The 62,656-nt window shown below is 43.3% G+C and overlaps 2 protein-coding genes across 3 annotated transcripts; both read left to right on the forward strand.

Moving 5' to 3' along the window:
- Positions 1-1,182: 1,182 nt before the first annotated feature.
- Positions 1,183-3,603, forward strand: sostdc1a (sclerostin domain containing 1a). The gene is made up of 2 exons (XM_069141897.1): positions 1,183-1,466; positions 2,562-3,603. The coding sequence occupies exons 1-2, from the start codon at positions 1,250-1,252 to the stop codon at positions 3,029-3,031; spliced, it is 687 nt and encodes a 228-aa protein (XP_068997998.1). The 5' UTR covers positions 1,183-1,249; the 3' UTR covers positions 3,032-3,603.
- A 1,133-nt stretch (positions 3,604-4,736) lies between these two features.
- On the forward strand, positions 4,737-38,938 carry crppa (CDP-L-ribitol pyrophosphorylase A). 2 transcript variants are annotated; one of them, XM_069141922.1, is made up of 11 exons: positions 4,737-5,133; positions 5,883-6,165; positions 7,549-7,698; positions 9,984-10,088; positions 11,965-12,010; positions 13,441-13,538; positions 18,534-18,611; positions 18,724-18,816; positions 21,574-21,705; positions 35,553-35,605; positions 37,465-37,548. In XM_069141922.1, exons 1-10 carry the CDS (start codon positions 4,883-4,885, stop codon positions 35,592-35,594), a joined length of 1,278 nt encoding a protein of 425 aa, XP_068998023.1. In that variant the 5' UTR covers positions 4,737-4,882; the 3' UTR covers positions 35,595-35,605; positions 37,465-37,548. The 2 variants fall into 2 exon arrangements, with proteins under 2 accessions (XP_068998023.1, XP_068998022.1); XM_069141921.1 differs by lacking the exon at positions 35,553-35,605 and having other exon boundaries at positions 37,465-38,938.
- Positions 38,939-62,656: the final 23,718 nt, after the last annotated feature.

Genomic DNA, 62,656 nt, shown 5'->3' on the forward strand with positions numbered 1-62,656 from the left:
TCCATTCATCCGTCCCCCCCCCCCCGCCCACCCGCCCGCCCGCCGCTGTAAGGAGCTCAGAGGGGCGTCGAAGTGTAAATAATCTTCTGAGACGCCGTGGCCATGTTGTCCTTTTATTGTCTCTCGGAAGTGGAGTGAAAAGAGTCCGGCGTGTTTGTGGAAAAACAAAAAGAGGAAACGATGACGAAGTGACAGAAAGTGTTCACCTGCTGAGGTTAGAAAAGGAACAAGGACTTCTATTCAGCTACAGATTGAGGAGTCTGGTACTGAAAGTATTTGTAGGATATTTCCGATGGCCGCCTCGCACATCTTTCTTTTTTTCCTCTCCTTCAATTTATCTTTTTAATTTTTTTAATCCTTTTGTTTTGTTTTTTGTTTTTATCGAGGATTGCGATCTCGGGAGCAAATTCTGTCAAAATTTGGCACAAATGTTCAGTGAATAGTTTTGGTGGTCGAAAGTCAGTGAGCTCACCAAACAGGTCGGAGGCCATAAAGTCAAGAATGCACACTGTTTAATTATTTATACAAATTTCACACAAATATTTAATAGGTTAAAGGTCAACTTTACTGTGACATCAACAGGCCTCGCATCTAATGGACCCCCCTCCCAGAAAACTAATAAGAAGGAGCGACTTTAGTGAATGAAACCAAAATGACTTCAATGACTTGATAAATGGGAATCTATGGAGCCGAAGGCCTTTTCAGATTCAACCAAATTATTCTTCAGGAAAACATTACTGTTGTTGCCCCCTTTGAAAAAGCTCATCGGTTGTCCGTATGATTGAATTTTCTAGTGTTTTTGCTCGTAATTTTCTGATAAATCTAAATGTCAGAGATGAAATAAAACGATAACCGGTGGTTGTGTTACTTTGAAATAAATGTTTCACGTGTTTCAGTGCCAGTTACTCAAGACACATGCCGTCCTCATCCTCACGGAGAAAAGAGCTTCCTCTTCCAGAACCACATTTTAACTCCAAAATAAATAAACGTAACAGTGGGCGTGGTTATCTTTACGAGCGACCAATCAGAACCTCGCATCAGAGACGCACCTGAGTTGCTGCCAAAACCGAGAGGCGGGGCCGGCTGTATAAAACCTCTGCTCCCACATGAAGCTCGTGCAACATCCAGCCCGTCTCGTTTCCACGCGCCCTTCTCTCTCTCTCTTCCCTCCTCCTCCCCCCCCCCAACACACACACACACACACACACACTCCTCCTCCTCCTCCCGCTGCAGTCCAGAGAAAACAGCCATGCACCTCGGCGCGCGCGACTCGTGCCATTCCCTCCTCCTGGTTTGCGTCCTGCTGAGGAGCTGCCAAGCCTTCAAGAACGACGCCACGGAGCTCCTGTTCTCGCACGTGAGCGCGCCGGTGCCGGCGCCGGTGCCGGAGGTTCAGAGCAACGTGTCCCTGAACCGCGCGCGGACCGGCGGCAGAGGAGCGGGCGGCGCGACGCACGACAGAGGCGGTGAGTGGGAGGAGGACCGGAGAGGATGTTTAAACCGTCTTGGAGTCGGTCTTTAAAAAAAAATGTTTTCCTTTTTATTCGGTGACGTTATTCCAGTTTTGCGTGACGTTAAAACAGTCTCGGTCTTCGGATGCAATATTTCAAGACACTCTGGGTAAAAACTGGACTAACATTTCCCCCACTATAACCTCTGTCGTGCAATTTAAGGAGTAAAACATAACTCACTTCCTGCAAGCTGCACCATTTCAGATTTCCATTTTTACCTTTTATATCTCTGTTTTTCTTCATTAAAACTTGCAAGATGCTAAAACCTGTAAATAAAACTCGGGTTTAAGCACCAAATGTGCTATTTCTTTTTGTCAAAAAGAGCCAAATGTAGGGCTTTTAAAAAAATAATAATAATAATTAAATCACGCACTTCCTCCTATACCATGCCATCCCATCATCATTTATTAGGGATTATGTCAGAACACCACTTTAAGTGTCCCAGTCTAGTTATACAGTCTTGGATACACAATGAGTTTACTTCATGGTTATTATAAAAGGGAAAATGTGATGGTGTAAACATCCGCCCGTAGCCAAGGGGCTGCAGAAAGTGCTCAGAGTATCGAGCCCTCAGTTCATTCATCAAACACTTGTCACAGAGAGGCGGGTGAGGGGGGGGGGTGCATTGTCAGTGTGCTGTATGGATATGCGTGAATGGAGCTCAGCTTGGGTTACAGTGGGATTTTTTTGGGGGGGAAAAAAAATCTGCTCCACCGACTTTTTCCACAATGCTGTAAATACTCGTTTGGAAATGGTAAAAGGTCACGACGCTCCGACGCTCCTCCTTTTGTGTTCCTGCGACACGCAAGTGGGAGCAATCCTCAATTAGGAAGCATCATCTTTCAATATCGGGATGAAGTGACGACAACTGAGCTGCTGTAAGGTGCAATTTTTGTTGTCTTAATTTAGTGCTTAAAAAAAAAGAAGTTTAGTTACAGTCATTAGAGACAAAAGTATTAATCTTTTAAAAAGCTCTATTTAAGACGATTTAAGGATTCTGTCTATTGCTGCCTTCTTTCCTAATTTCCTCACCTGTGTCCGCCCCCGCAGAACGAAGTCAGATCGGATGCAGGGAGCTGAGGTCCACGAAGTACATCTCTGACGGCCACTGCACCAGCATCAACCCCATCAAGGAGCTGGTGTGCGCGGGCGAGTGTCTCCCGGCCCAGATGCTCGACAACTGGATCGGCGGGACCCACGGCAGGAAGCTGTGGAGCCGGCGGGGCGGCGGTGGCGGCGGCGGCGGCGGCGGCGGCCAGGACTGGAGGTGCGTCACCGACAAGACCCGCACCCAGCGCATCCAGCTGCAGTGCCAGGACGGCAGCACGAGGACGTACAAGATCACCGTGGTCACGTCCTGCAAGTGCAAGAGGTACTCGAGGCAGCACAACGAGTCGGGTGGCAAGTTCGCGGAGCCGGCCGTGGTGTCGCCGCCGCTGCGGGTCCTGCACAAGTCCAAGAGCAAGAGGAGGCCCGGGAAGACGCGGCTGAGCGGGAACCGGCACGAGACCGAACCCTGAGAGCCGGCGGACGTTCAGACCGACTCGGGGGAGGAAACTGGGGCGGGGGGGTAAAAAAAATAAAAAATAAACTTCCAGGAAGTGTCCTCGTCTTCCGTGACGTCGAGACATCAGCTGTGGATTATCTCGTGTGTGATTTATGTGAAGCTGGTTCCTCACTATACGATGGAGAACTTCCGGAGGACTCGGTAAAAGATAATGTGAACAGGACTGAGGTGGACAGTCTGCAGAGCTTTTTATTTTTTTTGGGGGGGGGCAACACGTGATGTCCCAGCTGTAGCCCTGTGCATGCGCTCCTATATTCATTGTTTTTTATACGCAGATGGACCAGTAAACAACAACAAACATCTTTTTTTTTTTAATCTTGTGTAAATAGTCTACTTGTACATATATCAAATTCTTACTTCTGAAGTATGGCCATGTTTATAAAAGTTTACTACGTAAGATTTATGATGTACGATGTAATATATATTTTCTGGTCAAGTGGCGTCGGCATGCGGGTGAAGTCTGGAAAACTTTGTCATCAATAATTCTTGTAATAACTTTGTATGAAATAAATATCTTTTTTTTTTTCTAATGTGTTGTTTCCAGTAGAAACTGATTCGGAAAATATGACTTTAAAAATGAAATCAGGGCCCTAATGGTGCCTAAAAACTCTTTATCACAAATGAAAATACACCTTTAAATTAAAATTTCCCCAAGAGGAAGTTAAGGGAGGAAAATGTCTCTTTTCCAGTGAAATGCTTTGTTGTAAAGTTCTGTCTGTATCATGAAAGGGTCTCATATTTTGTTGAAAAGGTAAATTGTAGGATTTTGCAACCGCTGTATTTACTTTCTTCAACTCACGCGAGAACCTGGACCTGTGCCGAATTAACGGCACCTGCAGATTCATCTTTAAATACCCGTCAAGTTCGTAGGATTTACGTAAACGCAACCGGAAGTGAAATCAAGTAAATTTAACAATAAAAAATAAAAAAAATAAACACTACGAGTATAAAATATGACTCAGAGCAAATATGTTTTGTGCATTAAAGAAAGTAGCTACAGTGAGTTTATGATTTAATCGACTCGTTTGACTTTTACGGACATTTTCAAAATAAGATATTCCGGTACTGACTTTATCTTTCGTAAAACTTTTGGCACACAAATATTACATTTCCCTTTTAAGTACAATACAGACTGCCACCAGTACCCGAGTGTTCCCATTTTTAGATACTTATAACTTTTCCTACACTACATTTCAAAGGCAAACAATGTTTTTTCTTACTTTTCTGCCCTTCAAATCACAGTGCAGTAGTAAAATTTGCTCTTCTAGAGCTGTCAACCACCTGCCATGATCTTCACGAGTGAATAAAGCTGCTGATTTTATCAATACAGTTAAAACTATGTCAAACTACTGTTTCCAAGATCAACAGCTGTCACACTTTTAACTCCTGCAATGCAAAGCTGTTGTGAATTTCAAATAAAGTCAAACTATTTAAAAGGCCAATAAAATATTAAGGACAACTTTTGACTATTATTACAATAATCATCATTATTAATCGTGGTGTTAAGTAACACAGCTTAATCAAATAAGACTTTCAAAAACAGTTTACAAGTATACATTTGTCACCTTTTTATGGAGCTATGGTCATTTGAGTTTAAAAAAAAAAAAAATTACACCTCGAGTGTTTTATTTTGAAAGCACTCGCCGGAAGTACAGCGGTTGGCTCCACTAGCTCCACCGTGGTGTTTCCCCCAAACCTCCATCCACGTTCCCGCGGTGTTGGCGCCCGCCCATCGGCTGGGAATGAACCGTTTTGGGGGAAAGACCTTCTTCAACACCCGCTACACACCCCCACCCATGACCTGATGGAGGTCAGGCACGTCAACATGCAGAGTGACAACCGTGAACCAGAGAGGCCCGCGCATCCCCGGATTTTCCCAGCTCGCGAGGCCGGTAAGAGCGACCGCCAGCCGGCGGGACGCTCGGTGGACTTCTCGGTGTCGGTGGTCCTTCCTGCCGGCGGCACCGGAGAGAGAACCGGACTTCAGACGCCCAAACAGTTCTGCTCGTTTCTGGGCAGGCCGCTCATAAGCTACACTATCCAGGCTTTCGAGAGGTAGGAAGAGATACAACAAATAAAATTAAAAAAAAAGGAAACGTGAAATGTCACAATCCCTGGTTGTGGAAGTAGAGAGGCAGCAAGGAGCTGGAAACATGCCGCACTCACTGCAGCCATGGCCGGATTCACTTCCTCAGGGGACCCGGGGGCAAAAATGTATTGTTGGACCCCTTCTAACCCACATTCATTATTTCCTTCATTAACCATAAACCAATACAGACGCTTTTTTATTTTTAAGTAAAGAAACTCTTAATATTATAACTTTTATACTCTTTCAATCAATTTGAATATTGGGCTTCCGGTAATAATGACAGACATATTTTCACTTTTTTGTGACATTTCATATACAAAAAAAATCAAGTATTTATCGAAGAAGCCTTTTCCGTGCTTCTCGGATGGAATAATACGAATTTACTTGTTAACCAACTTTGCAAAATAGGAGCGCAAAAAATAAGATTAAATAAACGAGATTAAACAGGCTATCTGTTTCCCTCTGCTTCCAGTCGTTATGCTAAGCTAAGCTAACCGTCTCCTTGCTGTGCTTTTTATATGTAACTCAGAGATGTTGAATATATTTTGATTTTTTTTTTTTTTGGGAACTGTCGGAAAATAAGTAGCATAAAAAAAAAATATCACCCTGCGTTTTCCTCCAGATTATTTCAGATTACACAAGAAAAACGTCATTAAATGATTCCTTGCAAGCCCCCAAATTCCTTGTAATTTGTAACGTAGACGTTTTCCCGCAGGGTGTCGTGGATCCAAACCATCGCGGTCGTCGTCGCCGAAGAAAACGTGGACCTGATGATGGACGTCGTCCGGCGCTTCCAGCACAGGAGGGTTCGGGTGGTGCCGGGCGGCTCCACTCGTCACAGGTCGATATACAACGGACTCCTGGCTCTGGGTGAGAAGGAGGAGGAGGAGGAGGAGGAGGAGGAGAGGCCGAAGGTGGTCATCATACACGACGCCGTGCGGCCCTTTGTGGAGGAGGACTTCCTGTATCAGATAGCGATGGCCGCCAAGGAACAAGGGGTCAGTGCGATTTTAAAAATTCACCTCAAAACAATCAGGAGCTGAAATTCATCCACAATATTACATCTGCTGCTTTTTTCCTCGTCAAATAGAACTGTTTCCTCCTTTATTTTTTCAAACCAAGTAAGAAACAATAAATCAACATTTTCTGTTATTTATTTATTATTTAAACAAATTTGTTATTTGAGTTGTTTTTCAAGCAAAACATTCTGTGCTTCTGAAATGTGAGGATTTGCGGCATCCATTGATTATTTTCATCATTAATTCATTAATCTGCCGGTCATCTTTTCCAAATAGTTGTTTAATCCATAAAACATCTGGATGGTGTTTCCACTGTATCGGGTGTAAAAATCAAATCGAATCACGTGATGCTCATGTTTTAAAATACTGGGTTTTAAATAGTTACGACTAATTGTTTCAGCTTTAGTCTTACAGAAATATAATCTAACAGTAAACTGAATATCTTTGGGTTTCAGTATGATGGTCGGACACAACAAGACATTTGAAGACATCAACTTGGACTCATGGAAAACGGGGATGAACATTTCCGAGACCAAAAATGTGTTTAATTCAAGACGAAAGTAATTGATGCATATTAATTGATTGGAAAAAAAACAAGCTCATTTGTACGCGATAAAAATGCAACCAAATGCCCTCAGAGACCAAATGATTCATATTTAAACCAAATCGTCAGAATACTCAAAAGCTCTAAAGCTCAGATTTCTTACTTGTTAAGATTTTATTGTGATTTTTATCCAAACACCCGCAAAAAAACAAGGCCCCTTTTGTTTTTTTTACTCGCTGCGAGCGTTTCAATTTGTAGCTTGTTTAAAGCTGAGTCACAAAGTGGAAACTTTTCTTTGTGGTTCACTTTTCAGCGGGCAGCGTGAACATAAACAAAACGAGAAACCCCCAAAAAACTCAAAGAAAACTACGTTTCTTTTGTGATTTTGCGCCTTTAGGTCGACTCCTTGTGACACGATGAATCCTTCTTTTCGTGAGCTGTTTATCAGAGTGATGACTTAGTTTCTGTGTGTGTGTGTGTGTGTGAGAGAGAGATTGTGTTGTCTAGTTTCACAGGCTTACCTGGTTCACTGCTCACAAAAAAAACCAAAAAACGTGTGTTATTTGGGCTGATTTTGATCAAGCGATAACATTTTACTTGTAAAGTTTGTAGCTTCTCTGTGCTACAGAAAGCACTCGAGAAAAGCACTAGAAATGATGACGACGATGATGACGATGACGATGACGTCGTCCTTTTGACGGCGAGAAAAATAGAGTCGACCAGTTTCAGGTTTCAACCCTCTACAGCCAGTGAATCAGACTAATGTAGTCATATTTAAACCTTTTATTTTATTTATTTATTTATTTTTTTTCACGCAGGCAGCCGGAGCTATCCGACCTCTGGTTTCCACGGTGATAGCCACCACGTCGGAGGGCTACCTGGATCATTCTCTGGAGCGAGTGAAGTACAGAGCCAGCGAGATGCCTCAGGGGTTCACGTTTGATGTCATCTACCGGGCCTATCAGAGGGTAGGCACCTTTAATGCACCTTTAACATACGTTGTGGATGTGTTTATATATAATGTTAAATTAAGCAGCAGTTAATGCATTGGATGATAAAAAAAAAAAAAAAAAAAGAGAGCGGCCCAGTGATGAAACACACATTTTGAATGCTTCTCTGGCAGGATGTCAAAAACTTCGTAAAAATGATCAAAACGTGTACATTTTCTGTAACAGAAAAATACTCTAGCAATCAGGTTAAATCGATTTCTTTCTATTATTTCAGGTATAAAATCAAGATGTTTTATTCTCGTCCTGCTGTCGTTTTCTAATGTTCTCCGCCGCGCTGGAGAGAAATCAGTCTGTGGAACTAAAAAAAAAAAAAAAGTGAACAAAAGCCCCCCAGTTGGAGGAAAAAAAACAAAAAAACGGTAAAGGAGCATAATTTGGTGGATTCAGTTGAGTACGTTTTAACGCGCCTATACCTGAAAAATGGGAAGAATTTTTCCGCTGAGCTGTAAACGTGTAGATTCTCCCAAAGCAAGGGGAGCTCATTGCTAAAAAACAAAAAAACAGAAAACAAAACGTGGCGGTCCAACTTACTACGAAGCCCCGAGTTGGAGAACTTGTTTGTTTTTCAGACACTTTTTCTGTTTCAACCCCGACATCGTTAGACGGATCTTTTCCGATAGCCCCTCTGTTTTTTTTGTTTTTTAAGGAAGCAGCTGACTTTGAGCTAAGAGCCGAAGCCCGCCTTCAACTGGAGCGTTATTTTTTAAAATTTTTTTATTTTAAATTCCTGGCACATAACGAAGCTTCAGACTGCCTTTGAGAGCCCTGTTGGCTTTTTACAGAAAAAATGAGCTCACTTTTGTCGCCGCGGTGTCGAGGGATAGTCGAGTTGCAAGAGAGACAAAGTTGGGGAGGTCGCCGGAGAGCGCGCCCACCTTCCTTCCCCCTCCTCCTTTTTCAGCCTTTCAAAAGCAGGGAAAGTGTAAGGTGTCTGTCAGGTTAAGACTGTAGGACATGCTCATGAAAAATCTCTTGAGAGCTCCACATTTGTAGCTTGACATCCATTGAGAGCAGAAGAACTTAGGGCTGAAAAGACAAAAGGGAAGACACTTTATCCAGTCCCCAGCGAGGGCTTTTGTACCAGGAGAAAATGCTAAAGGTTAAATTACCTTCGAGACCGAGAGCGTAATTCTGCTGTAATTTCTCTCCTCGGTTCCTACGGTGCCTTGGAATAAAAGACCCTCTCCTCTCTTTTATAGTTTGATAAAATATTACCCAGCTGTAATCTCAGGTAGCCTGAAATCGTCTTTGTAGTCCAGATAAGAGTTCATTGCCTCGATCCAAACTTTTCCATGTGATCATCACCAACTGAACTTTCCCAGCAGTCAGTTACACACTTACATTTTTTTTTTTACCAATTAACAGCAACAGACAAATTTTCATTAAGCAGAGAAATAGCAAACGGCAACGAGGGACAAATATTGGAACATAATTGAACTTAGATTTCAGCAGCTGGTCGTAAAAAAATAAAAAAAAGAAGCATTTCGGGACGAGCTGGTGAACACAGTGAAGCATTTAAGAGGTTAATAGGCAAATATTTAGCTCAACAGTTGGTGGAGATCAAAATAGAGATAACAGGAGAATGGATATTTGGATGACTCCAAATTAATGTATTTTTTGTTTTGTTTTGTATCTTTAGATGATATTAAACCACACTTTAAAATCGCATGTTTTTTTTGTCTGTCGCTCTTACAGATTGTAAATATAAGTGTTCGTAGCTTCCGGCTCTGATAAATGAGGCGGATGCAGAAGTGCCTTAAACTGGGATACCACCGAGGGCCAGTAGAGGTCGGCCCCCAAAAAAGCCTCCATAGACTCCCATTCAACTTCTCAATTAAGTCGATAAAATGCCTCCACCAGTTATCTCGGTGTTGTTACCTGGAGTCGCTCCTTCTTGTTTGTTTTCTGGCGGTCCATCTGCAAAATAATCCCACAATTTATTATTTGAAATTAGGCCCCACAAAGCGGTATGTTTGGGGGAAGGGGTTGTCTGTTTGATTGACAGGCCTGTTGTGCAGACAGGTTTCCGGGCCAATACGGTCGCCCAAATACGGTCACTTCTGGCCCTCAAAACAACAAGATGCTGACGGCTGAACGTTGACGTTGAACTCGAGGCTGCAACAATTTGAAAAATCACAATTGCAGGCTGATGTGAAATTTACCAACAACAGTCAACAGTTGTGCTCTCTGCCCCCCCCCCCCCCCCACTCCACCCCACCCCACCTCCACCCTCCCCTCTGCAGTGCAGTGAGTCAGACTTTGAGTTTGGCACCGAGTGTCTCCATCTGGCTCTGCAGTACTGCGGGACCAACGCCAAGCTCATCGAGGGGCCGCCAACGCTGTGGAAGGTGAGCTTCGCCAGGGGCCCCCGCTCCGTTTTTTGTTTTTGTTTTTAGATGGTGGATGTGATGAAATTTTTTTTTTTTTAGTCCAAGCGCAGCTGTGTGCCCACAGCTGATTTATCAAAATGGTCAGAGTGAGAGCCTCGTGAATTGAAAGCGACGAGGTTGCTGGCAAAAAGAGGAAGCGCTAATGCATCGAATGGGACATCCAGGTTTAGCAATTCAGTTCATATTTGAATACGTTGCTCTGAATCCTCTATGTAGTCATTTACTATAACAAATAAAATGCATTCAACAGAAGCTTTTACTTAAAGCATTAAGTAGTCTTTCCAAAGAAAACTCGCTTTATTTACAAAATAGTTTATGGAAAATGTGGTCTTCTCATGGGAATGAAGGATTGATTGTTTTATACACTTTTCCAGTTGTAAAACACTTTGTTTTAGTGTGGAAATAACACAATTTAAAAAGCATTTAAAAGCTGTTCTTTTGACAGCAGATGTAGCGTTTGTTTTCTGTCACGGATTTTCTTGTTTTGTAAAGCTACGTCACTTTTTAAAAAATGTTTTGTAACTTTGAGCCCCATGTTTCTCTACTTAAAAAAAAAGAAAGAACGAAATATAAAAAAAACATCATTCCCAGTACAGCATGTTCATTCCTCTATCATATAGTTGTTAAAGAAATCATTGTTTTTTTCCCCTGGACTTGCAATTTTTAACCAATTCCTGCAGTTTTACACCAAAAAACTCTACAAAATACAACAGTTGAGAGAAGCAACAATCACAAAAAAACTCTGAAATCCCAGAGGTGTTTATCTAGATGTTGAGATGCATTAAAATACAGCACGTTTAAAGCTTTTTTTTTTTTTTTTTTTTTTTTTTTTTAAATAAACAATGTCCAGGTGAGTCTGGATAATCCAACCTCAGCTGATCCCGAGCTGAAGCCGTGACCTCTTGTCACAGGTTGCTTGAGTTGTAGCTGCTCCATCAATGAAGATATTTTTCTTAGAACCATTTGAGGAACCATTTAAAGTAATGTGATGATCTGTGGAGCCACAAATTCCCCCCCCAAAAAATCCATTACAAAACCTAAAGTGACATTTTAAAATGCTATTTTCATACATGAGGAATGAGTTTTGTGGCTGTTTGAACACCGCAGTCGTTGTCCCTCCAGGAACAATGGCAGAAGGACTACACTTTGTCAAACCGACAAATATGGTTCCTTGTTCTCTGGAAAAGTTGATTGTTTTATTTGGATATTTTTTAGTGTATTAAACAGGGACACTACATCACAAAACAAAAGATTCCAAATTCGAGATTCAAGGTCCAAATCACTGATCCGGGGAAAACCTGTTTGTGGAAAATCATAATCATTGTTTGTTTGTTTGTTGTTTATCATGCCAGCAGCACGGCTCGAAAGAGGCCGATGTAATTCTGTCATGTGGTTGATGCACCACTCAAGTAAAAACTGAAATATCACAACAACAGTTGAGCGAATTACAGTAAAATACAGATATTTGTGGTTCTCAGAGATTTGAACCCTCATGTGTTTTGTGATTCCTTGACTTTTCCTCTGGCGCAGTCAGCTTTAGATTTCCTGCTTTCAGTCAAATAACTGTTATCAGGCCGATGGCCAGGAAAATTGATGAGCACAGAAATGATCCCCTGAGGATGAAGCCTATTAACATTGGTGATCCATTAACTGAAACCATCATCGGCCCAAATGGCCATTAAAAAAAAAAGAAGAAGAAAAAAAAAAAAAGGGATTTCTCAAAACTCCAAAATCTTGGCACATAAAACCGAAACTATCTGCTTTAAAAAAAAAAAATTAAAAATAAATGTCTAATTTGAGCCAACTGATCTTTTATAGTTATTTTGTCCTCTAGGTGACCTACAAACGGGATTTGGCTGCCGCAGAGTCCATCATCAAAGGTGAGTCACCGTCACACAGTTTCCTGCACGCATTGTCTACAGTGGACTTTATTTTTTTCCTCCCATCTTCGCACATTGTGCAGTTTGTATGTCGACGTGTTTCCATGAAAAGGCCGAAGGCAGTAGGTCCTCTCAGACGGGTTGAAATGTTCAGAAATATATATTTTTTTTGTCTCTTTGTGTGGTCTCCAGTCGGACGTGAATAGGTGACATTGAGCTAAAATATCCTGTCGCTGTGCGCGGAGGGAGACATTCTTTGTGGCATTGTTTCGCCCGCTGTGAACCGCGTGCTCTGTGAATGCTGCGCAGAGCAAGTCGGGACAAGGGAGAGACCCATCACAATCAGTAGAAAATGGAAATAAACACACCAGCCCCATATTTCACCGCCGCCAGCACCTGGGCCAACAAGTACCTGTTTGATGATGACACAAGGCGCTCGCTGATTATTCCCGGAGCTCTCTGAAGTCCATGAATTCATTCATTGTGCCATTTGTAGAAAAAGACGCGGAGGAAAAGTTCTCTCATCCGTCAGTGTGAGAAACTGTTGTGTGTGTGTGTGTGTGTGCGTGTGCATGCGTGCGCGTGAACATGTATGACTTGATTTGTCAACGGGACGGCTTTCGAGCTTGACGGCGACATAGGAGGTCCAGATTTGTTTTTTGCAGCATCAGCGACATTTACTTGAAGCCTAATATTCAGATTAAAAGATCAAACAGAATATAAAATGCTTCATTTGAACACCTCGAACAAAAGAAACATCTTATCTTAGCTTATTTTAACTTAGTTTAGCTTATCATCTTTAGCCATAACAAATGGAGTTAAGATAACTTATTCGTTAAATCTTCTATTAGAACCATTTATTTGACAATTTTCGAACCAGTTCGGCCACACAAGAGCGCACTGCAGCGGGCAATTTAGGGAACATCAGTGTAATTGTAGATACAGAAAATAACAGCCCTCAATTGAAAACATAATAAAATGCATACAGGAAAGAAAAAAAATCATGCACATGCTGTTGAATTGAAGCTGTTGTGATCCAAAATGCGTGTGAAGAGTATTAAATTGTTAAATGCTGATTCAGCTGGTTTGGGTGGAGCTCAGCTATGTGAATAAATGTAGTTTTCAGACACTCGGTCTCCATTGAGAGGAAAGAAACAAAAACAGGTGGACGTCACGCAGTCGTGTTTTGATATTTGATGATATTTATTCGATATATTAAAGATTCCTGAGTTTTTTGTTACAGAGCGGCATCGTTTGCAAACGACTCATCAGATGTGTTTTGTCTTTACTTCGAGAAGCGACCTGTACTCGCATCACAAGTTAATCACGTGTCTTTCTGGCCTGTTTCAGGTGTTTATTCAGTTTATTTCCTGTCTATCACTTCTACGGTTGACTTTGAGCCAATCGAATTGCCTCCCTTTCCCTTTCAGAGACTCTGTCGCGATCGGCCTGCGTCGTCACGGGTGGATCGACGGAAGCTGTGTCGCTGGCCGAAGCTCTGCGGAAGGCTGTCGGAGCTCTGGAGATGGTGAGTGTGTGACATTAATACAAACAAAAAACAACAAAAACAACGGTTATTGTGATGATAGCGGCGTAAAAAAATAAATATCCTCACCGGTTTACCATCGTATTGCCATCTATCTCCCCTCGTCACTGTCTCCCTCCGTCCTGTGAGCTCCACTTGGGTGGCCCCGGTGGCGAGACTTGCCATCTGCAGTCAGACTTTCTAATGGAGCCCGTCTGGGAACGTCCACACTCGGCAGCTCTTCCTCCTCCTCCTCCTCCTCCTCCTCTACTCCCTCGACCTCCACCTCTCACTCCCCCCGCAGAGCAGATGGCAGTCAAATCTCCTGTCCTCCCGCGACCCGTGGGAGTTTCCTTGATAAATCTAGTGTTTAGCGATGAGTCCTTACCTCCTCCTCCTCCTCCTCCTTCCTCTTCTTCATCCTCTTCCTCCTTCACCTCAGCTCAGTCAGACTCGACACGCTCCCAGTTTCCACCACGGTTCGTCTCCCTTTCCTCCCCCTTTCACTCTGAATCATTTTTTGGGCACATCAAATTCCTCCATGTTGCAAACATCCTCCATTTAATGAGTGAAATTGTTCTTAATAGACGACGGGAAACAGCATCCACATGCAAAACTGGCGAAGAGCGACAGGCTGAGACATTAAACCTGACTGCTTCAGACCACATAAAGCTTCCATATGTGAAATACACTCGTTGTTACCTCGACGACTGTCGGGGTTTCCCTTCAGCCAGCCACGTAACCGGTACCTCAAATAACCTCTCTTTAAAAAGACAGAAGAAGAAATGGATGCGACGGGAAAAAAATGAAACAAATGCCTCGACATGTGACTACAAGTTTGTCTGAAATATGAGCTCCTGCGCAAAAAGCTCGGTTTAATTTCGACCAAGGAAGTGAAGCTCACCAGCTACTGAAAGGTTGTGATGATCGTAATACAAAAATCTATGTTTTAAGATGTTATGTCGGTTTTAAGAATATTGCGGTGGACTTAATGTTATAAATACAATTGGATTATTTTAATCTGGTCAGTAATGGCATTTAAGCCGATAGCAATGCTCGAATGTCTGTTTGATTGACAGGCCTGTGGTGCGATCAGTGGGCGGGGCGTAGTGTCCTCGGTTTTCCAATCAGATCGAGTCAGATCCACCTCGTCCAAATTATGGTCACTTTTGGCTTCAAAATACCAAGATGGCCGCTTGACCTTATGTTGTTATCGGCCCTGAAATTCCATATCGTTGCATTTCCAGCAGCTTATAATGTTTTTTATTTCGTTAAAGACTTACTTTACAGCAAATCTATGCTTTGGGAATAAAAGTATGTGCGTAGGCTTTTAACACCTCCTCAAGACACATTTGATATCATTATAAAATTCACCGAGCACTTCTGTAATAAATCACGTAAATTTCCGCAGCTTTTTTAATTCGTTGTAATATTTCACCCCCATCGACTTTCCCTTTCGCCTCCGGAGCGGATACGCTCGGCCCTGACAAATCGCCCACACGTGGCTTGGCGTACTGAAACATGTTTCCCGGTCCATTCCTGATTAATTCTCTCGGTGTGACTGCCGACGGCGGAGTTCGTGTTTCCATGTTTCCGCAGCCGATCCGAACAGATCATCCTCCTTTTAAACTCGCTCCAAGTTCTTCATCAGCCCGGCGTCAGAACGAGCGGATCTCGCTGTCCGGTGCTGCACCGGTCCCCCCCCCTCCCCACTTCCCCCTCCACACACACACACACACACACACACACACACACACACACACACACACACACACACACACTCTCCATCCCCCCCGGCGACGGATCGGGGGTCCGGCCTCCTTTTGGATCGGCTGATTGGATCCGTTCCCGCCTCATCACTCGGGTGTCCGGCAGGGTCCTTGTGTTTTTTTTTTTTTTTTTTTTTGTCCGGCACGCGTGTTCGGAACCAGATACGTCCCTTTTTTTTTTTTTTTTTTTTTTTTTTTTTTTTTTTGAGGGAGGAAGAATAATGGAGGGAGATGAAAGGCAAGATGAAGAAGCGGAAGATGAAGAATTACCTTTGTCCCGGTGCCACTGCGTGAATCTAATACTGGGATAAGCAGTGTTGTGTGTGTGCAGGTGGAGGATTTGGCAGCATGTGTGTGTGTGTGTGTGTGTGTGTGTGTGTGTGTGTGTGTGTGTGTGTGTGTGTTTGTGTGTACGTTTGTGAGAGACGAACACACTCAGAGCAGGAGTAAGATTAAGGATTCTTTCAGCCGGATGGGAGATACGTTTGATCCAGTTTAAATCCAGGCTCACAGAAGGAAGGAAAAAGTTTAATGTCAAATTTTGAATCTGCCAAGTTAACTGGCAGCACAAGTTTTATGTGTCTCAAACAGGAAATATGTTAGACGGAGCTAAATAACTCATAAACCCACACCAAATGATCTTTCTTTGATCTTTTTCAATGTATTTCCTGTAAAATGTGAAGAAAAAAATGTCTCGGCCTCTGAAGTCCGTCCCTCCGGGAGTTTGTGCAATTTTATTTGATTGTTGCGATTAAAAAAAAAAAAAAAAACTTTATTTTTCGTGTTGAATTTTTCAAAAGAAATCTTTACCTGGTAAAGAGTAATATGTAATTACTTCCTATCCTATCTTTACAAAAACAGACAATCTGTAAGAAATGGTAAAGCATGATACCACAAATATAATAGTCAGACAAACCAGCCTGCTTTACTGAAACTTAATTCTCTTTCTGTAGTTTTTTAACGTGGAATTGAAAACCTCAACTTTTTTTCCACCAACCTTAACTTGTTTTTTTTACATTCTTGTCACATAATTTAGACGCATCAATTATTCAGCGTTTGGCTTCGGTGGATTCAGAACAAAGACTAACACAGACGAGTGGATGTTTTATGGGAACAAAAATATAAATAAAAGCTTTTTTTAAAAAGTCGAATCCCCTCCTCCGCCTGTTCTCCCTAATCACTTCTCTTTTTATTTTTATCTTTATGTACGATCATATTTTTATACGCACTTCACATCAAAGAGAATCCTCAGACTCGTGTATCAACTCGGTGAAGGTTTTTTTTTTATAATAAATGCACTCGACTAACGAGGATTTGTCATTTAGACGGAAAGTTGAGCAGACACCACCCAGTGGGAACGAGCTGTTTTTGACCGTCCGCCACTGATAGAGATAAATAATGGGACCCCCCCCCCCCCCAGTTTTGTTAGGAATTTACTAACCAAATGCTTTTTTAAAGTTGGTAATTGATCATTGAATGTTTGAAGGGTGGGAAAGTGTCTGGTAGCTTTAAAACAAACGACACGCATTTACATCGGCAGCATTCGTAGCTTGTAGGTGTTTTCAGTTTCTCATTTGAAATGGGATGAAATAACGTATAACCTTATAAGTCTGAATCATCATCGCAAACCGTCCCTTAAAACAGACAAAGTCAGAAACTAGCTAAAGGCAAAACAAAAATATTAGAGCATCTAGAAGCTCAGGAGTCAGATATTTTTCTCTCAGGAGTTGGTGGAGACCAAATCAGAGGTAAAAAAAAAAAAAAAAAAGAGACTTTTGAATGAGCTAATAAACAGCGTTTTGCAATCAAGTTGACTATAACGGACGTGCCAGGGTCGTATAACACCTTAAAAAAATAAAAAAAAAAATAAATAAATCATAATTTCTGCTTCAGTTAACTTTTTAATAAGGTGTTAAAACCAAAAAGATGAAACGAGGTGCTTCCGCACACATTTAAAACTCCTATATTAAATGGTCGAGGCAGATGGCCGCCTGATTTCTTCACGTGGGAACTGTTGAATTGTTGGGTTCTTCTTTAGTTCCCCGGTGGATGACTTGTGTTTATGATTCAGCGCTATGTAAATATAACTGAGTTGAATATTAGCAGGTAGTTCACTCCCGTGCGGCGCTCCGAGACGTTTCTCTTCTTCCCCTTCTGAGCGGGTTTTAGGTCGTCGAGCCTTTCGCGGCTCCTCGGCTCCTCGGCTCCTCGGCTCCTCGGCTCTCGGCTCCTCGGCTCCTCGGCTCTCGGCTCTCGGGGCCGTGTCTAAACTTGAATAAACAAATCCCGCTCTGGGACTTCGTGGCCAACCTGCTTTAGATCACGTCAATTTATTTTTATTTGTATTTTTTCAAAAAAAAAAACTCGCAAACAGCCCGAAATGATTTCCCCGGTGAAGGCCGTGGAGCAGTTATCTTTCAGGATCAATTAACCCTCCGACATCTGTTTCCCGTCACCGGCTCTCATTTACTTTCTGTTTCTTTATTGGGCAGAACGACTGCACTTCGACGCCAAACACCAGACGACGATAAGCGTTTTATTTCTGTGTGTATTTCCAGTGCTTCGTGCGTGATCTTGTAATACGAGGCTGTAATTATGGAGGCGCAACGACGAACGCGAATGTAAAAGTTTTTTTTTTTTTTTTTTTTTTCTCGCGTCGTTCGTGTGCCGAGAGACGAAAAGTGAACGGAAAGATCAGAACCTAAACGTCCCGGTTCTTTTTACAGTTCTTGGCTGCGCGTCGGCCCTCCGACTCAGTTTGCAACGTAATGAAATTAAACTTGGCCTGTGTATGATTGCTGTTCCTCTCTTTCTCATATGACAGAATTTTCCTGCCAGTTCAGAAGTATGAAGGAGCCCAGAAATTGTTTATTTTTTTAAGTTAATTTTTTTTTATTTAACTCCCTCCCATTTGTTCTAATACGTTTTCTGACTGCAGTTGATGGAAATAAGCTCAGTTACAGTCTTTCTGTTTTTGTTTTTAATTTTTTTTTATCCCTTTTCTCTAATCGCAGAGTGATTCATGGCAGGGAAAGCAGGTGGGCGTAGTCGAAACACTAAATGATTGAAGAAGTGTGTGAAACAAAACCCAGACGGCTCGCGACCTTTTGAGTCGATCCGTCACTCGACCCTTCAAAATGCATCGGGACGCCCGGCGCTGCAGCACCTGCCTTAAAAATGTTACCCCTCAGATTATATCAGCCCAAATGTGTAACCTCTCTCTTTACAGGAGCTGGACGTCGTCCCGGATCTGACGGGAGACAACGCCGGGTATCTGTTAACGGGCTGGAACTTCATCCGGGTGTCTGTAAGTTCACAAATTTAAGTGAAACCACGTCGGTGTAAATGGGTCGTGATCCGTTCTGGCCGGCGTAAAATCTGAACTGGATTTTGTATTTTTTATTCCCTCGGGTCTCCAGGTCGGTGATTCTTGGCTGCCTGAAGTGGAGGCCGTGCTTGTGGCTTTAAAGGAAGCGAATCGAGCTCTTCTCCACCCGCCGGTCGTCGTCTGGGTGAGTTCACGCGGCGGACGCATGCTAGCGCCAGTCAGTCTGCGGCGCCGATGTTTACCACCGTAGTTTAGCATTTCAGCATGCTAACATTTACTCATTTTTTTTTAGTTTTGTTTTTGCCCCGTTCATTTTTACGTCAATACGTTTTTATTAAACTGTTGTTTTTGTCATGAAAACGTTCACACAGAAAGCGTATGTTGTGTGTCAAAAAAAAAAAAGGGAGGTCGCTATAGAAGTTTACTTCCAATCAGATATTTTTACCATTTTGAAAGCATCGTGTTTCTTTTTCTAAAGAACGAACTGCCACGAATCTATTTGAGCTTTTAAATATTTTCTTTTTAAACTGTCCCAAATTCGCTGCCGGCATGAATATTTTTGATGTGAAATACTCGCCTGCAAATATTTGGGACAAAGTGCCACATCAATGCCGTGTTATTTAAAAGCTTATTTTCCTTTGTTTTATAACTCCAGCTGTTTTTTGTGTTTGATAGTTCATGCTGCTGTTAGAGAAGCTCGTGTCTCCTCGGAGGTCACTCGGTGAACAAACAGCCTCCTTACATCCCGACATGCTCGTCTCGGTATCGTTTCTCACACTTTGAACGAACTTCCTTCTTTCTTTTTTTTTTAACACGTTTATGAGTACACACATCTGGCGCAGCACAGATTCAGTTTCGTCGAGGTCCGTTGTATTACAAGGCGAGCCAAACCTTTTTTTTTCCTACTTGTAAAAACATCACCTGTGGTCCACCTCGAGGAGCTCTGGAGCTGTCAGGAAACCGACACCTCTCCGGAGAGCGGCTCGACCTCGCTTACCGCTCGCCCCGATTCAAACACCCGAGAGGAAAAAAAAAAAAACTAAATAAAGAAACACTTACACGCTCCGAAAAACAATGCCAAGTAATCGGAATGAAATAAACCCGCAGAGGCTGATTTCTACAACGACGCAAGCCTCCTCCGGAGCCGCCGCTCCGCTCTGGGTTAGTATTCAATCAAGATTTAAACACAGATTCAGATGTGTAAACACTCAGTGTGAAGCTGTGTGAACACACACACACACACACACACACACACACACACACACACACACAAACTATTCTATTCTATTCTATTCTATTCTATTCTATTCTTCTGATGTTTTATTCTCTTCCGTTCCTTCCTCTTTTATCGAACATCCCGCCACATGTCACAAGTGCTGAAATGATTAATTGATCGATCAACCAACAATTTTGATCAAAACTTGGACTTGGACAATCCAAAATGTCCAAAATCATTCCCCTGTTTCGCTGTTCATCGCCACGAGATAGAAACTCAATAAATGACCCAGCAGTGAGCAGAACATTCACACGTAGGACACTCCGACAGCCGTTGAGCAACTCGACTGCAAATTTCACTTCTAGGAGAAAAAAAAAAGCATTGCATTGTGGGACTGTTAGCCTGGAGGCATTTTTTTTATTTTTCATTCAGAGTGTTTTGAAGATTCGTTGTGGTCATTTTTATTATTATACGCTTTTCTGGGGGAACAGAAAAGGAGCGAAATCAGGTGAAGAGGGGTGACGGGAAGCAAAGAAACCTGTCAACGTGTATGGAAAACCAACGTGTCACGGTTCAGGTGGTACGGAACGAATGTTTTCCCTCAGAACGCCACGGTGGAACTCGGTGTTGACAGTCTGACCCTTGGGGGGGAGGGAACGAATTCACGGTGACACAACCGCCGCTAAAGTCAAAGAAAAAAAATCCCAGCTGGTGTCTCCTTGAGCCTGACGCCTCCTTCGGTCTCGGGACGGTGAAGCTCCGCCCCCTCTGAAGCATTTCAAGGGGTCTCAGTTGCCCAAAATTGGATGTGCGCTCTCTTACTCAAGTGATGTTGCTTCAAGTGTCAAAGCTCGCCAGCTCTTCCTCCCAGAGGTTGGTGCTTCCCGCTGCTCCGTGCACGTCACGGTGTTGCACTCCCGTTTTTTTTTCGTGCAACCAAACGCTTTTTGCTCTTGAAAATAATAAGTTTCCAAAAATTAAAGCGACATTCATCTCCCTCCATGACAGTTTTTTTCCATTCCAATACTTCAAACAAACAAATATCTCCGTGACAGAGTCTTTCCATTGTCTCTGAACACGCCGGTTTGGTGCACTCGAATAGTCGGCGCTGTTCGACCGCCAGCCAATGTGCTGAGTAATCGGTCCTCAAGTTGAACTCCAGCTGACGACAGCAAAACATTTGATTGATACGCAAATAAAGTGTAATAATTGTACGTTTAGCAGCAGATGTCTCGACACTTTTGAAACTGTTCCTCGTGTCCGTCGTGTCTTGCTGCCGCAGTTTTTTAGGGATGTGTGACAGAATAATTGCGCTGAATAAATCTCAGTTTAAGCTTCTGTCAGCGGTTCGGTTTTTGGGAATCGACCTAAAAGCTTGCGAGACGACACGGTAACCCGAACCACCGAGTCTGGATTTTGCCGCCCCAAATTAGGGAAAATAAAAACCCCAAAGGTCTGAAAAGATTTACAACGAAATTAAGTCGTCTTTATAACCTCGGGGAGGATTTTGTGTCAACTGATCTCTGTTTACCATCAACTCGGCAGAGCGCACGCTTCCCCGAGCACAACCTGAGATAAGCAGGTCTGTTGAGTTGCAACATGTTTAAATGAAACGCTCCAAAAAAAAAAAAAAAAAAAAAAAAGGCGGGAGCAGGCCCGGTGAAACAATCCTCACTGCTGCCAAGTGTTTTCTGATTGCTGCGCGGTGGCCTTTTGTTTTCATAGGTGCGTCTGAGCAGCGCGGACGAGCCGTCCGTCAGCGGGAAGGTGGCGGAGCCGGCGGCGATCGTGGACCTGGCCTCGACCGCCAAGCTCGGGAACATCCTCCTCTACGGCATCCAGCTTCATCGGTCGCAGGTAGGAGCTCCCCCCCCCCCCCCCCCCCAAAGCCGTCAAATCGAATCCCCGTTTTTTTTGTTTTTTTTGGGGGGGACCAGATGTGCAGAGCGAACCTGAGACAAACGTTGAATATTCATGGCACTGTTGGCCCCAAACATGACATCAATCACGAGTTGCGTTCAGCACTCGACCGCAGCAGTGTGACAGATGAGGCTTCTTGGCATCCGCGTCACTTCACAAATCAATGCCGAAAGAGTCCGTGCGCCTCGGGCAGCGGGATGTTTGAGCAGGCCGGGTTTACTCCCTCCTGCAAAAAAACAAAACAAAAAGGAAAAGGAAAGACGTGAACGATGAGCTGACGGAGGCCTCCGGTTTAGTCTGCGGTTGATCGAGATTGCGCGTCGGACCTCGACGTCTCCGTGTCGTCTAATTAAGACGAGGTGTTTTTCGTTTTGCTCTCCGACACACGAGTTTGATTCCGCTATCGGATGTTGGACATCACGGTTTTTCCTCCCGAATTATGGAGACTAATGCTGTTAATTGCTCATCGTGTTCGACTCCTCCGGGAGGGAAGACGGGGGAGAGGGGGAGGGTAATGCGTGTTTCGCCATGATTAAATGCTTATCGTTATGAGATGGTGGAACAACAGAGTACAGCCTCGCATAAATCACTGTTAGCTTTTTTTTATAATGAGGCTAATTCTTCCCAGATGGCCTTATTCATACTTGTCGAGAAGCCCGCCAACACTTCCTCTGTCAGACGTACATTATGCATGCATTTTGCTCACAAGCCTAAGTTTGGCTTTAATAAAAGATGTCTGACAGCAGGCGGTAATGCACACATTGCTAATATTTAAATGTTAGTGAAATATGCACTGCATCTGTTTTAATGTCTTTTTATTTTATTTTTACAATTATTATTCATTTCATTTTCAATTCATTAAAACATGATGTAAAAACCGAAAGGATCTGGGATGGCACTGTGTTTACATGTGCGATGATGAATGAATTTGCCATTGAATTCATCTTTTCTATTTTAGCGTCCAGAGAATGATCATATTCTCAGTTCGGTCACATATTGTGTGGTCTGGATTACATTTTGTGTTCCTTGCTCAAGTTTTCCTGTTTGGATGTCTCAGAATAGTTTTGTGAGAGGACTGAAAACATTTAATTATGCCACTGTCCAGAGTTTGATGCGTACAGCATGTCTTTCTTGCGACATTTCACATTTCACTTTCTATCATCAAACATTGTTTGGGACTGTGTACGCAGCCTTTCTCATGCATCTATGTTCCCGATACATTCTTTCAGTTTCAAGTTAGTTCAATTGTTTTGATATAATACCTTATTTCGCTCTTTTCAAAACGAACACATTTTTATGAAGGCAACTTGCCACTGTTTTCTAGAAATACGATCATTCTTTTATTTTGTTATTCATTACACTGAGGCTACTTTTGTTATTTTTCAGGCGGTAGAAATGCTATGCATCATAAAAAAAAATACATTTAATTACCTATTTAGGCACAAAATAGTTGTAAAAAAAACCCATTATTATTATGAGGGTCGATCAAAAAGTTCTGAGACTACTTCTGTTGCATGGGAACGGTAAGTAGCGCTGGAAAGTGCTCAGAGAATGGGAACACTATAACTTTTGTGAGTAAATATCCCACGTTTCCTCAGTTGATCGTCATCAGCACCCGAGTTACACACTTTTCTGTGGCGCACTGTGAATTCGCCATGCACCTGAAACTTAAGCAGTCAAATGTTGTGTAAAATTTTCAGGGGGACAGAAAGAATTTACGGGGAGTAAAATCTTACGAGTACAGGGAGTGAGGACATATGATTGCGTTTTTACAGGCGACTTTCTCCTATTCAAGTTTGCCATGAATAGTAAAAGAGGTATGACATCACCTACCGCGACCCGATCCTGGATGAGTGGAAAATGATGGATGGATGGTCTGACATCAATACTTAGTGTATTTTTCACATTTTTACAGAGCCCATTGTCAAAAATGACTCCTCCATCAAGTCTAAATGCTTTTTATTCCCTCCCCTAAATGATTTCATCCTCTGCTCTGACATGACTTCTTGTTGTCAACCGCACAACGGTGAAAAGAGCAACTGAAGGAGCACATTTAAGTGTCCCTCATTGCTTCTTATTTTCTATCACTTTGAGGAATTATTGGACGCACCCACCACTTTGGAAAAGAAACACCATTTGGTTAATTAAATTTGAACCGTTTGACAGTTTAAATGCATGAGCACATGGAACCAGCGAGGTTGGGAAAACGATCCACCTCATTGACCCTTAGTGATGTCTTTCTGGATAAAAAAGCGGGTTCTCTCAAATGAGGCCTGACAATGACTTCACTTTTTTTTTTTTTAAAGAGTTAGCACCCAGCTGCCGAGGCACAATGCATCCAGCGGGCGCGCTGCCATGCATGCCATTCTGCCTCGGCGAGAGGAGAGAGAGTGAAATGGAGTCACGGACAATGAACGGCGGTCTCTCAGAAAGGATTTGATCAAAGCGCTTCTCGAGAGTCCTGTTCCGTTTTGTGTTGTTGTCTCTCTGAAGATGCCGTAAAAGCCAAACATCAGGTGCGACAATGTGTGAAAACCTCAACCCTGTCTAAAGTCGTCGGCTGAGAATATTTCGGACACCGGATCCTCATAAACTGACACGATGCTGTGAAAACGGGGACGGCGTGTGCTATCGGTGTCGGCCGTGGCGATAGGAAGTGTCATTGGATCCCTCCTCGCACAGGGTCCTGGCGACTTGTCATCCGCTGAAAAGGGAGTTGTCACAGTGATATATGGGTGTTGTAATCCCCGCAGCGAGAGCCCTGATGTTTACCCAACCCCATATTTCCTCCTCCTCAAAGAGCCCGGACCGGGAACCCTAAACCTGAGAAGAGATTAGCCGGCTTGGGAAGAAAAGAGAGGGAGAGAAAAGGAGAAGAGGGCGAGGAGGGAGGAGGAAAAGGGAGAGGCCTCTATAGGCCTATTCTCCTCGACCTGTTCAGATCCAGGTCTGAAAGGCAGACAGGTGAAACCGTACACGACCCCGGTGAAGATCTTGCTGTGACACCCGTGGAGTTGTACCCTTGCCGGGGTCAAGGGGAGATCAGGGGAGAGCTGTCGTCTTTGTGGTTTCAGCACACTCCTGACTTTTCTCAGGCTAAATCCAGCTGTTGTCCTCTGCTGAATAAACGAGTGGTCTTTGATAGGGCATGCTGGGAATTGCACAAAAGGAGACAAGAAGGGAGCCATGTGGGGAGAACTTGTCGTTAAACATCTTCCTACCGAACTTTGGGTCCCCGAGATAAATCCGAGGGTCGTTAATATCAATTATGGGATGAGAATGGGGTTAGAAAAAAGAAAAAAAAAGAGCTCAAAATGAAAGCTAATTCACTCTTTTCTTACAACTCATACACATAAATACATATATGTAACCTGAAACAAGAAGGCAAAGGGTGACACTCATTCATTTGACAAGATATCAAGCTAAAAACTTTAGGAACTCCAAGTGTAAAGACTTGAACAATCTCTTTAAACAAGAAAATTAGTGTACAGTTATGCCAGCCACTACAATACTGTATCTAAATGCTAAAGCCATGAATGCCAATATATTAAAAAGGACAATAGCAATGTGCTAAAATTTGGCCCATTAGCAAACTAACATTCCCAAATTCGCACTAAAATCGAGCACTGGTTAGGGTAGATTAAATTTTGACCTTACTAGTGCAGTGCCAGTTCAAAATACCGACCCCCGCTGCTGCATTGAGCGCCGATTTCCCCTTTATTAAAGTTTATTTATATTAAAGGTGTCACGTGTCCAAATCACACCGAATTTGCCGATTCACATCCAGGAATACACCCGCCTAGCTCGAAACAGGTGGGACGAATGGTTGTTGAGATACGCAAGGGACAAACAAACATACAGACAGAGATTCCGGAAATCATATATTGTACGATGAGATGGGGATGCAAGCATTAAAATTCACGTACCATTCACATACCAAATCTTATGGCAACGTGGCATGTGAGAATCAAGCCCATGAGGATATTAGAATTGTCCCTTACAATAATAATAATAACAATAACAATAACTTTATTTATATAGCACCTTTAAAAACAGAGTTTACAAAGTGCTCTACAGAGAAGCAAAGCATTAGTCATACATATCGTCAATTCCGGTAAACATTTAAGAAAACGGGGCAAAAATGACCAAACCATAAAGGTAATGAATACAACAAAACCAAACAAATAACCAAAACGGGCAAATGGAATTGAAAACAAACAAATAAATAAAATAAACAAACAAAAACGGGAACAAAAGAACTGCATAAAAGGACGACGTCACTTATAAGCAATTCTATAAAAATGGGTTTTAAGAAGTGATTTAAAAGAAGTTATTGATTCTGCAAGCCTTATCTCCTCAGGTAGGTCGTTCCAAAGTTGAGGGGTCCTAATGGCAAAAGCACAGTCACCCTTTGATTTAAGCCTCGACTTTGGAACGGCCAGAAGGACCCCACCGGAGGATCTGAGGCTGCGAGTTGGCTCATATGGGGGCTAACATTTCAATAATGTAGCTCGGGGCCAGACCAAGGAGGGCCTTAAAAGTGATCAACAAAATCTTAAAATCAATTCTAAAACCAACCGGGAGCCAGTGGAGAGAGGCCAGAACTGGAGTAATGTGATGTCGTCTGTCCAAAAGTTGTCAAAGCATTTAACTCAGAACTACAGATGTCAACCTCATCGTGGTGCAAGAGAAGAAATAGTCAAAGGATGACCACCATGGTTTTCTGGAATGAAACAACCCATCTCGTATGAAGCCATGAAGCTGGTGTCACTAGAAGGAAAGTCAGGGATCACCAAAGACATTAAGCATTTATCCCTTTGGTGCTGCAAATGTCTACACAAGATTGCCAGCTAATCCATGCAAAAAGTTGTTGAGATGTTTCACTCATACTAAGCACCCAGCTGACATGGCCCCAAAAAATATTCTGTAAAGTCATCAATAATCAGGTTTTAAGGCAAAGTGCCACAATCAGAATCTGGTCCTTAGGTTGGCAGCGTTCAGAAGGAATTGCACTGTCCTGGAGAGAATTCTTTTTAAATGGAGCATCGAGGGGAAAAGTATTTCTCCAGAGGTCTTTGTCCGAACTTTACTCTCACGCCGCATTCGTGAGGTGACATACGTCCGACGAGGCCGACAGGTGAAACCCTACACAACCCTCTGAAGCTCGTGCTGTGACACCGCATGCGTTCGCATCCTGGCGGGGTCAAGGGAGATCCGGGACGGCTGCCGTCTCCGCTCTCTCGGCACAGTCCCGGACCTTTCTCTTTGCAAAATCCAGCAATTGTCCTGAAAGGAATAAGTGACTGGTGTTAGATTTTCTACGACGAACGGGGCGACGGACTCTTTAATCTACTCGGAAAGTCTATGGAAATCTCCGTTAGCCGCTTTGGCCGGTGTAGCTCGATTCACAGCTGGGGAGACATTTTTTTAAGAAAGGAGTAAGAAACACTTAACCGAACAAAGGTTAGATAAGTTAATCAAAACATCGCACAGATAAGAAACGATGTGGCGTTTTCACCGAGCGGTTATTTCAACATGTCTCAGACGGATTTGGCAAGTCTTCCCCGTGGATCCAGTGCACTTAACATCACAGTAAAAGTTCAGCGTCCAACCTGCCCCTTCACTCGTCTTTGTTCTGACAATTATGCTATCCTGACATCTCCATACGGACAGAAGCCCGAGGATCACTCCCCTCCTTAGTGATGTATCTGTAGAGTGTTAGGGTCAGAGCCTCGTGCTGCCTTGACATGTGCATGATATCAAGCTCGATCTTCCATGCCGAGAGTGCTCCAGATGTGTGTCGGCATGTGTGAAACTTGACCGCCGGAGTTTGGCTCGAGGAATTACACATACCAAAGCAGTGTTTACTCAGCTTTGATTTTTCGTAGATTAAAAAGACTCGGCGGGCGTTCTGTTCGGGTTGATGTGACTCGACTCGGGCTCTCGCAGACGGTTTTGCGGAGGATGACATGCCATTGGAGAATTTGTGTGGTACAAAACAGACGGTATGTTCTTATGGAAGATTAATGAAAGCCAGTTCCTCACAATTAGTTTGTAAACATTCAATCATTCACAGAGTAAAGGCCCAAAAACATGCGTGTATGTTTGTTTTGCCACTTGGTTTTGAGCTGAGTCTGACCACCCACAGTAGTCCTGGTTTGAGTTTCCTTGCAGTTATGTTGTGGGGAAAGTACACGGCTCTGCAGGGATTATGCTTTCATTTAACAGGCCTCATCAAAGATTGTTTTTGTGCCACTCACCTTCCTGCTCTGCGAGTGCTTTTATTTGCAGGGACCTCTCGGTACACATGCATGTCTGGCTGGGTGTGGTGGAAAATAACTGGAATAGCACATAGTGTATTCGGAGCAGGGAAAGTAGCACCAGATGCCCTAAAATGCTGGGAAAAACTTCAGCTGAGGCTTGTAGGTTTTCTGCTACTTCAGGCCCACCTTTGATAAACTAGAAATGTCTTAGAAGCCCTATAAAAGGCAAATTTGTCAATATTATCATTTTTAAGCATGAATTTGGATCCATATCTGCATCAGTATAAACTGCAGCAATTACATTCACATTTTTGCAGTCACTGTCTTGGTGTTTTTGGCACCAAGGCGAAGGGTAAGGTTTGGATTTCACAGAGACCCATAAACTGTATATAAAAGTGGATGTAGCTTCTGGGTCTGACTAGTGAGGCCAGTGCAGAAGTGCCATAAAGTGCAATTCCCCTCAGGGCTGCTAGGGGCTGGCTCCAAAAAGTTTTCTAGTGGTCCTTCTGAAAATAATTCTATAATTAATTTGATTTAAGGCTTCAAAAAGCGACATGTTTACGGTTGTGTCAGTTTGATTGACAGGCCTGTGGTGCAGTCAGGTTTCCACTATAGGTGGGTGGGGCTTATTGTTCCCAATCAGATTAACTCAGTCCCCCAGCTCATCTAATTATGGTCACAGCTGGGTCCAAAATAGCAAGATGGTGCCGGCCAAAATCCAAACTCGAGGCTTTAGAACGGCTTTTCACAAACCAACAGGTGACGTCACGGATGGAGAAAACACGAGCTGCCGATCACCGTTTCTTGTCAAGTTCATTTAGTATCACTGTAGTCCCTATGTGCACGCCATACCTATACTGCTGGAAATATAATCAGCGTCAATAACTTACTTCTAAACTAAACGGGTCCAAATCAGATGGAAAAACACAACTTCAGTGGAGGCAACGACCAGCCAAAGTTTTTGGGGATATACTCCCCAGCAGCTGAAATGTTGATTTGGCTGGTAATGAAGTGAAAACAGTCAGTTTTGTGAATTGGGCCTTTATGTTAAAGCAGAATGTTCCTGCTCTCATAGAAACTGGACGTTTATAAAGGCAACCGTATTTCAAGGTCGGACTCAAATCTCAGTCTTGGAGTTTTCCCACGAACTGTCACGTAAAATTTTTATTTTTATTTTTTTCCCTCAACAGTTTCTGGTAGCTGTCCTTCCCTTGTTCTCGCACTACATCTGTCAAGCCACATGGCCGGCTTTATCCCCCTGCTGTTTAGTCTGCGGCACATCGGTATTTTGACAGCGGTACAAAAACACAGTGTTGCACCTATGTTTGTGTGTTTGGCTTACGGCCCACCGCGATTACGATCTCGTGCTTGTATTAGGGATGGAAGTGAGGGAAGTAAGCCCTTGGCCGGGATGCGTGCTGCTGAAAACCCAGGTAGTAATAAATGTCTTGTTTTGTAAAAAATATTCCTGCACCTGCAGCTGACCTCAGATGCCCCGCGATACAGAGTGTATTTGGCTTCCCCGGGTTTCTGTAAGTGATACAGTGTGATAAGCAAATGAGGATTTGGTATGTGCCGGTCCATAAATCCCACCCACGCCTTCATGCTTTCATACCTCCTCGACTGAGGATCCATTGTTCCGCGTGCTGTTTTGAGGTATGTCTTTCGGTGAGTCGAATTCAAACAAAGTCATCTCTCACCGGAGCTTGTTGAAAATGTTCCCACTGAAGGGATCTCGGTGGAAAACACAAACCCCCTCAGAGTCCCGGTTCTTAGCAGGGTTTGCCTCCTCTGAAGAGGGTACGCAGGAAAGAGAAGTCATACTTTAGACTGACAAACTGCTTTGTTTGCCGGACGGACGCCCCTACGCAGGATATTTTGGGGAACCCGTGTTGAAAGAGCTTCACCAGCGTACCGTGAAAAGGGTTGTGCGGCGGGCGGCAGTCGTTCTCTTCAATAGGGTCTGAAAAGCAGTTATCAATACAAAACTCCTCTCTCTTTTTCTTTTTTTTTTTTTTTCATAAAGCTGTGAGCACTCTGAAGCGACTTTTGGAAAGTCTGAGGGAGCCGCACAAAAAGTAGGGGTGGGAAAGAGACGTATTCATTTTCCCGCATTACAATCCCTTTCACATGAAGTGAGGCGGAGTGGGAACGACACGGATATCTAAAATACAGACATTCAGGCAACGACGCTAAATGCCTCGGCGAAATTCAATAAAACGCGTTCCCCTGGGGACGCTTCATCTCTCCAGAAGTACGAAGTAATGCTCATGTCGCTGCTGTCATCTCCGGCAGATTTAGCTCTCGGTCTCACAGCTTGGGTCCAAGCGGCTTTTATATTTTTATGGCTGAACTTTCGGTTGGAAGCCCGATTAAAGGTTATTTAGACCCGAAGCTCGGCAGTAAATATTAGAACTGTTGGGGGAGATTTTCTCGATCTCTGTGGACTTTAAAGGACCCGAAGTTGCCTGATTGATGGATTATTAGGCGTCCTCAACTCCTTCCATCTCAGTAGATCACTGATACATCCTCATAATGTACTTGAGTCAGCATCCCCCTAATTATTCAGTCCCTTTTTTTGTGATTGTTGCGATGCTTGATTTTTGCAGCATAAGTAACTCCGATGCTGATTTCTGATGAAGCGATGAAACCCGGAGCGCTTACCCACAAAGGTTATAGCTTTTCTGTGCTGCGCTGAATTTTCACGTAACAGGAGCAGTCTCTGAACTCTGAACTTTTTAAGCTCACGTTTTGCAACCGTTAGATAAATACACAGAACTTTATTTCTACTTCTGGTTACAATCATTTCAAAATCCAGCTGAATTTTGAGGAGTGAAATACCGGGACCTTTACTTTACTTTAACAAAATGCGATGATTTTCAAATCACATAAACTCATATTTTATGACCAAATAGACCAAATACAACATATGAAATGTTGAAACTAAGAAATTGTATTGTTTTATGAAAAACAATATGCTTATTTTTAATTTGATGCCAGCAACCCATCTCAAAAAAGTTAGGACTGTTTCGCAGAACCTCTTCTTTTTACAACACTCTGGAAACGTATGGGGACTGAGGAGACCGGACGCTGGAGTTTTGAAAGTGAAATGTTGTCCCATTCTTCTTTGATATAGGATTTCAGCTGGCCAACAGTTCGGGGCTTCTTTTGTCGTATTTTTTCACTTCATGATGCGCAAAATCTTTTAAATAGGTGACAGGTCTGGACTGCAGGCGGGCCAGTTTAGTACCCGGACTCTTCTCTTCTACGAGCGTCACATAACCTTTCCAGTCTTTTGTTGCTCCGTCCCAATATAAACAAGAAACTAAAACAAGAACATTTCTCAGTTTTAACATTGGATATGTTTGTTAAATATGGGTTTATGTGATTTGCAAATCATTGCATTCAGTCTTTTATTTATATTTTACACAGCGTCCCAACTTCTTTGAACAGGATTTGTACTTTCCCATAAAGACTTCAGTCGTTGTGCTTTGATTCGAGTCTCTCCAGGACTTAATCAGACCTTTGGACTGACCAGTAATTGAACCTGTTGTCCCCTTCTCTCTTCTCAGTTTGGCCTCTGGCTACTGCCTGTCTTCAATGATGCACGGGAGGGGAGGGAGGGCAGAGCAAGCACAATACCCACTCAGGGACGAGCTGTCAGAAGCCCTGAAACACGATTCCCCCCCCCCCCCCCCCCCCCCCCCCCGACCTAAGCGCTGGGTGTTTTTAGCCGTATCGTATCAACGGGATTCAGCACGCAGGTCATTTGGGGAGAGTTGTTTTTTTTTTTCTGAGAAGAAGGCAGCGTAGCGCTCAGTTAAGTTCACTGGTAGCTTCGGTTTGTAAGACTCCCCAAGCAAAGAAATCTCGTCTGGCCCCGATGCCGGTAATGATACCGCCCTCAAGTGGGTGCTACAACCGTTAGTCCTGCAGCACCTTCATGTCACGGGGGAGAAAAAAAAAAAACACAGGGAAGGTAAAATATTAGGATGATGAAAAGAGGTGATTTAAAAACTCTCTAAATGTTTTTGGCCGCTTTAGTTCAGGTAGCCGGTGTGACTCTAACAACTCTTTCCAGTGCTCCCGGCTCGGGCTTCGCGCCAAGCTTTTCCACAAACCATTTTCCTATTAGTACCCGGTGCTTGGCATCTCATGAAGGCAACAGAAGTGGAAGCCGTCCTGTGCTGCAGCAGCAGCAGCAGCAGCAGCAGCAGCAGTCCTCGGGGCTGGAGATCTCCAGAGAATGACAGAGGCGTGCAAATTGTCACAGTTAAAGGTCCTAATTGCCTGAAACCTTTTCGGCTTCAAAGCCGACCGCCCGTCTTGTGCGGCAGAAGCGTTCCTCTCGGACGGAAAGCTTGATCGCATCGGTGGCATTTAAGAGTTAGAGAGTTCACTTATTGTGTGGTCCACCGACGCCCCCTCCCCACCCCCCAATTCCTCCCCCGCCGCTCCGCGTTTCAAAGACCTGTCGCCTCACGACTTGTCAAAGTTCCCTTCCATTTTAAACCGGTACGCAAAACTTGCACGCTAATGATTGAAGTTTCCACCAGCTCCCCGTCGCAGCGCTGAACAACAAGGCCGCCGCACGTGTTTACGCACTCATACACATGGCAGTGATCGAGGACCTTTTTTACTTTCAGGTACCGCTCGGTTTATAGAATAAAAACAACGCTGCGACTTCGATTTGTAACGTGACTTCTCTCCTGGACTCGCTCCGTCTGAGTGACTTGTACACGGAGGTATTTTCCCCCCCCGACTCCAGTTCATATATTGTTTGCTGACAGTCTCCTTTTTTTTTTTAATATATATATATATATATATATAAAAAACCTGTCAAGGGAAACTGCGTCGATGCCATCAGGGCCACCGAGAGATTGGATGCGTCAGTAATGGACGCAGCAGACGCTCCGCTGTCAGCGGGATGAAGTGTTGCGTTTCCAAAAGTAAATGTGTCGCTGTCCCGTTTAATACGGCGCACACGCTGCCGGTGATAGTCCTTCCACTAATGTGAATAAATGATGATACTTTTGGCAGGTCGAATCCTTTAAGTGAGGATTTTGTGGCAGTTAATCATTATGAAGTGGAAAGTGCAGTTCCCTCATGTCTAATAATAGTAAAGTGAATCTCGTAAAAAGCCGTCCCTTTTAAAATAAAGTCAAATACGCTCCTGCTGAGTGCACTTAGACTTTTGGCACGGGTTAAAAAATGCTCTCTTCGGAACATTTCGAGATTAATTCCACATTGTGAGCAGGTGAGGAGCGCCCATTCGCGCCAGCGGTCCTATCAATCAGACGAATTCGCCGGGGTGGGGGGTGGTGTGGGGGGGAGAGGGCTTCGTGTCAAAGTCTCGGTTACACTTTTCATCCAAAATGTCCCGCTCCGGTTGGGCTTTGTCTCGGTGCTTCCACGGCGAGAAAACGCTTAACTGGTTTCTCCATCTCGACACTTGCTGGAAGAGACGATGATGATGATGATGATGATGATGAAGATCTGGAGGCACGCAAAATCCTCCAGGATCAGACTCCGAGTCCAAAGTGTGTGTGTGTGTGTGTGTGTGTGTGTGTGTGTGTGTGTGTGTGTGTGTGTGTGTGTGTGTGTGTGTGTGTGCGCGCGATGAAGTGTCGGCGCATGCGTTCCCCTCTCCTCGGTGCGCGCCGACAGATGTAATCCCTCTCGTGGACGTTTGCGTGCCGAAAACAACGGAGCCGCTCGTTATCGGGCCGCTTTATTCGTCCTGGACGGTCCTCGAGTGGAAAGAGGAGACGCGGAGCCGAAGGCAGCAGCTCAACCCGGGACTCACTGGAGTCTGCTGTGGCTCTTTTCCCTCCCCGGAGCGACCATCAATCAGTTCCTCACACTCCAGTCATCTAGATTTCATCCCGAGAAACAGTTCGATATGCAAATGTCAGGCGACGTCTCGGGGAGTTTGTTGTCGTGTCGAGTAACCCGATCCGTCTCTCGTGCTCTTTCGTCGACCGCATTCGAAGCCCCCGAGTGGCGGTTCTGACTACTTAAAGCCGTGCCACGAGTCGACGGAGATCTGAAGTCGTATTTGTGTTCCACTCTGCAAGCAACAACTTGATTTAATAATAATGCCCTTTTATGAAGCGTGATTCATATTTCAAAGGCCGCAAATCGGGAGTGGAAATAATTCAGTGCCGGGGCTTAGACATGCCTCAAACTTTGATCCCCCTTGGTGATCTCCACTTTCATATTTTGTCTGCGCAAATTGAAGTGTTTTTTGTTGTTATTGTTGTTGTTGTTGTTGTTGCTCTGCCTATAAGAAACCAGATTTCTGTAATAGTCATTAGCTGCGGTTTGATGGCTGTAGCCGTCCTCAAAATGCACCGAGGCGCCCGACGTCCCCGCGACTTTCCCACGGTCCTCGTCGATGCGTTTGGGTGGTCATTGGCCGGCGTCCCCCCCCCCACCCCTCCACCCCCCCCCCCCCCCCCCCACCCAAAAAAAAGAGAAAATACTTTCCTTTCATCTCGTAAACAATGACAAGACGTCAGATACGCTTCTATTTCCGAGGGACACGAGGACAACTCGTCCGTCGACGGCTCACACATGCTCCTCGTCGTCCTGTAGCCGTGATTGAGGCCACAGAACAATGGCTTTGGGTGCATGTTCGAAAATCAGGCTTTCTTTTCTTTTAATTTGCTTGCTTTGATTCTTCAAAGGTCTAAACGTACTCTCGAGGCAGGATTGTGTACGCCGGAGCTTCTGGAGCTCATTGAAACCGAAGCACATTTTGATTCCATCTTTTTTTTCGTCCCCCTGTGTTGCTTTAATCAATGAGGTTCTAGTCGCTGATCTGCACTCCAGTTCCTCGTTTCCTAACCCCCCCCCCCCCCCCCCACTCCCTCTTTCACTCTGTTGGTGTGGAAAATCAATGTCATCTGATTCCCCCTGCCGCTGGTTCTGATTAGAGACGAGTGCTCCAGGAGTCCTGGATCCCCGGGTCTCTTGCTCCCATTAACCACGGTCAGGCCCGATTCCACGCTCATCGCTCTCACACCTCGTCGCACTCCCGTCCAATCCCCGCACGGACCGGAGCGGTTAGGAGCCGGCCGGCCAGCCCGGTGGAGAGAGGGAGGGAGGGAGGGAGGGAAGGAGGCCATAAGGACACAATTTATTTTATTTTCAGCTCCAGATGCGTTTAAACTGATGCTGCAAAATGTATTCCAAGGCCAGATAAAAAAAAAAAAAAAAAGGATGTTCCAGATCGCAAATCACGGATCTGTTGTCATTTTAGTGGGATTACATTTTAATATAATTTGATTTGTCTTTCTGTGGATGACCGGGACATCAAAAGATTCGTGAAAAGCCTTCCTAAATTAGTTTTATTCCCCTCTTTAGAAAACCTGACCATTTGAGAATTGGCTGATGATATTGGCTGCAGATGCAGAAGAGAGAAGTCTGATTAAATTCTATTGTAAAGAATAATTCTGAATTATTGCAACTTTGATCTAATTTTTTATAGCTTTGTTTTTTTTTGTCTGATGTTTTCAGACATTTTGGGATCTCAGCAGGAAAAAAAGACGGCAGGACTAATGTTAATAAAGGTGAGCTTTAACAAGGCGTGGCAGGTTTGTCAACTCAACATGTTAAAGCGATGCGGTAAGAGCAAAAAAATACGTTTGTTTTTTTTAAACTTTTCCCCTAAAAAGAAAACAAAAATACAGAAATAAAAGGAATCGTTAAACTGTGTGTTTGTTTGCAGATGTGATCATCAAGCATGGCCAGCTAACTAGCATAGCTTACTCACGAGAGTAACCTGGCGTCACTTAGGTTGAGGGGCTATAGTTTACGTAAAAAAAACAAAAAAGCCTGTTCATAACCTCCATTGTTTAGTACTTCCCCCTGTGTGTTAGCTGGTACTGAATGAGTTCAAAGTTATGTTGGCATCTTTTTATTTGGCGAAGTTTCAACTGCAGCGACATTATCTGAGTTAGCGTTGTCTGTCGTTCCTAAATGACTTCGTATTTAATAAAATAAAAACAAAAAAAACATGAGCGACCGTCGACGATTCACCTAGAAATGTACCGAGGGATCCGTTCTGTCAATTATTCCTTGTGGATTTTGATGGTGCGTATCAATGTAAAGTTTTACCCGAAGAAAAAATATAACACATGAATTTGAATTTCTGTTTGCGGTACTGATGTTTTCTCAAAGGACAACTTGGAACAAGCGGTTTACATGAAAACGACAACAAAAAGGCTGAATATAACGTTCGGGTATTCGAATGCATCTTAAACTATTAGTTCCACTGCATAAAACCTCAAATCTGTCCCAGGCCTTCTCTTCTCTGTGGTGTTTTGTGGAGTCGGTGTTAAATAATGCTGCATCGTTGTTCATATTGTTCTCTCCCTCTCGCTCTCTGCCACATCAAAAGCCTTATTAAATCTCATTTATTAAAAAAAAAGTGCAGGTAGAGCATGAAGTATAAGGAACAAAGTAAAGCTCCTTGAACTTGCAGCTCGCTTTGGAAAATAAAAAAAAGAGAAAAGGAAACCAGGTCACTCTTAGGTCTCATCAAGAAGTTAAATCAAAGTAAGAGAGTCGCTGTAGCCGAAGGAATGAAGTCAGGGGAGGGAAAGCCATTAAAAGTGCATCGTGCAGAGGAGAACAAAAAAAAAAACGAAGAAGAGATACAGACGAGAGCAAAACAACCACAACAGTGGAGCCGGCTTCAGATTAAAAAAATTAAAAAAAACGACTGATCCAACGAGAGAACGGACGGCCTCGTTTTGTCTTCACGTGTGGTTTCGTGGGGATCTGTCCAATATCACGCGCCATCAATCTCAAAGTGGGAACTATTGGTTCTCGGGCTTCGGAGGAATTCAAATGGACTCACTTTCATGAACAAAAAGAAAGTTAAAGTGCTTTTATTCTGTGGCAGTTTTCTTTTTTCCCTCTTTTGGGAAAAAAAAAAAAATAGCTTCCGTGTGTTGATTTGAACAAGCCATAAAAAAATAACACCAGAATATGTAATTCTCACCATCAGATTATATGCGGTGTATTTATATTTCCGTTCAATTCGCGCTGCGTCTGTTTGACCCCCCACAGCTGATTTTTTTGGTTCGGTGAGGGGGGGGGGGTTAAATGTGAAACATGAAATATGTCGGCGAAGCCAAGCCGGCGATGTTGTAACTCCCGTCTTGAAGGTCTGTTTTCTTACTTTTTTTGGCCGATCGCTGCAAAGTGGAACAACATGGGGTTTTGCTTTAACTTTAGTTTCCCACCGCTGGTTTGAAACCGGCTGCTCACGTCGGCTGTAGAAAACAGTTGTACGACTCAAACCCCCGTCGCGTGAGAGGAAAAGATCAAATCGAACAACGCTGACGTGTCGTCGTGTAAATGTTTCTCAACATGTGACCTCACTGTCTCTCTCTCTCTCTCTCTCTCTCTCTCTCTCGCTCAGGACGCCGGGCGTTGGGAGAGGTCGGTGCTGAAGGTCGCTGAGATGGCGTCAGCCCTGATCCGGGGGAGGAGCCCGGCGCTGGTCGGGCAGCTTCTGCAGGCGTGAAGTGGGAAAGCGGCACGACAAAAATGTCTTTTAACTTCGCATCTATCGCGTGTTGAAACGACAGATTCCCACAAATAACTACTGGAGACTTTCAGAAGACGGACAAAAAAAAAAAAAAAGAGAGAATTGAGTTTGCGTCTAATCGCCGAGATTTGGGCTCCTGGCTATTTCTTTCTGTTCCCTAAAGGATTGGACAAAAATTCTCCCAACGCACCGCTGCTCGTTTGTGTAACTCGCTCAGTCACGGTGCTGCAACAGGAGCGGCCTCTGATCCACCGTCGACCACATCGACGTTTCCGACGAGACTGGACGACACGTGCGTATTATCGTAAACGTCGTCGTTAAGATTTTGTCGAGGCACTAAAGCAAAACCATCGATGCTACTTTTTCTGTCCCGGGTCCATTTTTTTTTTTTTTTTCTATTAAAGCCGTTTCAAAGGACTAATTAAAATACATTCGGTGCTTTAACATTTAACAGCAGCAGGGTGATGTGTGTGTGTGTGTGTGTGTGTGTGTGTGTGTGTGTGTGTGTGTGTGTGTGTGTGTGTGTGTGTGTGTGTGTGTGTGTGTTCGTGGTAATGAAGGAACATATCATCGCCCCCGTGCAACAACGTGGTTCAACCGATGTGTTTTTAATAGTTTCTGGACGCCGCCGGCGCTCCGACGGCCCGCCGACGAATACGACGTGTCGAGCTTTGGCCGCCCGTCTTACGACTTGGATCGGTTTCGACGTCTTTTAATCTGCGATGGTTTTTCGAGAGCGATTATCGCCGCGGCTGTCACACGCCCGCATTAACAGCTCCAACATCGCGATGACGTACGACTGCGGAAATTTTAATTGCAGTTATGAGTGCCAAAGAAACTGGGTGTGAAAAACCACAGAATTTTTGTACCACCGGATGAAGACGCTCACGACTGCAGCGTGAGTATGAGGGAGCTTGTACATATTTTTGGGGACTCGATTTAAAACCGTTTTTGTTTTATGTTTTACTCGTGGTCTTCGCTAACACGCCACACCTTCAGGTGTAACGGGAGAAACCAAATTCTGATCGTGATGATTTCAGGGAAACTGAAGTCACATTATATTACAGCTATATTATGTCGCTTATGTTTCCATAATATTCTTATAATAGTTTATTAACTACTTAATTCATCCAGCCGGCCAACAGAAGATAAATCAATAGTTATTTTGTCAGTTTGTTACCCGTTAAAACATTTTTGGAGAAATACATTGATTGGTTACAGATTTTCTGAATTCAATAAAAAAAAAAATAAGGCATTAGGGTGAGAGGATGTTTGTTGTCATGGTTACGTTAGATTACGGTTACGGTACGTGTCCACAGTAGCTTTTCCTTTTCCTTTTTTTTTGGGGGGGGGGGGGCTTTTCCAAACACAAGACGGCCACTTATCGTACATGCAGATCTTTTTTTTTAAATTTTTGCATTCTTGTTTCCTGTAGTTTGTCCTCCTTCAAGAATTTACGACTTCATACTCGGCCTAATCTGACGCTGTGGCCGTAAAAACAAAAACAATGAGCTGAAAGAGGCTAAAGTGCTGTAAGAGGGACTGCAGAGTTGGGTGAGAATTTCTCTTATTTGCTCATCTCCATCATTCACGTGAAATGTAATATCTGAAAGCAGAACGACGTGAAACCAGCAGAGCAGCTCGGAGTTGGAAATCGGTGTTAAACACGATTTCAACTCCCTTGAATTTTGCTCATTGACCGACAAAAAAACGTCTCTGCAGAAGGTTTTGCGTCAGGGTATTATAAAAAATAAAATAAAAACTGAACGAATAAACTTGGGTGCGTTTAAACATTATGTTCGCATGCGAGTCGTCCTCTGGTTCACGTATTCGTCGCACACAGTGGAGGTGAGAAGAAAATAGCAGCCCCCGGACTTCAAAGAGTTATTTTTCTAAGTAGTTGATGAACATTCCTAAGATCGCCACAAAGGCCTCGGCGCTTCGCGTAACACCTCTCGCGCTCCCAGGGCATCTCCGGTTTCCTGCGCTTCTCCGGGGCCGCGGCGGCGGCGGCTCGGTTTGGCATTCAGGCCGTTTGATGGAGAGTCGCCCGAGGCGAGACAGGCTCACGTCCTCGTGTTCGGATCCCTGTAATGAACTCCTCAAAACATATACTTATATTTCAGGGATTTATGTGGGAGATTGGGGACCCACAGTGACATGTGAAGAAAGGTGGTGAGCAGCTAATGGTGCTAATAAAAACATTTTTTTAAATAAAGTGTCAAAGTCCAACCCATACTGTGGACAATTAAGGGAAAAATCCCATAACATAGTTTGCTAAAAAAAATAATTGTATTCCTTACTATCTGACAGTATTGGTTTGTTTAAATCCTTTATTAACTCTAAAAGGTGTGTACACTCAGGGAAATACTCAAACATGTATACTTTCTTTCCTTTTAAAAGGATAATTCATATATTTAGACTCAGGAATGCAACATTTGTTGAATTGCATAAGATTTTATTTATTTTTCACACATTTTTCATCAAATGGAAATATTTTCTGATATTGTGTGCACCATTTTATATAAACAAAACATACATTGGACCTGACATTTTAGGGGTCTCTGCTTATCCCACATAGGTTAAGGCTTTCTTTTTTTACGCCCCCCCCCCCCGGAACGCTTGATGTTGGAACAGCCCATCTCGTTGGAGGTCACCGGGTTATACAGACGTCACCTCCTCCCCTCTACCCTTTCAAATGGATCCGTCCCTGACGTCAGAAGAAGTCGGGCGGGAAATAATCGTATCAAACCAGAATGATGGCGTTAGTGTTTTAAATTACAAATGGAGTAAGGTCACAAAGAGCGGGGAAGATGAAGTGGGAAAATAGAAGAAGAAGAAAAGAGTCGAGGTTAATGCCGCGAAGTGTTGGTTCAAAAAAAAAAAAAATAACGTCAACGACGCCATTACCAGGTACAACGTGTATTATTAGATCAGTCAGCAAACCGTCAGCCGTGGTGAACAGTAAGACTGAAAAAAAGGGCAAATGAAAAAGCGGAGGGGAACAAGTTTTGGAGCTGATTTCAGTGGAGAACCGGCGCAAGAAGAAGAAGAAGAAGAAGACGCCGAGGACGAGCGACGTGGACGACGAACACAACAGGTGGGACCGGTGTTAAAAAACCGAGCTAACGGGAGCTAACGGCTGGGGTGGTAGATTTGGATCCGCCGGAAGGGACTCGCTGCCTGTGATTGGTTGGTACGTTGTGGGCGGGTTCAGGTAAGCGTCACGGACCGGGATGATTGACAGGTGGAAAACCAATGAGAGCAGCGCTACACTTCGATGTAAAACCTACCGCGTACATTCAGTGGGAGATTTTAATGGTTTGTTGAGTACTAATGAATCAATTCGTTTTTAACTCATCACAAACCGAGGATTTGTTTTTGTTTTTGTCTCGCTTCATGTGATATATCCAGCTAAACGATGAGGGCACGTGGTTTTTTTCCCCTAAAATAATATTAATTGATTCATATCAGATAAGTTTAACTCACAACCGACTATTGCCCTGTAAGTTTTTTACATACATACTTTTATGTAGGTAACTTATAAAGGGAGAAAAATACAACAGGTGGTATATAAAGAATAATACCAAGTGTAAATGAGATATATTAGATTTTTTTTTCTGCCGTAAAATAGTCCTTTATTTCCACATCAATTGGATTTCAAACACACTGCACCTTTCTTAAAACCACTTTGAAGCTTTTAGAAATACTTTTATGCTAAATAAATGTTCTTGTTTGTATAATAGTAGTTTTTTTCTTTAGGTTTTTTTTTTAACATGTTGGCATTATTTCTCACTTATGTCACTGTAATGTTGTAAATTGCTGCTCTCGTGGTGTCAGACATGAGTGGTTCAGGAGCATCTTAATATGGTGGTTATGGTGGTGGTGGTGGGGGGGGGGGGGGTATTATGATAGTCAGCTGATTCACTGAAAACCAAAAGAAAATGAAGTCCACGCTGGATGGAATGAGCGTGTACTGCATTTCTTTGAGTATAGTGACCCCTGGTGGAGAGAGTGGTGAGGTGGAAGGACTGATTTAGTCTCATTTTGATCATAGATGGTTAGATGGACAGACAAGACTTTATTAATCCCACAGTGGGGGGAATTTAGTCGTCACGGCAGCATAGAAAGAAACACAGTTAGGACACAAAAAAAAATAAAGGAGCACACAATAAGAACAAATTACAAATACGTATATTATTATTATTATTATTTTTTTTTAGAAAAGTGAGACCAATGAATAAATACACACAATAAAAAAAATAAAACATCATCTTTCGTCACCAGAGGGCTCTTTTAATGGTATATGTGAGGTTTTGGACCTTGTTTTGAGTTCAGCGGTGATTTCTCAGGTTTTTTTACGTGCGTCATCGCCACATTTTAGCATCTGCTTTGAAAATTATCCTTTTTTTTAAGGCCATTTACTGACTCATTTTCAGTTCTTTTTTTTTTTTTTTTCTGTTGAATGATTAACACTGTCTCTGTTAAAGTAATGAATACATAAACATGAAAATAACAGAGATGGAGGGGAGGGGGGGGGGCTAGGAGCAACACTGTGACAAAAATCAATATAGACACAGTCAAATGCAATTACAGAAATATAAATAATGTGAAATCAAATGCAATATATAAAAACAAACAAATACGAGTTAAAATAAGTCCTATTATTTGCAGATGAGAGTCTAAATAATACAAGATAAAAACAACATTTGGCTGTAACAGAGGGAACATACACAGGAAGCCTCAGTTGTGTTTTGGGGTTATTTTGATGTCCTTTTATGACTAAACCTTTGAATTAGATTGGATTAAGGTGTAAACAGAGCTTTTGAACACCATGTTATTTTCACCATTTCTCTCTGTGCCCTCATTTCCTGTTATGTCCCGACTGTCAAATCTCATGAACCTCCACCGCCCCCCCTTAAAAAAAACAAAAAAACAATCCCCTGCTCTGATATTTTCACCCTCCATAGACAAAGTTGGTCAGCAACAATTTAAAATTTCCTCGGAAACACACGTGTCATATTTTAAAACCCGAGAACAAAAAAAAAAAAAAAAAAATATCCACCTCCTGTAATTTTCTCCGTGACTAACCTTCGAGTGCTGCTGCCAGACGGTTCGGTCCCGGTCAGCGTAGCGGCTGAAATGCCTTCTGTCTGAAGCCCAGTTAGCTTTTAATGCTAACCAGAGCCACGAACCTGTGGCTGGACACTGTTTAGATAGCGACCGCTGCCGGTGCCGCAGAGAGAGGGAGGCCCAAAAAGCCAGATCCCACAGTTTGTGCTGTCTGTAGGTCTGCCAGGCCCTCCCCATCGCCACGACCACGACACATCAACAATAGCCGTTCCCGTTTGCATCTCTACGCGTTTGACGTCCCCCGAATTTGGCTTCCGAGCGCCTGAGCTCATCCCCTCGGCTGAAGGATTTATAAATCTGAATCACGATATCGGCACCGAAACGCAGGGAGGGGAAAAAAAAAAAAAAAAAAAAAAAAAAAAACCACAAGAGAGAAGCTCGTCTTCCTGGAGACCGAAAAAAAACAAACAGAGCGACGGGGTCAAAAGAGCAGACTCAGAATATGAGGAGTTTAGACGGGGTAAGGGGCGGGGGGGGGGGGGGGGGTGTCAGGGAGGCTGCATGAGGTGGGACGCCAAGTACAATAATGCAGACATGAACACGGCAGAGGGGAAGGTGTGCAGGAATGCGGCCTTCGTTAAGTCGCCGCAAACCCACAAAACGTCTGGTTATCCCGGAGTACCGAAAAACTCGCCGTGATTCGTCCCGACATCGGTTGGGCTCGGCATCTGTTTTTTGTAGCCGTGGTAACAGTCATAATGCAGCTTCCCCCCCCCCCCCCCCCCCCCCCCCCCGGGTCTGGCTTTGATTTCTCCCCACCGGCTCCAGCAGCAGCAGCGCGTTGGCAGCATCTGAAGTCGCTTCACATCAGAGCACCTGAAATCACATCTAGCGGACAATAGCGCCATCTGGTGGAGATTTACTTTTTATGTTTCACAGAGGGGGTTTAAAACAATTATTTATGAACCTGCTATGTATCTGTAGCTGAATTTAATTTAATACAGTAGAACCATAAAGGCTATAATTTTCTGGATTTTTATTGAAATGTTTGCTTAAAAAAAAAAAACTGGTATCACAAACCTTTAATAAAGGAAACAGCAGGCAATTTGCTTGACAAACAATTAAGTGGTAATTGTTAAATTATTCTTTAGTTTTCTTACACTGTACTGAAATTGTAAATGTGTAGTTTGGTTTCTTAAAGTTAGAAGCGGCTTGTATGGTAGATAATTATGAAACTGAATCGGGGGAACAGGGGGGGGGGTGCATCTGGCTAAAATAAAGTGGCAGTAAAAGTAAAAACAACTTGCAATGGCAGCAAAAAAAAAAAGAAATAATGGTAATAAATTTGAGTTGTACAGCTCTTTTCCAAACAGAATTATAAAGTGATTCACAAGACGAATAAAAGCGTCGAAATCAATGACGGGAATTATTTTGGATCAAATTCGTTCTCCAGAAGGGATTCGAAGGATCAAAGTTGTACTCGGACGGCGAATGCCGTAACTCACAGAAATGTGTTTTTAAGCGGGATTTAAAAGAGGATGAGGAGCTCTGCCAGTCGGATCTCCTCGGGAGGGGGGGGTCCACAGCCTAGACGGCAGAACGGCGAGCAGAGCCTCGGCTGAGTCCACAAATTAAAATCTTTGAAACCGTTTCTACAATTTCATCCAATAAAGACAAGTTAAAATAAGAGTAACGATCTCGTCTCTTCTGTTGTTTTTTTTTGTTTTTTTTTGAGTGAGGAGTTTGTGAACAGCTGTGATTTATGTCAACTCTGTAGTCTCAGACAAATAAGTTTACATCCTTTTACACATTTCTTCTTTTTGAGTTTTATTTGTTTATTAAGTTGTTATAGTACCCACCCCCTTCCCCCCCAAAACATAATCTCAAGATTTAAACCTCAGTGTACTTGTGTTGTTGTTTTTTTTGATGGGTCGCTACAGGACAAATATCTTTAATTTGTCTTCATTATGTAATTATAATATCTCCCGCAGAACTAAAATGCTGAAATAACTGGCAGGCAACTGTTGCAGAATGACGGGGAGCGACGCTGTCGGGGGAATAACTTTCTTTCAGTTTCACGTGTTGGTGTTCAATTACCGTCCAACAGTAGAAATTGGCAGGTTTCGCTCTATTGTATTTCATTTTTTTGTGCTTTCCCCCCCCCCACACACACATTTTCTCCTTCCCTCCTGAGCCCGACTGCTCCTGAGGGCCAAATGAATTCCACATTTCCCCTCCTGAGCTGTCACCGGTCCACGCACAGCTGAGCCTCGCCTTTAAGAGGAGGAAAAAAAAAAAGAGGCCGGGATCCCTTCGCTGACAGCTACGTCTGAAACAAAACCTCCTGGAAAACGGAGATCCAGTCAGTCGGCGTGAAGCTTCATCTCGACGCTCTTTCCGCTTCAAAACCTCGGGCCGGCTCCCGGATGCCTCCCCCCACCCCACCTCCACCACCTTCCCTCCCTCCCCCTCTCACCCACCACCCCGGGGCCCACGGGTGGTGCTGTGGTGCACCACAACTGTGTGGCGAGGCAACCTGGTGTTGAGTGACGATGCTGTGAGGATCTGCCACAGCTGGTTGCAGATGAAGGGAGGGTTTTTATTTAGTAACCTGAGGGTTTTTTTTTTTTTTTCTTTTCTTTGACACGGAGTGAGCAGCGGCACGATTTGGATCCAATACAACCAAGAGGGAAAGAGCCAGTCATCCAAGATAGGATTTATGAGTATTACTGTGGATCGAGTCCGACAGTATTATTAGTAGGGCAATCGCTCAAAGCCTGTACTTAAACATATGTAGGAATGCCACAAAGAAAAAAGGACTTCTTTACTTGTAAAATTACAAGTTAAAGTAAAATGTACTTTCAGATGAAGGTGAAAGAAAAAGGACAGAAAGATATTTCACAGGTTTTAGTCATTTCAAAATCATTTTGTGGCATTGTCATGTCACTAGAAAAACCAGAAAGCCTCCGATGTGAACAAGTATCTCAAATCTGTGCTTAAAGCTGCCGTAAATAGTTCGATGGCCACTAGAGGGCTGAAAAAGGGCCACAACAAGCTAAAAATCACAGAGTCCCCAATATAAACTGACTTCTGCTCAAGGTTTCTCTTTTTTAAATGTTTTTTTTTTTTTTTTTTACATTTGTTTTCCTTGACAGTTGCCTCAGAGCCTGCACGAGGGCACTGATTCCCAAACTGTGGTGTATATACCAATGCTGGTACACTTGGCTCCACCCGGTGGTACCCAAGAGTCCTGTAGAACGCTCCAACGGTTTGCGATCCAACCGGCCCAAGTCGAAGAAATTTCTCAGTTATGTTCATTTTAATTCAGACAATAATTATTGTGTTTATACTCATTGTAGTGTTGACTTTGTATTTAGTGAGTTACGTTGATGCTTTTTGAATGCGAGTCTATGAGAACCACAGGTGTTTTTTATTTTATTTTTTTGCCATCCCCCTAGTGGCTTTCAGTGGTATTTCACTTTAATGTGGAGACTACGAACATTTTCATATACAGTCGATGTTTGCAGCCCGATATATTATTTTTCTTCTTGTGCTTCATTTGCAGCGAAGTTTTGAGCTTTCTCCTCCAAAGCCGATGTTCTCGAGTATTCGTCAGCAGTCTGAGATCCAACACGTTGTCTACATCACCAGCGCCAAAAGGTTGGATGAGTTTAGTAATGTGGTGAATCGGTCCAAATTAGGTCCAACAATTATCTACAATTACGCTGGTGGGAGGACGGGATTGCACATCAGCGCTGATTATTTTTGTTTTGGATACGGCCCGGTGGTTAATGGGCGTGATTCATCCTCTCAGCATGTGCACACGGACGTACTATGTGGGTTTTTCGTTCTTTTTTTTTTTTTTTTTTTTTTTTTTTTGCTGAGAACGAGGACGTCCAAAAATGGCGAGCGGGTGAAATGTGACACGTGAGAGATTGTGAGAAAATGTTTTGTTTGAGTGCAGAGAGAGACGTGAGAGATTTCAAACGAGTGAAGTGAGGGATGGAAAGATTGGAAACGGAGATATGAAGGAAGAACTGAAAAGAACAATGGCGAACGAACAGCGAAGGGAATAAAAGTGGGAGAATGAAGGGAGGATAGAAGGAAGCGTCGAAAGGAGACGATGAAGGAAGGGAGGGAAAAAAAGAAAAGCGGAAGGAAGCCAAAACATGTAAAAGTAGGAAGGAACGTGTAGAAAGTATTGTTCACAATATTTAAAGAAGTAAGGAAACAAGGGGGAAAAGGAAGGAAAGAAGGAAGGAAGGTTGAAAACAGAAAAAATAGGAAGGAACTTTAGAAAGAGAGACAAAAGGAAAGAAAGAAGGAAAAACAGAAGCAAGATAGGAAGAAGGGAAGAAAGATTGAAATAATCAAAGAGGGAAGAAAAAAAAAAGGAAAGAAAGAGCAGCTACTGAACTGCTCGCTGATAAAAGAGCAAAAATGAGATTTAGTACCAAAAAAAGATGCCTTATCTCGATTTAGGAAATGTTTCTTTTTATTATTATTATTTTTTTACTTTAACACCAATAAAGTTCTGCGAATCGACAGCCGAAACCGAGTTAGTTGGAAGCACCTTCCTTCTCCTCCTCCTCCTCCTCCTCCTCCTCCTCCTCCTCCAGCGGGCGAGACGGGACGTCCATCCATCACAAGATCACACACACACACACACACTGCTCTAACGATGTCCCACGCTGACCTGATTCACCATCATTCGTAAAAAGAAAGAAATAATCTCCAACATCATGAGTAAAATGTCGAATCAGCTTCTTTTTTTTTCCCCCGTTTGGTAGCACCGCGCGAGCTGATGGCGATGACGCAATAATACGATTAGAAAAATCTCAATTTACTGCTCACTTGTTGAGTTTGCTTTCTGTAGGAAGAAGTAAATTAAGGGTGTGATTTCAGACACATGAAGTCCAGTACAAAAAAAAAAAAGAATCGTACCAGACTTTGATGAACTATTTACTCTTTAAAAGAAAAAAAGTTGCTCAAAGTTTAAATATCAACTCGCATAAAACCCTCTATCTCACTAATGAACGTTAATTTGTATAGGAATAAAAATAATAATAAAAAATAAAAAAACATTTCGCGTTAAGATTCGGGGACGCTAATATAGGAAAAGTGACCTCACGGTTGGGATGCGTGCCCTGTAAGGTGGTCAACACAGTTGCTAAGCAACAGGCTATTGATCGCCCTCTGGTGGTGAACTTAAAAACTCCTCAAATGAATGTACCTCCTGTCACGTTGATGCATCTTCATTTAATTTGAAGTAGTTATTTGATGTGATTTTAAAAAGGTTGTATTTTGTCTTGATTGACAGCCGCTCTGAATGACGTAGTCACCGAACTTATAATAATGAAGGACGGCTCCTTTTTCTGAACCTTGTGATTTATTGTTGTCTTGTTTTAAAGGACAAATGAGTTCTCCTGGAGTAAACTGCAGCAACTCGGAGGGATCTGGGCGATCTTTGAAGTTTTGCTGTTGTTGTTTGTTGTTGTTTGTTGTCTAGTAAGGCCTAACTTCCCCCTAGTCACGGTTCTTCCTCAGCCGTTGGTCCTGTTCTCGGTGTGTTGTGGTTCTTCTGCCTCTCCGTTTGTCATTCAGCCCTTTTGTTTCTCTCCTTCCTCCCAGCAGAGGTCCCCAGCGTCTCTCTCTCTCCATGTCCAGTCTCCTGTCCTCCTCGTGTCCACCTCACCTGCTCCTCAGGTCCTCAGATCAGGTAATCATTCACACACACACACACACCCCCTCCCCCCCGTGACCAAACTGTGACAGCTCACCTGTTCCTCCTTTACTCTTAAATCTCAGGTCATTTTCAGACCGTGTGGTAGTTTTCTTTAAATTTGCCAAAGGTGTGTGCGTGAACGGTCGTCGGCACGGCGACGCACCGGCGACCCGTCCTTTGATGGGAATCAGCCGGGATAGGCTCCACAGGACCGATGATAAACATGATGGAGGGGTCATCCCGATGGACGGCACACTCACCGGCTCCATCGGTGGATATATACTATCGGTTAATCCATTAATTTCTTTGCCAGATTGTCTCTATGCACTTTGCCTTAACTTTCCTGGCTTCTTATCGCCTTTGTTAATGTCCTGACCTTTGACCTCTGTGAAACTGGATCTCGGTTTTATATATATATTTGTTTTTCTTGCCTGCCTGCATTTTAAGTGACCTTTTTACAAATTGACTCTTACAACAAGAGCTGTGCCACACGTCTGTTATCTTTAGTATATTGCAGGGTAACTTTAATAATAATAATAATAATAATTTAAAAAAATTGAATCTTTGAAATAAAAAAGGTCTGTTTTCAGGGGGCTGAAAACCAAAATGTAGGAGTGAATGGCTGTAAAGGTAGAACAAGTGACGTGTTAATTTCTCAAAATTTCCAGGAATATGTGTTCGGACTCAGCTGCACTCCCTGTTTCTCTCTCACACACACACACACACACGCACACACACACACACACACACACACACACACACATACATACATTCACAGACCAAGTACACCATAGAGACAAATTCCCACTCGATCTTTCCCATGAACATGTCTCTCTGACTCAGGACACCCCCCCCACCCACCACCACCACCCCACCCCGCCCTCCCCCTCTTCCTTTCACCAGGCCCGAGCTCCGAGCCTCGGCTCCCTCTGGACCACGGTGAAGGATCGTAACTATTTTCCCCACAACAAAAAACCTCAAACACAACAACAGCGAGTCAGTCATCGCAACCTGCCATAACATCTTGATTTGTGTTGGAGCGTGGGAGCTACGATAATGCGCGCGCGCACACACACACACACACACACACACATGCACACACACACCGCGGCTCACAGCAGCACCCTTCGGGGGATCAACTCATTTGTTGTGCAATGAAAAAAAAAAAAAAGTCTCCTGGTTTTTTGGAAGCTCCCTGCATCTCTTCCCCCCCCCCAAAAAAATGATTTATGAGGCCAAATCATTCACAGCACTCACTTCCTGTCAGTGAAACCTCCAGACGTCCTCGTCTGTTTTATACTGTCACGTCCCATCTAGATGGCTGGCTGTGGAATTTAGTGCACGGCTGGATTACTCTTGTCCGCACATGTGTTTCGCTGCGGGAAGCTTTGTACCGTTTGACTGTCCTCATTCATTTTTAACTGCTTTTCTGTTTTTTATGCAACAGGCTCACTTTGTGTTTTCTTTATATTTCTTAATCATCTCTTTGGCAGCGAGCTGAGCATTCGTACTGACAGAAATACAAGTGTCCTGTAAGACTCTCTGGCTCCTAAAATCGTTCAAACCTCTTTTTGGCTTCAGCTTTGGCGTCATCGGTCGGCTTGACGACTTCCCTTTTCCAACGCCGCTACGATATTTTACGGCCTTCTGCTCAGACGCTCGGAGATGCTGAAACGCTCGCACAAGAGGAAGGCAGACGAGGGAGACAGAAAGTGGCCCGTAATGTTTTAGCCACTGAAAAGATCCACTTTTTCATTTGCAAATTAACTGCAAGCCTCCAAGTAGCGACACGGTCCGGTGATATTTATTGATATGCAACAGCCCCTGAGCACCTAATTGGCTGTTTTGGAACTGACCCGACCTGCGATGGCTCCCTCAGCCGCCAGCTCTCCTCCCAAAATGGCTGTCCCGACCACAAGCCTTTCGGTCGGCCCAGCACTTTTCATAGAGTTCGGCTGTAAATCCCCCCCCCCCTCCCTCCCTCTCACCCCTCTTCTTTCTCCTTCGCCCTCCAACGTCTTCATTACCCAAGTTGTTTTGCCAGCACACCATTGGGTGTAACAGAATACCATACTGACCAACATTTAGGTCATTTCCTCCTCTTAAGACCAGATATTGCTCCGCCCGCAAAAAAGGTAGCCGGGTTGCCAGATTGGAGCCCTGGGTTGCCAGATTGGGGACCCGGCTAATCTAATTACAGAGTGAGGGAAAGAGGCCCGAGGGGCCCGCAGGACTGTGACTGTGGTGGAGCCAGGACTGGTTCCCCCCCCAATTTTTTTTTTTTATTTATTTTTTTTTAAACTATGCACCGCAAAATACAATGTGGTAATGTCTGCGGGCCTAATTCTTCCGGAGGGGAGAGAGCCGGACTCGGCGCTGCAGACAGCCACATCCCTCGCTTTCAGAGGGAGAAGAAAGAGGGAGCAGAAGAAAGAGAGTCCGACGATGATTTATGTCCTGCTGTGCAGACGCAGGAATAAATCCAGCGACCTAGCGCAGAGGGGGGTGGGGTGGTGGGTGGGGGGTGGGGAAGCAGGCCATAAAGCACAGGATCAATTCAGAACTGGTTTCCCCCTTTTTTTTTTTTTCTTTTTTTTTTCTTCTGAAAAACCCCAACTGAGATGCAATCTCCTCCCACGTCAAAGCCAATCACTTTGTTTTATATCATCGAGGTCTTTTACGATACTGTTCCCGTTCTTAAGAGGAGGGGTTGTCGTCCGTCTGTCGATGACACGGCGGTGCGGCCTCCGGAGCGAACTCGCGGCCGATAATTAGGAGTCTTCGGCGGTGGAAGTGGTGATAGCAGCGTGGGAGGCCTCTTTTAAGAAAAAAAAAAAAAAAAAAAAAACTCACCTCTAATTTGAGCCGTAGAAGTTATTGGGGGGGGGGGGGGTTATTGCTCCTCGCTTTCACCTCCAGCTCTCAGCGGTGCGTGGTGTCCTGGATTGGAACACACTTTTTTTTTTTTCTCATGCACACACACACACACACACACACACACACACACACACACACACACACGTACGTGCGCCTCCAGGTGGCCCCCGGAGCTTGCGCGTATATTTCACACCCACTCTGCTACGATCAATTTCACCTCCTCGCATGCGTCCAGTTAAGTGTGCAACTTTTACAAGCTAGAGAGAGGGATCAGTTTCAAACTCCCCCAGAAATCCCAGCCTCTTTCCATCTCTATTAAACGGACCCGATGTTGACCAGTAAAATGATCGCCGTCGCTCATGTGTGACCCCCGATCGAATCGGCTGGGGGGGGGGGGGGGACAACACACGGGAGGCAAAATGCACCCAGGGGAGGCTGATTTTAAATATTACAAAGTGATTGTCCAGTTTTGCAGAGATGCTGCAGAGACAAAAGTCAGACTGAGTATTGTTGATAAGATGCTTCACTGAAGGCAGCAACGATTTACAGAAAATAGGAGATATAAACTCGACAACACACTCATGAAAGCGAAAGGAAACAAGTGAATCTTCACCAAATTAAATACATAATGATTTACTTATTTTTTCCATCTTTAATTAAATAAATGTCATATTTGGAATTACAGTATTTCGGAAAATGATTTTGTCTGAATTAAGCGAAGCAGACACCAGTCAACATTCAAAATAATCACAATTCAGTATTTAAAAAGCACAAATGGAAACACAGAGTGTAAAAGTAAATATGAAGTTATACTTTAACTCAACCTCCAAAGAGTTATTGTGTTATTTTACCACCAATCAGTTTGTAAAATAAACTCTGATATAATTTGATTCATCATTGAGTGGCTCTTTTTTTTTTTTTCAACTACTTATTTAATAATGCCTGTTTGTTTTGTTTTTTTGTTTTTTTTTGTTTAATATATAATTAGTTAATCATCTATATTGTATATTAAACTAACCTTCTGACTAAAGTACAGTTTAAAGATAAGTGAATATTGCACTTAACATTCATCAAGTAGTCCACCAAGTAAATTCCAATGCATTTTTTTTTTTTTGTCTAATGCGATTTTCCGCGTTTCTTTTTCTTCCGAAACATTTGTTTCCTCTGAATTTATATTTTTTGCTGTGGAAAAAAAAAAAACACGCCCCCCTTTTTTAAATTTATTTATTTATTTATTTTTTAAACTTCCAAGTGATTTAAAGTGATGAATAGACTTCTCATAACACATGACAAACATTACTATCATCCTGTGAGGAAGCTGTCGCTCTGGAGTTCACTGGATATCTTAAAGAGGAAATGTCCCTCATTATAGTGTCGTACAGTACAGATCTCTGGGGGAAACACAGCGTTAGTGAGATACAGTTTTCTGGCACAACAACACCCGCTCGTCCTCACACGTTGTTGTAAAGTCTTCCTCCATCTCTTAACCAAGAGACGTTGACTGATTGTGCTTTGTTGTGATGAAAGCCACCAGATGCTCCGTTGAAACCGGCCCCAAAAAAAAAAAAAAACCTGTAAACTCGCCGCTCTTTTTTTTGTTTTTTTTCTTCTTCTTCTTCTATCGCCGCTCTTTCTTGTGGAGAGCGGCAGGAATGTCGGCCATCTTCCCATCAAGCCCCGGGACGCCACAACACGCTCTGTTTTTTAAAGAGCGTGTTTACAGAGAAACGTTCCGCTGATGTGGGATAGATTTATTACTTATTTACTCTCCGGCTTGGCCCGGCTTTTTTGTTGGTCCCGTTTCTGATCACTTTCGATGCCTCGCGCCAGACCACGAAGTGATGGCGGCATGTAAACACATCCGACGAGAGCCTGGGATCCAGGAATGAGTGTTAGTGTTTGTGTGGGTGTGAGAATGAGGCAGCCATGCCCACCGCCGTGTGTGTGTGTGTGTGTGTGTGTGTGTGTGTATGTGTGCACGTGTGTGTGTGTCTATGCACAGTATCTATACTGTGTGTCTTCTTTCGACTTTTGCATATTTTTTTAATTTACAGCTGTGTGCGTCAGTGTGTGTGTTTGTACACGGTCTTGACCTCGTGTCTCCTCCTTAATTGTGTGTCTTTTAACTTTGTGTGTGTTCCTGCAAGTTTGTGTGTGTGTGTGTGTGTGTGTGTGTGTGTGTGTGTGTGTGTGTGTGTGTGTGTGTGTGTGTGTGTGTGTTCTGCCTCCCACTCAGCGTTGTGTAAGTAGTTGGTTCTAATCAGTACTTTATAAAGGATCAATCAGCTGGAAGATAAACATGGCCCGGTTGTGTAACACACTTCATTAAGAAGGAAAATGGAGCCGTGTGATCACAGAGCCATCGTTCTGCTATTTACACGAGCTGCTGCGCTCTTTACTGCTTTTCTAATGTCGACCGCTCAGAAACCGAAAAAAAAAAAAAGGTCATCCTGCTTCTACCTTCTGGTTCAGGGAAGCATATTTTTAAGCAATTCTCCCGTTCGATTCTCCTAACGAGTGATTTCAAGTTATTATAAATCGAGTCTTTTATTTGGTATTTTTGGGTAAAATAGTCTGACGGGACAAAAAACACTCAATACAATCAGGTCCATCGTAAACAAACAAAAAGACAGAATATCAAAAACACTTTTTAACCGCAGTTTGGATGTAAGCGACCTCACTTGTCAGTATAGTAATCCTTTGTTGCGATACATGAAGCTGAAGCAGGAAGTCGGTCTGTAAACTGTGACGGTTGTTTACAGCAAATAGTTTGGGTGATAATATAACTGTTCTCTTTTGTTTGTGCTTTCAAATATATTTAGCTAACTTCAAGGTTATTTTTCTTGTTTTTTTTTCAAACCATCTGACGTCTGGTGTTTTTGTTTGCGATGTTACACATTCCCAGGTCTCCGTAAGTGACCCGGTGAGTAATCGGGATTAAAGTGGCACAAAATAATAGAACATCATCATCATTTGATTTAAAAAAAAAAAAAAAAAAAAAAAGTTTTTACATGTTTGTAACATAAAAAAAGAAAAAAGATCCGATCTTGCAAATGCAGCGTTCGTGTGTCACAACTTCAGAATCGTTCAACTTTATGGTTATAATTAGGACCAGGCAGCTGTCTGTTGAAGTGACTTGAGACACAACGTGCATGTTTCTAACCAAAACCACAATATTTCCCTAATCTTAACCCGTGTTTTTTCTGTTGCCTAAAAATAACTACAGATGAAAGTCTGGATGACGTTATGTTGGTGGGAATTTATTGCGTCTGCTTTGATTAACAGAGCCATAAGTTTTGAAGGCCTATCAGACATAAAAAAAGGCTCCATATCAATTCATAGTATTCCACCAGGAACGTGCACTTGCTCAGATGGATCAGGGACATTCAAATGATTGAGAGTGCGGCGTGAACGAGGCTTTAATATATACAAAACAACATGTTTTCTTCTCAGTTGGCAGCTCAACTAAAGTAAATAATGTTTGAATCTTACATCTGTTGTGGAAAAATAGAAATGCAAAAGACCAGCTTGGGACATAACAAATGCAAAATACATTTTAGCCTGGACCTCTAAGGTTATTACCAAAACCAATATTCACTGTGTAAATATGTGCATAGGGCCACGCTCCATTAAGGATGTTTTTATTTCATTTTGAAGCTATTGGAGCAGCCTTTAACCAATACGGCGTCGACCTCCATTTGCTGTCCGTTGTGCACCGAAACTCCACAAGCTGCCACCCAAATGTCGGTCAGGACCCGTCATCCACCACTGGTGGGTTCCCGCACTGGGGATGGGGGGGGGGGGGGGGGGGGGGGGGGAACCAGTCATGACATTACAGTCATGTTATGTGCTGGTGACACTGTTTGAAAGGCAGGGTACACCCTGGACAAATCACCAGCTCACACACACACACACACACACACACACACACACACACACACACACACACACACACACACACACACACACACACACACACACAGACAGACAACCATTCACACTCACGTTACAAGTCAAAATATCTGCTGTGAAAAATTTAACTGGAGCCAGAGCTGCTTAGTGACGGAGGTCTTATGGAAACATTAAGCTGTACGAGAATTTAACATTTAGCCAGACTCTCTGTATAGAAACTTCCAAAGTGATGAAATAAACAGGACTGAAAAAAGATCGAGAGGAAAAGTGTTGAGGATTATCTATTGAGCTCAATCTTCTGAAACAGCAGCGTAATGTAGTTTTAATTGTGGCAAGATATTCTTAATTAATCTATAACATTGATTACATGCAGCACCCTTTTTTTCTTCATTATTTATGGTGTAATAAAACCAACCGTCATGTGGTCTCTAACGCTTCTCTGTATTTAGTGTTTGTACAGTGAAGTGGAGTTTTGGACAAATTTGCCCAGAGGTTTTTTTTTTTGGTTGACGGACAATAGAAAATAAACCAATACCTCAAGGGGGATTGAATATTTTTACAGATTTTATTTGTATACTTGGCAAATAGCTGTGAAACATGTGGCAAAAACACAAAATTAAATTTAAGACGGAACGTTTATTTATTGCAGAGTTTATTTATCCATCTCTCAGAACACTTGGTAATGAGGCCAACACAAGTTTTTGATCAAAATCACAGTATTCTTTATCCAGTGGTGCAATATTTGTCTTCGGGCTCCATTATGTGTCACAGGAACCCTAACGGGTCACAGCTGCTCAGACGTAACCACTTGTTACTTTTAATTTTAATGGATTTTAACCAAAGAATATTGTTGATCTTTCTCAAAGTTTCAAAGGATAAAAGCTAAAAAAAAAAAAAAAAATGGAGATGTAAATCAATGCAGTGGAAAACTATCTGTTATCCAAGTGGCAGACTTCCCATCCAGGTTCCTGAGCGAGTCCGTTGCTCCAGACTGACAACATCCCTATTGTTTCCTGCTGGATGATAAACTGCGGTAACTGCAACTGTCAAAGTCCAGGTGTTGCTCTCCTGCTTCCCCGACTTTGTCTTTTTACTCTTTGTAATCTTAATATAAAGTCACTTTTCGACTCAGCTTTTGCGAACAGCCACATTTTCATTGTCACAAAACGACTACAGGAGATCTTCAGGCAGTTGATATATTTGTTTATCATCGCCAAAGACTCATGGATTACTTTTCCGTGTTGATGTTTCTGGCTCTCACTTTTCTGGCTTATTCTCTGTTTTGAAACAAAACGGTATCAAGATGCTTTCCAGTCGCCCCCGCAAGCTCCCCATTATGAAGTTGTCATGCTCAATAGTGAAGGACATGAATGTGTGTTTGGCTTCACGCAATTGCCTGAAACTTTTGAATCACTTTATTTATAGTAAAAGGGTGTTGTTGTTTTGTTTTTTTATATCATTTGATTTGCATTGCACTTGGACTCACAGTGGGTCGCGTTTTAAGCACTAGAGCTATAGATGTGATCTTTTTCTTCCACTCCATTCTTCTTCCTTGTCAAAAGCACTTACATTACCCATAATGCAAGTCAACCACTGACAGTTTGACAGATTGTGCTTCTCTGAAGTTACATGTAAAAGTCTGGGTGCACTTATGCAGCGAAGGGTGTAGATTGCAGTAGGCTTGCAGCGTAACTACGGGTTTTGCGAACCCGCCTGTCAAACCATTTGATTGGTCGATCCAGCTCTTGGCGGGAGGTGGGAGGGAGGGGAGACGGGGGAGGTGTAAAGCGGAGAGAAAAGTGTATGTAAATGTACTAAATAGAAATGTAAAAGAAGCTTCAACACAAAGGACTTTGTGAAAAATCAGGTGCAAAAGTCAGAATGTTGCAGATGTTTGATTTGATGTTTCACAACAATCAGGATCAATCAAATAGTTCATATCTTCGGCTGCTCATCCAGTTTTTGGGTTGTAACTAGCTCGCTTAATTGTAATAAAGAGATAAATTTGGTAGCTACCGCAAACCAAAAAGTGCACTACGCCTTATGAAAGTTTGTGAAAGGATCTGAGAGGATTCAGATTTGATATTAGAATATGCAACTGGGTTCCGAATTGATTTGACCAAGAGGTGAGCGATATATTGAACTTGATTTAATGCGGCTTGTTCTAAGTGGAACGTAGTAAATGATTACAATCGAGTACTCTGCCCCTTCAGTTTGTTGTGTTTTCTGTTTTACTTCGTATTCAGTCTCCTTTGTGACAGGTTCATCTTGTCCAACTGCTCCAACTTAAACACACCAGCTACCCGTGCCATTTCTAACAAGAGGAGATTTCATGATTGTCAAGGAAACTCTATTGTTTAGTCCTGACATACTTTGAGACTCCTCCGAGTCCCTGAATGGGGTAAAGGTCCTACGAAGGACACCCCGACCTCAGGAGCTAACTGTCCAGGACTGTGGTCACATTGGACTAAACATCATCACAATAATAGTGAGCTATAGTTCGTTGGACAGCCTAGAAATATCGCAATAGTAATTATGGACCATAACTCCAGGTCCAGAGAAAGGACATAATGTAATTTCTCTGAATTAAGTTATAAATCACAGCAATCACTAGACTGTAAACTGTGTACGAGAGACCTTTACAGCTACTGGTGTGATCATATACTGAATGTGATGATTAAATACAGCACGATAATAGTTTCTAAACACTGTGTAGCAGTGACTTTATGGACCAATCATATGGTCAAAGTTGGGGGAGATTAACCATGAAACGGGCAACGTGGGGTTAAATTTCTCTCGTTTACAGGACGTCGGTGCAAGTTCAAAGGCTTCAGAGGAAATATATGTAGGACAGAAGTGTGAATTGACAGAAGACATGTGCTTGATGCTGTTCTCGTTCAGATTTTTCATCAAAGCTTAGTGATTAATTGTAGCTCGTTTGTGTTGCAGTATTTTGGTGTACTGACACACACACAACATTACTCCGGCGTGCAGACCCTGTTTGTCCAGATTAAAATGTGCAGTTCCTATGTGAACGGTGTTGGTCTGTTACACTCCAACAGGAAGTTCCTCCTCATCCTCCGCCTCCTCCTTTTGTTTTAATGAAGCCCCCGGGAGGTTCTGGAAAAGCCCTGGAACCGAAAAAGGCCAGTCCATCCCGTCCAAACCGCCGCCTCCTCTTTTTAGTCCCAGCGAGCTCGGACCAAACCCTGCTCTGCCTCCTGCACACAGCACCGGTTGCTGTGGCAACCGCAAACAGGACGGGACAGGGTCCTGCTGAAAAACAGGGCTATGATTTCAACAGATGTCACGACACACACACACACACACACACACACACACACACACACACACAGACACACAGGCAGCAAGAAAAAAGGACTCGAGTCCGGTCAGTTTATAGCGTGACTCCGTGGAACTGATCCACAGGCAACACATTTTCTATATTATCATACAAAGGAGGACCTCGGCTGGCTTTAGGTGTCACAACATAAAATACAGGAAATCGGCACTAGACTGCACAACAACCGATCCAAGCCCGTCTGTATTTTGCACTCTCTGTATCCTCCTATTGTCCCGGCCATGCGTCACGTCCACACGGCCCAAGCCAGTCGCTCCAGTCGCCCTGATTGGGTCGACGACATGGGATTGTTCTGCACAGCAGTCGGGTGGGGAGGGGCGGGGATGGGGGGGGGGGGTTCTTTGGAACTCCACTTCCCAGCGTGAGAGGAGACGGAGAGCGCGAACGGCTCCCCGGAGGCTCGAGCCCCGGCGACCCCGCCGAGTGCAAAAATATGCAGAGGTCACCTGGGTTTCTATTGGGCAAGAGCTAAATCTGACTGACACCGAACAGCAATAACCCTTGACTCCGGGGCTGCCGGAGAGACACGCTATTTATTTGCCGGCAGAGAAATGTCAAGCAAACAGTTGTGAATTTTAAACATGCCTTCAGTAGAAAAAAAAAAAAAAAAAGAAAGTCTGATGTAAACTGAGGGGAGCGTCGGGAGGAGCGGCCATCGGAGGAACATTTCAGAGCTCTCGATAATTATTCTAAGAAACAAATGTCCTGTATTTGTACTTTTGGTGCTTGGCATGCTCTCAGATGAATATTAGAGAAACATGATGTATATAAACTGCACTCAACAAAAGTACAACACTTTTGGTTTTTCCTCCCATTTGTCACGAGATGAAGTAAAACATCTCAAGACTTCTGTGCACACAAAGAGTTGATTTCTCCCTAATTTTGTTGACAGATTTGTTAGAATCCATGTTTGCTTTTCCAAGACAATCCGTCCACCTGACAGATGCTGCACACCACGTACCGAATGCACGTCCCTCAAAAAAAAATCCCTAAAAATTACAAGATGAAACTGCACATTTTTTTTTTTTATTTTTTTTTTTAGTCCCAAGACACACCTGTGCAAATAATAATGCTTAATCAGCTTTTCATGCGAAAACACCTGTCAGACAGATGGATTATCTTGGCCAAGGGGAAGTGCTCCCTAACATGGAAATGAAAAAATAAATGAAGTAACTAAAACAGACAGATTGTCTGCTTTGTGTAAAAGTTAAATGGGAGAGAATGTTTTTGGGTTTTTTTCATCGTGAAAACAGAAATATTGTAAATCTTTTTTTCATTTAGAGCTAGCGTTCATTTGTCTGCTTCATGAGCACTTGTCATCAATAACATTTTTTTTTTTTTTTATCGCATTTACATACAGCATTGATAAATGAGAAAGTCCCGATAAATCGTCTGTGTAAATATTTCTTTGCATCCAGAAACACAAGTGCATACAATTGCACAGCACTTTCACCACCTACCAGTGGAGGTCGCTGTTCTGCCGCCGCGCCTCCTGCGATATCAGCGGGCGGGAAGGTCGTGGCGACCTTTCGGGTTCCTCGGCGTGGAGAGATTTAGCAGCGAACGAGGACGGATGGCTGGTGTTGGACTGAGCCAGAGAATCATGCATCTGCTGCAACTTCACAAAACACAACACAGCTGGTGAAACATCTGGGCAACACGACGACAACACACAAAGCGTGTCGACGACAAGGAGCGACACCAGCAGCTGGAAGATTCTAACAGCGTGAATTAATTCGGATTATAAGGTCCATGCGAATGTTATAAATTTGAGATTTTAGAGCTTTTAGTCTCGCCAGGTTCGGAAAATGAATCTTGAGTTATTAGTTCTTCACTGACATCCCCATCCCTTGTGAAACTTTCAAAGTGACAGCTTTTAAGATTCCCAAAAGAAGCTTTAAAATCTGGAAATTTAACATTGGAAAGAAAATATTTTTGAATGATGTTCTCAGTTCCTCAACAATCCCATCATATGTTTGTCAGGCCTGACATTATAATTTATAAAATTATATTCTCTCTACTTACAGTTTTGTGCTATATTATTTTATAATACAAGTTGCTTGTATTATAACTTTTAGTCGTGGTACATAGTCACAGCATATCACTTGATTTGTACAGAGATTATAACAAATAAAATATGTCAGTATCAACTTCTATAGCACATATTTATCATTCATGCATTCATGATTAGAAGTAAATAACACGTAATAGTTTTGGGCTTTCATGGAAAAATATCCATCGAATAAAAAAAACAGGCTGCACTATCATCCTGAACAGAATTGAATTGATTGAAATGTTCTGTGGACCCACGCAGCTGCTTTCACTCAATTTGGCCGATTTGATTTAGATTTATTTATCTTCCTTTTTTTTTTTTTTAACAGGAAGCTAAACGGGAGAGCGAGGGAGGCGTCGCTCAATCTCAGCCACGCCCACAAAGTCTACAGAAGAGGATCGATCAGGCGAGGTGGGTGAAAAACACCCGTGCAGGTGAAATGCACAACCGTATACAACTCTACATATTTTGTCGATTTGTGCCGAAAGTAAATTCATCCTGCTGAAAACTTAAAAACTAACTTAAAAAAAAAAAAAAACTGAAACATGCTTTTCTTCAAACGCTAACAACTTGAGAAAAAAAATTCAACACGTGTGCAAAAAACGAGGAAGTTCAGCGACAGTCTTTTCCAGATGAAAACTGAAGTTCGGACATAACAACCCTGTCGACTGGAAACGACGTCTTCGTATCAGTAAATTGGTTTCAAAACGATGTCGTGAAAAGAAAATGTTCGATGGTGTTTTATGCAATTCTGTACGTTTAATAGACGGATCGCATAAAAAGCGCTTAGATGAAGGAAAAGATTGGTGTTTTCAATTCAATGTAAATGTCTCTCGAGTCGCTGTTTCTGTATTAAACCACAACACTCCTCATCTTAACCACGAGCTGCCAGGGCCCCAATGCCCATAAAAAAAATAAAAAAAATAAAAAAAAAAAGGGCTGAATGACGATTATATCAGTGGATATTACATTGTAAAGCAAATTAAATATGTTGTTAGTGAACATTTTACTGCCACTTGATAAATATTTCCTCATTATGTTGTTTCCTTCAAAAAGCTATTGGAAATGAGGCGTATCAATTTGGAGGAGACAGGGTCTCCAAATAAAACTCTTTTATCACTGGCCGGCTGTAAAACTCGCACGATGATACGAAGCAGAAATCCGACTGATGGCACCGAGTCTGAATGAAGTGTTAATGAGACTCCCCAGTTACCCCGACACGTTGACTGAACATCAGTCAGAAAACAAGTACAAGTAACTCCAACGGAACAAATTCTCTGGTCATCATCCAGAAATTTATCCCACCCCCCCACCTCCTTCTCCCCCCATCGAAGAGAGAAGGAAGCCGTTAAATCATAAAAGGTTGACTTCACTCTTCTGAATGATTTCTCCGTTATTGGAACAGCATGTCTCGAGCCGGACCGTCAGAGGGACGCCGGCAGTGATGCAATGTGGCCAGAGCTCTTCCACCAGCCGTCGTGTGCTAGCAGCGTGGAGCAGGAAGTGTTAGTGTGCAAGGGGGGAGTAGGGAGGGTTCGGTCGGGCGGGCGGGCGGGCGGTCCGATCGAACAAATAATAAAAAATAATTTAAAAAAAAAATCACTAATGGCACCCCCGTTCACAAATTGCGAAGTCTGGACCCGTTTCCCGGCCTCCTGGCACCCACACACACACTAACACACACACACACACACACACACACACACTAACACACACACCCACACACACACACACACTAACACACACACCCACACACACACACACACTAACACACTGCTGCGCTCGCCTCGACGACGGCGCGGAGTGTGAAGGGGCCGAAAAATGAAGGAGGGAGCGTTTTACAAATTTAGTCTGGGAGGAAACGAGCTTTAGCGCTTTGCGGCTGGCTGAGGTCGGTGCCGCTTTTGGGTTTTTTTGGCGGCCGCGCCGGGTCCTGATCTAAATGGAGTTTTTTTTTTTTTTAATGCGGCCGACCCCGGGCTGTTTGAGGTGTGGTCTGAACTCGGCGCGGGGGCCCTGCACAGCATCACACGCCTCTACTCAGGCTCCAGCGCCTTTCGAG

Source organism: Embiotoca jacksoni, unplaced genomic scaffold, assembly GCF_022577435.1.
Source record: "Embiotoca jacksoni isolate LCO1_2020_lvr unplaced genomic scaffold, fEmbJac1.0.p SCAF_93, whole genome shotgun sequence".
Taxonomy (NCBI): domain Eukaryota; kingdom Metazoa; phylum Chordata; class Actinopteri; family Embiotocidae; genus Embiotoca; species Embiotoca jacksoni.

Coding starts and splice junctions, on each gene's coding strand:
- sostdc1a (XM_069141897.1), top strand. CDS start 1,250: ATGCACCTCGGCGCGCGCGACTCGTGCCATTCCCTCCTCCTGGTTTGC. Junction 1,467..2,561: donor CGCGACGCACGACAGAGGCG/GTGAGTGGGAGG, acceptor CCGCCCCCGCAG/AACGAAGTCAGATCGGATGC.
- crppa (XM_069141921.1), top strand. CDS start 4,883: ATGGAGGTCAGGCACGTCAACATGCAGAGTGACAACCGTGAACCAGAG. Junction 5,134..5,882: donor ACTATCCAGGCTTTCGAGAG/GTAGGAAGAGAT, acceptor GTTTTCCCGCAG/GGTGTCGTGGATCCAAACCA. Junction 6,166..7,548: donor TGGCCGCCAAGGAACAAGGG/GTCAGTGCGATT, acceptor TTTTTCACGCAG/GCAGCCGGAGCTATCCGACC.